The sequence below is a fragment of the Pseudophryne corroboree genome, chromosome 4 (assembly GCF_028390025.1).
Source record: "Pseudophryne corroboree isolate aPseCor3 chromosome 4, aPseCor3.hap2, whole genome shotgun sequence".
Lineage (NCBI taxonomy): Eukaryota > Metazoa > Chordata > Amphibia > Anura > Myobatrachidae > Pseudophryne > Pseudophryne corroboree.
In genome coordinates, this window is record NC_086447.1 from 619,734,672 (window position 1) to 619,806,760 (window position 72,089).

Sequence of the window (72,089 nt, forward strand, 5' to 3'; positions counted from 1 at the left end):
TTTACAGGGCCACTTTTAGTTTCCAATCTGCCCGTTCTCCAACATAACTGCAGCAAAAGATGCAAGGAAGGCCGCAATTGCATACAATCAGGTCCTATGAGGTAGATCCCGCCCCCTCATCAGACCAAACTCCCATTAGGGCTTCTTCCATAAATTTTCCAGTCTGGTTTTCCATCCCAATCCGCCCCGGGCTACTACACTAGGGACACATACATACTTGCTTGGTAATGTAAATAATAAAAAAATATGTGGCAAGTGTCAACAGCTTAATGCAGAAAATTATTCAGGCATGTTCAAAAGGTTCAGCTGTTCAGACCAATCACCACAAAAGGGAAGAGATGTGATCTAAGTGACTTTTACCATGACCATGTGCAAATGCAGGATTTTAGATGGGGGCTTTCAAATGCATTCCACAATCTCCCACTCTGCGGAACACTGGAGCAAGTGTGGGAGTCTAGGGAAGTGGTTGACAAACCTATTACTGACCCTGGATATAAAAGTACACATTGTTTTTTTTTATACACTGAATGTATAGATGGGCTATAGGATAGGCTGTATTAGACATATTTAATATAAATAACATAAGTTGTCATGAAAAGGTTAAACACCCCATAATATAAATACACATAAAATAGAACCGGCAGGAGACAGAACAGTACATTATAAGCACACATTCTCCCACTTCATGGTAAGGCTCCTCTCTCTTCTTCTTGGCAGCTACTCTCTGGTCCAGTGCAGTGATTGAGTGCTCAGATCCACACACACTGCAAACTTGGAAAAATAAGCTGTTGCCACTGTGCATGTGCAGCAGATCTGCTCTGTCCCTTAAACTGCATGTTGTGGTGGCAGTTTAAGTAATCATATTATATACTGTTGCTATTGTGGTAATAATTTTAACAACTGGCCAAGAGGATGGAGGTTTCCAGGCAACCAGAAACCCTCCTTGTGTTTGCCTATGATGACATTATTTTTATTCTAGTAATAAAGAGAATGGTTTGAGTATCTCAGAAACTACTGATTTCCTGGGATTTTTATGAACAACAGTTTATGTAGTATACAGAGAATAGTACCCAAAATGAAAAACATCAAGGGGCTTATTCCGAGCGTTGAGCAAAACAAAAATACAAATAAAATAAAAATGTATTTATTTATTTGTTTATTTATTGTATGCAAGGTAAAGACTACCTGCTTTCCACTCATACTGGACATTTATTTTTACACTGCAGTGTTGATATCAACTAGTATACAACCTTGCCAACTCAGAATCTCTCATCTTAAATCTGCCCTACCAGCAGTGCGACATGGATGGAAAAAGGAAAGACATTAGCATCAAATATTTCTTCTTAATTTACAATTTGCTCTGTGTTGAAGTAAATAATGTTTTTTTTTTGGGTGTAATGTTAACTTTATGTTAAGTTTTAATATTAGTGCTGCATGAGAGTAAATGCTGATTGAGGCCCAAGAAACACCAGCAGGGCAGCATACAACGTCTGCCTTTTTTGAGGATTTGATACTTTTTAAAACCTTGGTAAGCAACATATAGCTATTGCAGGCATTCCCAACCTCAGTCCTCAAGGCACACTTATAGTCCAGGTTTTAGTGATATGCATACTAGAGCACAGGTGACTTAATTAGTGCCTCAGTTATTTTGCTTTAACCATCTGTGCTGAATTATGGAAATCAATAAAACCTGCACTGTTAAGGCCCGTACACACTGGTCGATATATTGGCCGTTCTCTTGAACGGCCGATATATCGCGGGACCGTCGGCCAGTGTGTACGGCCGATACGTCTGTGAACTCCGGGGTTCACAGACGTATCGCGTCGGCCGCGCAGCACAGCCGACTGCCAATATATCTACCGATATATTGGCGCGTCGCTGTGTGTGTACGGGGCGGCCGGCCGACCGCCCGTACACATGCTGCGGCGGCCGGCGGTGATTGACAGCTGAACTGGGCGGGCATGTGTACACGCCCGCCCAGTTTATGACGTCAGTCCCCGACGGATCGAGCAGTGTGTATGCTGAACACACTGCTCGATCCATCCATAGATATATCTGCAGATCAATTGATCTGCAGATATATCTATTAGTGTGTACCCACCTTTAGTGTGCCTTGAGGACCGAGGTTGGGAATGCCTGACCTATTTCCTTGACAAAAGTCCTGATAATGATTGAACCACATTGATGTGTATGCTACAGGTGGTAACATATTTTATTGTAGCCACAATGAGCATATTATTATTATTATTATCCTTTATTTATATGGCGCCACTAGGGATGCGCAGCGCCCAATTAATTACATAAACTAAATCAAAACAGGAAAATATTGACTAACAGCTGAAGACAATATAGGACAAGTACAGGGTAAATAAACATAACTACATCAGCAGATGACACCGACATACAGTACGTATCAGGGTGGCAGAAAACCGTGGGATTTGATGCCGTCACAGATATTTTAAGTAAGAAAAGGAAAAGCACATGAGGGTTTGAGGGCCCTGCTCATGAGAGCTTACATAAATGTCACGTATGTGAAAGAATACAAAGTGTGAAGTGGGACATGTGAACTCTTTTCTTGGGCACTTATTGATGGAGCCATTTGCAACAATTTTAATTTATTTGGAATGTATGTAGGGATAGTTTTATGTTAATGATTGATACCCAGCACAGTAGATTTGGCTGTAAGATGTTAGAGTTCATTGTGGACTTTAGGAAGATGGTAAAAGAACAGGATTCTTGATTTAGATATGTACACATATCTGATAAGAGTTTAGTACTCTTGAATAATGTAGTCCTTCTAATCTAAAATCATAAGTACACCTCCACCTTATTGGCACATGTAATCACTATTTCTTTATTTCCTTTAAGTGATTTCATTTTTTTTTTTAAAAGCATGAGTTTCTTTGTACGATTCAGTAAATTGATATGATTTTCTTTATATCAAATTTTAATCTTTTATTAACGAGTAATCCTTTTTAAACTATTTTTAGAATGGATAGATTGAAAAACCATTAACAGATTTCATGGCAAGAATATTCTGGTTCCTGAGTTGAGATGTGTTTGGATAGCAGTTTGGTTCCATCAATTGTTATTCAGTGTTGTCTGACATCTACATGATTGAGGACCCAATCTGAACCCAAACTTTTTGGCATTGCTTTTGCAAAGATTTTAAAATTAATGAGTGAGATTGTTTTATAACTGAACAAACATTCAATGTCTTTTCCGGGGTTGGGGCTATGATTTATGTGTAGACACTGGACAATGCTGATCCGTATTTCAAAGGGATTTAAAAATTTTCCTCTTAAATGAGGAATTAGGAAGCTGCTGAATTTTTATAGTAAATTGAAGTGAATTCTTTAAGGGCCGTACAGACGGGAGATGTGGAGGGAGATGTGTGCTGAGCAAACCGCTCAGCACACATCTCTCTGCCCGCACAGCACAGCACAGTGTGCTGAACGAGGGGGAGGGGTGGACACGGGGGGGGCTGCTCATTTCACCCAGCAGAAAAATTAGCAACCTGCTAGATTGTGGCTGCATGCAGGCCAATCTAGCACCGGCAATAGCGATGCGCGGGACTGCACATCGCTGTCGCCGGCACTCCTACACATGGAGCGATGTGATCTTAATTTCTAAGCAATCTAGTCAGATTGCTTAGGAATTAAGTAAACGTCGCTCCATGTGTACCCCTCTTTAGGACCAGGAAATAGAGATGTTCTTAAGGTATTTGATGGCTGCAAGAATCTACTCACTTGAAGCATGGCCAATTGGGCTGCATCTGTGCCACTGTTATAGAATTCTAGAGTGCACTATGGGGGTAATTCCAAGTTGATCGCAGCAGGAAATTTTTTAGCAGTTGGGCAAAACCATGTGCACTGCAGGGGGGGGGGGGGGGGGCAGATATAACATGTGCAGGGAGAGTTAGATTTGTGTGGGTTATTTTGTTTCTGTGCAGGGTAAATACTGGCTGCTTTATTTTTACACTGCAATTTAGATTGCAGATTGAACTCATCACACCCAAATCTAACTCTCTATCTCCACATGTTATATCTGCCCCCCCTGCAGTGCACATGGTTTTGCCCAACTGCTAAAAAATTTCCTGCTGCGATCAACTTGGAATTACCCCCTATGTACTTTACATTACTATGAACACACTATTTCTGTATCTGTTCCACAATGATCTTGTTACATATTCACACTTTTCACTTGTTTTTCCTTATTAAACCTTGTTTGTTACAGAGCGAGAGCCCCTGTTACTCAGATCCCTAGAGATGGCTATGATTTTGGCTCTTTGACAGACATTTTACATGCCTTTACTGTACTTTGGCTGTGCCTCCATGCCCTCTGCATGTGATCATACACAATCTGCCTATGTCTGCAGACCCATTAGAGCATTAATTCCAGCCCCCTAGTCATACACAGTCGCAGGTCTTTCATGCACATAAAAAATTACATTAATTGAGCAATCATTGAAATGGAACTTGTAGATTGTGTTTATGTCTGACTCATAATAAGGTCCTGAAATGGCATATTGCATCTAGATGAAGGAGGATTTATTAAAATCTTATCCAATGTGACCTACAGTGTGCCTACTTTCTGTTTTTCTTGTAAGACTTTAGGTTTGTCAATGTAGAACTTATATATGTTCTATGTACAGTATATAAAGGGGGTGTAATATACACACTTTTATATATGACACAATAAAAAGAAGAATCCACTCTTGAGATTGACTCTGAAATTGAGCAAAATTAGATAAGGTCACAACAGACTATTTTGCGTTTGAGACAATTTAAAATATTAGTATTTTGATTTGGAAAAACACATAAGTAAAAAAAAACACTCCGCTGTGCACCTGTTTTCTTCAGATTCAGATAAATAGTTGGGGCAGCTTCAGAGATGTGTAGTTCAGACATATCTGACACGGGAGTGAGCATTGGATCTGAAGAGCCATCCAATGTGACACTTTTCTTCAGATATGACGGTCAGATGCATCGAAATCTGAAGAAAACTGCCCAAATCTGACTAGTGGATGGGGGCCTATACACTTTCTAGTTACAATTTATTAAATGCATTTGTCCCATGATTTCAGAGACTTTAAATTATGTTAAAGTGTTACAGGGAGAACTTCTTGTTAACCCTCAGAAAAATTTAGAACATGTTCTCCCAACTAAAAAGAAGCAGATAATGACACAAAATTGAACTATTTGTAGCAAGCAGAGGGTGAGAAGATGGCCTTCCTTTATTACTCATTCGCAGATGCAGTTATTAGTAGCAGCAATAGAGAAAATTGCAGGTATTTTCTTATATTTAAAAATGTCAATGATAAAGGACATGCCAAAAGAAGATTTTTTTACACAAGTTTAAAAAGGTTTGTGTAGCAGGAAGATAAAGTCGTTGACTATTCTGGTTTACAGAACGTGAGCAGCGGTATGGAAAAAATATAGTATTTTTAATCTTGGCTAATATATAAATAATGATATAAGTGATGGAAAACTATTTCAGACCAGCATTCTAAACATGAAGGCATTAGTGTCCAGTTTTTGATACAGTACAATGGGGTTCATTCCGAGTTGGTCGCTCGCTAGCAGTTTTTAGCAGCCGTGCAAATGCTAAGCCGCCGCCCTCTGGGAGTGTATTTTAGCTTAGCAGAAGTGCGAACGAAAGGATCGCAGAGAGACTACAAAAAAAAATTGTGCAGTTTCAGAGTAGCTCCAGACCTACTCAGCGCTTGCGATCACTTCAGACTGTTCAGTTCCGGATTTGACTTCACAAACACGCCCTGCGTTCTCCCAACCACGCCTGCATTTTTCTTGGCACGCCTGCGTTTTTCGAACACTCCCTGAAAACGGTCAGTTGACACCCAGAAACGCCGACTTCATGTCAATCACTCTGCGGCCATCAGTGCGACTGAAATGCATCACTAGACCCTGTGCAAAACTACATCGGCCGTTGTGACAGTACATCGCGCATGCGCATTGTGCCGCATACGCATGCGCAGCAGTGCCGCTTTTTTGCTTCATTTTCAACTAGCGAACAACTCGGAATGACCCCTAGTATGCAGTAATGACATTGTTAATTGGAAATACAATATAAAAAAAAAAAAGCTTTAGGGGTCTATTAACTAAGCCTTGGATGGAGATAAAGTGCATGGAGAAAAAGTACCAGCCAATCAGCTCCTAACTGCCAGGTCACAAGCAGTGTTTGAAAAATGACAGTTATAAGCTGATTGGCTGGTACTATATCTCTGGCCGTGTTATCCCCATCCAAGGCTTAGTAAATAGAAACCTATGTTTTCTAGATTCAAAATTAACAGTTGAGATATTATTGTAGCGATAAAGCTCATTTCATTTCGGAATGGGCATAATTATAATCATATTGGTAACAGTATGTGTTATGGTCCCCTGTATATAGGTTTAAAAATTGTATCAGCTAACCTTATTATTTGTACATCAGCTATAGAAAATTCCTAGCAGGCCAGATTTAATTGAGCTTCAGAAGACGTGCTGATGTCTTGTATGCAATTTGCATGCCAAAAATGTGCCAGTGTATTGTATAAGTGGTGCGGCTAGCAGGGAGCGGAATGTGAAATAGATATTCACAATTGTAGGTTAACTGAAATGTAAGCCTTTTCCTCAGTATGCTAGAGCAGGAAGGAGAAGGAGATATCCTGTGACTTTGTCATATTTCTTGCTGCCCATGGTGTCATCCTCATTTCTTGGACAGGAACACTATTCTGAGGAAAGGGACAGGCAATCACACCTGGCACCAGGGAAGTAAATAAATCTCAGACGTTCTGTCTCTCCCGGTGTTCTATAAAGAGAAAGCATCCATTTTCTGTGCGATAGGAAGCATGATGGAAGGGTTATATTAACCAGGCAAACTGTAGAGCCTGTGTCATTCGCTTAAGAAAGCCAGATGGCTCAGATGCCGAACTACTCTCAGGGGAGACCTTACCTGGACATTGTTCAGTTTGCAAGTGAAACCTGAACTTTGTTTTATACTTTTTATTTTCTCTAAAATTGTCTATAATCTGTGTGTACTTTAAAATAATCATATATTTGATATAATTCTTATTTGTAACTGTAAGCTTTGAAGTTATTCTTGAAATTAATACCTAAATTGTGGCCTTGAGAAGAACATGCTACTGATTATTACAGAATATATAATGTGCATGGAACGGAAAGGCCGCTATGGGAGGAGTTTCGTTCAAGAATTCCTATGGTGGTGGCAGACCGTTATGTCTTATTGTTAGGATAAGTTGCAAAAAAAACTCCATCATCATGACTGCATGACTTGGAAGGAGTTATGAGTGCGGGCGTGATCAAGACAATTATGGATGTGTTTATAATGTTTGTAATGTTTAGATATAAAATATTTGTATATAATGTTTATATGTAAATACATACATACTATACACACATATATACACTACATCTGTGGCTCCCAAACTCAGTCCTCAAGTCACCCTTACAGTGCAGCTTTTAAGGATATCCATGCTTCAGCAAAGATGGTTAAATAAAATTGACTGAGGTACTAAATACACAACCCATGCTCAAGCATGTATATCCTTAAAACCTGGAATGTAAGGGTGCCTTAAAGATTGAGTTTGGGAACTACTGCACTATATAATTAGCTAAAGGTGTTCAATCACACTCATTATGCAGGTTTATAAATTCAAGCATATATGCATACAAAAACCATTGATCTTTTTATTTAATTGGCACTGACGGTATTGAATACTTTACTGGGCAAAGTTGCATAGTTATACTGAGAATGTTTTGCCAAAAATAAGTAAAACATTTAACTTTGGCTAATCTGCCATGGCCTCGACTGGAATGCTGCGCCAGGGATCCATGCCCCCAGTTTTGTCATACTGGGGCTCGTCCAACATTCTGGGATCTGCTGGACAGCCCCAAGCCTCTCCCAGAGCCAGTACAGTGTGTTTGGATGATGGGCACATCACCTGATGTTTGGCCCGCATTAGTCTGCAGAAGGGGTGGTTATGGTTAGGAACTAGGGGGAGAGTTGGGTTAGGTACAAGAGATGAAGTTATAGGGTTAGGTGTGGGTTAGATACTGGTGACTGTCTACAACATGATAACTGTCTACGAAATATACTATACCCTAGAAATAACATATGTTGCAGCACAGGGAAGCACAGCTTCCTAATTACATATCTATCTACACACACACACACACACACACACACACACACACACACACACACACACACACACACACACACACATATATACATACAGCCTGCAGCATATTGTCTCGAAAGAGTTTTCTCATTGTTATTTCCTTTGACATTTCTTCAAACACAGTATTTATGTTAAATGTGTACACAAATGCTATCTAGTTGTAGCAAAAGGCATTGCAAATTATTGTATGCAAGTTGGATAGTTTATAACACCCTCATTTTTAAAGGTTAATACATTTTCATAAGTTTATATCTGAGGAGGACTTTTTGACTCTGTAAATCTTATTACAATATTATTAATACTCTTATCACACATATTTACTAAGCAATAAAACAGTATTTTAAGAATTATAATTACTACAACTAAGAAACTATTAATCTGCACCTTCATAGGTATGGTACAGTCCTTGATGGTGCGACCAATGGTTTGGCTTAATACGCACAATGATGGGTTAATACTACAGCCAGTGTGCATCTCAGTAGGAAGACCATTGGCTGCGACATCAGCAAAGAGACACAGTAGCGGCTGCGGTAAAACAGAAGTCACGGCTGCAACTGTGTCCACCTGAAGCAGGCCCAATAAGAGGACATCAGCACATTATTTACCCAGGCAGTAAAACAAAAATAAGATGATACCCATTGCCTCACCATTTCCATAGTTCTTGGAAGCACACAAATATGTTATCAATCTAAGAGGAAAATGTAATAAGGTGCAAGTTATTTTAAGTTCATATATTTCTGCAATATTGCAGTGTGAATTAAAGCAGCAATTTTTTTAAAAGGCAAACCAACCTTGGATGATCTTTAAATCCTGCTGCAAAATCGCATGAGAAATTGGCACATTTGACTATTCACTCTCTATTACATATGTACAATATGCCCAATATGTCCCAGAATCTTGTCTGATGTTTATCTACAACAGGTGATCTAAGTTGGCACATGTACATGTCTCTTAATAAGTGCTCAACAAGATATATAATCTGCTTTTGCATGTAGCCCACAAATGCTAGACAGCTTTATTTTTACACTGCATTATAGATTTCAGTTTGAACACACCCTGTTATGAACCACAGGTAGTGGTTCATTCCTATTTTATGTTTATAAGTAGTCTTGCAGGCCAGGATTTCCCATTGCTCTGGTTTAAGAAGATTCTTGTTTGCTGCCAGTGGTGAGTCTGTGTGATTGCAGCTTGTTCCCATGTGTTCAGCCTCACCTGTCTGTTGATTGCACCTCTCAGTTGTGCAGCAGGGCAACTGCACGACATAATTAATTAAGACTCTCTGTTATATGCTGGCTCAGTGCAATTCACAGACGCTGGTGATATTTCCAGATTTCCAGGTTTCCTGGGTTCCAGAGTTCTTGAGTTCTGAGCTAGTCCCTGCCAGTTCCTGAGCTCCTGTCTAGCAGTGTCTGTCTAGCTGCTTTGAGTGTCGGTTCCTGTGTCGATTCCAGTGTCGATTCCAGTGTCTGATCCTGTGTCCTGCCGTGAAGCGTTCCTGTCCAGGAGTCCTGTGGCTTTGTCTGTGCCTGGTCGAATATCTGGCTTCTTGGTGTCCACCGGTCTGTCGTTTGGGATTCTGCCTGTCCTCCAGTTCTGAGAGTCTGTTTCGGCTGCATTGGGGGTTCCTGTCCGTTTGCCAGTATTTGTACCGGTTCCGTGAGTAGCGGCTTTGCCGCGTCCGTTGGCTCAGGCCGCAGTATTCTTTGGTTATAATTTGTTTCTGGTGATTCGCAGAGGGTTCTGCTTGTGCTGTCACTGCCGGTACACAACGGTATTGTGTCGGCGAGTGGACAGCATTTCCTTTGTTGTTCTTTTCCTTTGGCGGCGTGCCGCACATATATTTAGGTTTAGGGTTGTTAGTAGCCTCTAGCCTTCTGTTTGTTTTAGCTAGAGGTCCCCTTGTTATTATCCTGTCTCGGTTCACGCCTTGTCTCAATCTAAGACCTGGGGGCATCGGAGTTGGGCAGACCTAATCCGCCCTTCAAACGCGGCTGCCGTGGGCCCAAGAAACCATAGTCACTCAGGCGTGAACGGACCACACGGGTGAAACAACGAAGGAAGGGTGCTAGGGGCTATTTCCACACCACACCTCGTTTCAGCATCACGTTCTGGTGCTCAGGACTCACTACGCAACATCTCCCTTGTTCTGAGCACCAGGAACCTAACACACCCCACCCAAATCTAAATCTCTTTGTACATGTTACATCTGCCCCAACTGCAGTGCACATGGTTTTGCCCAGTTGCTTTTTTTTTGGTGTGCTTCCACATCTGAATAACCGCCTATATGTACTATGGGCCTAATTCAGACCTGATCGCTGTTGTGTGAAATCGCATAGGGGGTGAGATTATCAAATGACTGCACATGTGTATGCACCACAAATCGCTTGCGCGAGGTCAAACAGCAACAGAATGGTGCAAAAAATTGGATCGCTAGGTGTATGCGAGGTGATTGACAAGAAGCGGGCATTTGGGGTTGGTAACTGCCTGTTTTCTGGGAGTATCAGGAAAAACGCAGACATTCCCAATCATTTTCAGAGCAGCTGTGTGATGTCAGCTCTGTCCTAATCAGCCTGTTTCTTTTTATTAGAATGGAAAAATCATTAGATGGTGAGTGAGTTGCGAACGGATTTGCAGATGTCCGTTGTCTGGGGCCTGCATACATTCACACACTTGCACGGGACGAGTTTTCACTCTCTATGGGCGGCGACTATCTGATCGCAGACCTCTGCAAAAACACAGAGGAGCAATCAGGTCTGAATTAGGCCCTATGTCTTAATAATTTATGTTGGGTCACACACATGTCAAAGTCAGAAAAATATCATGCTGCACGTTGCCATATATTCACCTCATGCGCTCGCCCGCTGCACATGCACTTTCTCTGGCGTGCGTGCACATATTCGCAGTTGCGTGACGGCGCCCCTACGGGCGTGCGCTTGAACGCATGGTATGTGCATTTACGGTAGAGTTTGTGTGCGTCTAGCGAGCGACACAATCGCTACTTAATAAATCCGTATAGCAGGTTTAATAGATAATGTTCCCCTTAATAGTAACAGTAAGTTTGGTTAGTGTAGTTGGTCCCTGGACAAAGGAATTCCTCTTTTTGTTGTACGAAGGGCCAGACAGGGTTTGAGCAGATGTGTTTGGTACCTAACCGAAGAGTATTTTAATAGCAACAATCCGGTGTTGGTTAGGTAAAGATTAATCGCTCCTGCATATAGTTATGGCCATTAGTAGTTTCTGGACATTTCTTATATTTGCAGTTCATTATCCATGCGGCGGGAATCCGGCGATTCCCTCCCACCTGAGCTGTTTGTAATAGTCACAGCCCACCTGTTCAAACTAACCTATGACCTTGTGTTATGATGCGAGGAGACATTCCTGTGTCCAATGAACAATGAGATTATAGGTCCCTTTGTAGTATACTGTATGCAGTGTATATAAGATCAGCCAGCCTGGACAGCTCACTCTCTCACTCCACAAACGGTTTTCATATTGACTAACTTGGAGTTGGTACCAGGAATAGCGCAGCGATCGTTTCCAGTGTGTGTGTAAGTAATTCTCTGTAAATCAACTTGTTCTCTGTTTGTATTGGCCATTCTCTCTCTCTCTGTTATAGTATAAGATTGTGACGCTATTGTATATTCCTGTCTAGATATTCTGTTAGAATTATATGTTAGCTTGTAGTGTATGACTTGTAAACTGTTTACCCCTCTTCGATATAACTAAAAGCTTGTTAGTAAAGGTGTTGGAACCTTAGCACGGTATCGTGTGTTCATTACATTGCAGAGGGTAATAGGAGCGTCTCGATCGCTCAAACAGCTTTAGGATTAACAAGGTTAAGCAGCGTTATATCGCTGCAGTATTTCAGTACAAGGTTTACAGCATAAGAGTATCCTTTCTGTGTGTTACATTCAAGGTTTACTGATTGTCATCCTGTGAGCGTCTGCGCCGTTCGTGATCTCCTCGTGGTCTCCAGCGTCCGCTACGCTGGTAGCGTAGCATTACGGTAGTCACCCGCCTATAGCGTGCTCGACACCACGCATTAAGCTGTGAGCGAGCGTGCCGCATGTGCGTCTAGATCACGGCCGAGCGTATGCTACGCTAAGCGCGTACCCTTATGGTACCCCATACGCCAATTGCGTACTGAGTCTCTTACCCATATAGTGAAGGTTATAAGGTAATCAAAATCAGCATTATCAATTGAGGGCTCGTCCGTCCTCCACATATCTGCACTAACGAAAACAAACGTTATCTGCCAGCAAGGGCGGGAAGGCAGTAGTGCTGGCTAGATAAGCGTCTGTTTCGCTACGTTGTAGGAGTGCTGGGGTGGAATCTGGAACCGGAGGTAAGAACAATACGCTATTATCTTTTAAAACTGTTTATTTCTGTTTTTGCGTACGCACACACGCACGCACGCACACACCTGCATTGTTGCGACTCACTCTCTTGTTGCCATTAGAAACGTGCTGAGGAAATCTGGTGCTATTTAGTTGAGATTATAAAGGATAATTTTTTAAGGAAATAGTTGTAAAGGACACGCACACAGTGTTGAATTTCTAGGGTTAACTAAATTAACCATCTTGTTGCTGTTTGGGTTGTTAGGTAAAAGAATGAATTGAATATAGATTTATAAAAATCAATTATTATTTATTAAAAAGGCCACGCCCGTATACAGGCCGAGAGGGACATCCTCTCATGCCTGAATCAAAATACTTTAACAACAGATACACGTAACAACAATGAGTTTTATATAATACATAGTTACGCCCCATTTTTATAAATCCTCCCATATGATTTCATACATCTGGATTACAGTGTTATGCAATAGTGTTATGCAATATTAGGACAATTGTCAAGAATACTCAAAGATACTCGTGATCTTCAACTGTGTCCATATTAGGAATTAAGCTGGACACTATGAGCTTTTCGGATGTGCGTAGGTGGAATTAATACTGCCAAGAAAATTGTTATTGTACTTTCTTTCTGTGTATAAAGTTCACATGAATCTGCTGTCTCATCTAGCTAGAACCAAAATGGATTCTGTTATGCTTTCATACTATACTAGTGAATGCATTGTGATTTTGATATTGTGATTATTAGGTGTATACATAATATACGTACTATCCCATAGTACATATATATAACTGTTAGGCCTTCAGCAGGTTGCCTCTGTCACAGTATTCGACAGCTCCACCCTTTGATCAGGGACATTATCCATGTGCCCTGTCATCTCAGGAGAATTTCTGGGAACGTATAGTTCGCTAATAATCATTTCATGTAGTATTGCTATTCTGCGTTTGACAGTAGCCTTCTAAATACAACATAGGCCGCACCTGTAGGCGGTGAACATCAGATGAATGGCTATAATCACATCGGGGTCAGGGTCACCAAAGAATAAACCTCATCACAAAATACATCATCACATACAATCACATACAATATACTTAAAAAAAACAAATTTTTTTTCCTAATCTTGAAAATTGAATACTAGGATTTAAACATTTATCTTTTCCAGTCCAAAGTGCTGTTTCCAGACATCAACAATATCCTCCAATTTGTGGTATTAAAGAATGTAGAACAATGTGGTATCGTAATAGTTCATGTCCAATGTCCTGGAATCATCATAAATGTCCACAGTTTTGGAATATCCTATCATAAAGTTCAATCATGTTATCAATAATTTAAATGAAATAAAACGTCAACTTCCAGTTGATTAATCATACGACTTCATTAGCCATAGGAGAACTTATTAGCCACCTTTACCACTTCGAGGTATTATTGATACTCTGGTGGCAGGAACATGTTTCCTGATTACTGAGTCAATTACTCTTTTTAGGAATAGTTCATCCTGCAAGAAAACTTTTCTCAAGTTATTATGTGTTTTTGTATAAAATTGCTAAATCATTCTTCTTAAATAACAAACATTTTTTTTAGAATTAATAGGTAAACAATTATATATCATATCCTAAGGACATGGTGACAACTACCATTCCCCGTTATGTATGATATCTTCTTTTAACCTTTGAATCTACTCCTGGTAAAATACATTTATTAAATCATAAACTTTAATGAACATCATATGTAACCATTACTATTTATATACCTAACTCATTATGTCTAGGTTAGTATATTGTAACAATCCTTTCACATTCCCTTAAATCAATCTTTCCTATCTTCATAAGTTAATTTTTCCCCCTGTATTATTGACCTATTTTATTTCCATTAACTGAAATACACCTGATATGTGTAGCTGATATTATCACCAGTGGTTCTTTCTTGAGATACTGTTGTATCTATACACATGTACCGTGTTTCACTATTATCACGACTCTATAAAGTTTTGGTAATCACATCAAATGTAACTTGCATAAAGAACTTTGGCCTGCTATTATACAATGCTAGTGTCTATGTATACATATCTAACAATTATAATAATCTTAAATAATGATTAGCAATACAATTTATATAGCTGCAGTACTTAAAATCTTTCCAACAATTAATGGTATTGCTGGACTGGATACTCCTCAGAATAATATCCTAAATTATTTAAATTATCCATACATAAATCTATACATCTCTCTTCCAGTGGAGTATAATACTCACAACCACGTTTTTCAAAGTGCGTTCGTTACACCGGTCATAAATCTCTCTGGATTTCCTGCTTAGAAAAGAAAAGAGGAAGGAAGGGTCTTATTGAAATAATTCCCATCCACAATAATGGATGAGTACTCATACCTACACCACACGTTTGCTCGCTCTCTCTTCAAAGAAAAATAAATAAATTAAGTCCTAATGCTGTTATAAATAACGTCGCTCCCGTATACTTTCAGAAATGTTAAAAGTTCTGTAGGATATTAGCTTATAAGCACATAGTCTATTATCAATGATCATAATCATCTCTATCTTGATTGAAGGGTTCATTCAAATACAACTCTGTGGTAGTAACAGTAGTAACAGTCTCTGTATTGTATCTCCATGCAATTGTTTTTAGTTTTAGGTTCCTTTAAGCTCTGGTCTCTGACCTTTTAATTTCATTGCAAGCTCATGGATCTAGGTGTCCTTCTTCTGCAGCCTTTGCAACGGCTGTATCAGTAGTCAGCGGTACTTGCCAAGGACCATCCTATGCGATCTGTAATGGAACCAAAACATAAGCAACTTCTCACCATAACACCGTCTTCACTCTCTTAGTGATTTGTCCTGTGCCGGACTGTGCGTTTTCGTGTTGGTTAAATATCTTTCCAAGGTTCTTGCAGCTTTTGATATTCTTGTAACTGTTTAAATAATTTGTGTGACACATTTGAATCGTCAAATCATTTTGTAGTTTTGAATCAGTCTTTGGATAATATATCTTTGCTGGATTCCAAAAAGAATAACAAAAAAAATTATATAGAAGAGAGACTAAGCAGAGGCTTAGGTGTAATTCTACCACTATTGAACCAACGATTGGACCATGCCATGATTCAAATTCTGCCTTTCCTGTCTCTTTTGTAGATTAATAATGCTCGATTCTTTAAACCTTCCTTGTCACATTATGACTTTTTTATTCTCAACATTACACATATTAAACACAAAATATTTTTCAAACTCCTATAAACTCTTTCTATCAGTAAAGAAACTTTACAGTCTTTGAAACAAAAGCTCACACCTCTGGCCTTATTATTCATTTCTCAAATAACCCCTTAACACCTGTTACACATACTATAGTTCCTTTTTTAGCATTAAACTATGTTGTATTAAAACAATGTTGTTTTTTTAATCAACCCAACCATCTGCAGTAAACATGCTATAGCTTTCTTTATCACCATCACTATCCCTCTTATTATCACATAATTTGTTATTTTGGTCCCATGCCAAAACACAATGTACACTTCTCCATTAAACTTCATCCCACCATAGAAAGCTTGTGAATCTATTTCATGTTAGTTACCCTTAGATTTGCATAACTCATGACATTTCCCCTTAGTGAAAATTGGCAGCAACACTTTATTATTAATAATACTAATTCACTAATTCACCATCCCATTATCCCCTATGGATGCTCGAGAAATTATTCTCCTGTTAATCAGTTTTTTCAATTTCTTTAAATGCAATGTAAAATGCGATGTAATCATGATGTGTGAAATCATTATAATTGTCTTACTCATCCACATTATATTCCTTATACTCCCCACTTTTGGGGGTGAGGAAGACAAGTATGCAGCTGTATCTAAGTTGTGGTGGATCCTGTGAATCAGACATCAGCAGGAAACACTCTGAGCTGGGCATCACTGTGCCACCAGAGGAAACCCTACCAGGATAGGTTCTTGGACGGGGGAATCGGGTGACGAGGATCAGTGAAGCAAGTAAAAGGACTGATACGCTGAATAAACCATCTGCGTTGGTGCCTAGGCTATTTTCAGCCTCGGACCCATGTTGCTTCTTTAAGCTGGCCCACCGCAATCCCATTATATGGTGAGAGATTTACATCTATTGCACGGTCACTTTAACTGGTCCAGATTCACCCATGCACTTTAGGTATGTAGTATGTCAGTGAGTTTATGTGTCATAATAAACACATTTTTCATGGAACAAATCATTTGTTACAATTTCCCTGTTGGTTCATATATCCCCTATTGAATGAAGGGATACATCTTTAAATCTGAGCGCCAGTGCAAGCTACACTATTGCTATTTTATATCTAAGTTGTATACTGTCAGAGGTAAAATGTACACATCATATACAATCTACTGCTTAACCTCAGTATTAAACATATTTTTTTTCTTTTGTTTTTGCTTATACCCAAGTGGATGGTTTGGCTCTGACTGTGTATCCACAATGTCTTATTCATGATAAAGTGTAATATTGTATTACCTTCTATAATCTCTTTGGTTATGAACTTGAATGTATGCACATAGCATTTACAAACAATTTTTACTGTATCTAGAGATTTATCATCTGGTCATACATATATATCTATGAATAAATGTATACCAAGGCTCCATCCTCTAAGGGTTTTAACTATCTTTGGCCTAGCGCCAAATAATGACCTAGGTAGTTAACTATGTCAGCACACCGTTGACTTTTGTCTTGCGACACCTTGTGTCCTGTTCTGCAAGAAAACACAACTGTTTAGTATCTGACACCAATACTTCAAATAATTTATAGCACAAAGGTATATCATCCACATACTGGTTACACCATCTGTAGGTAAAAAAAAATGTAGGTTACAAAGTACTACATCAGCATACTGTACATTTCTTTGCTTATCTCAAAATATCATTCAGACTGGCCAGTCCACACAAAATCTACGTCTCTCATGCACACTCATTATTTGCTTCCAAGCAAACTTTCCTTGGACTGCATCCATTCTATGGAATGCCTTGCCACATACACGGATTCACTGAAAACTCAGAAACTTAACACCGCTCACATTTTTATCTGTGCTTTTGTATACGATCATATCCCCACACTTTCTGGCTACGGAACCTGGTTCATCACTGCATATTCTTTGTTATGGATTTTAGCAAGCATATTCTTTACTTCCATTCATAGAAACACAGGGTAAGTGATATATATGTATGCTATGTATCCAACTGAATCTGTCCCTACTTTATACTTTCTTGAATCTTTGGAAATACCTCATCCGTGATGTAGTATGATTTTACACTGTAACTTACAAATTAGGTTTCTTCCAAATAACTTTGAAGAATTGTCTAAAAGTATGTTAATACTGGAATCGTAGTGATTAATTGCTTGTCGCAATCTTTGATTTACAGCATATACATTACAGAATGCGTGTGCAGCCATAGGGCGTTGTCCACTTGACTGTCTGCCAGATGCAGATCTGTTAGCTTTAACGCTGTTAGCGCTGAGATCTCTAGCCCCCATCTGTTGCTGGGATTTTTTTTTTTCTGATTACAGTTATGTTGTAGAATGAAATTGGCAGCTTTCCCTACAGATTATCTGGTTAAGATATTAGTTCTCATATTAAACTAGAGTAGATCAATACAGTTTGCAAACTTCAATATCTTGCAGATTTCAACAGTTTTGCCGATTTCAAAATACGCTTAGTATTGTTTGATCAGGCCAATATTATACAGCATGATTGAAATGCAAAACATAGACTGTACCCTTTGTCACAGTACTATACAAAATTGGTGCTTCTATGGAATATTTCTTCCATACATGATATGCACACTTAGGGTTAATCCTCCCTGCCCTTCCCATATGCTGGAAAAATTCTCAATCCCTGCAATTTTTCACACACGCGACACGTCTGTCAACTGGGAAGCTGCAGTAGACCCTCTTATCACAAACTACTATCACAAAGCAACATGCCAACTACAATGTTAGCAACAGACTTAGGTTATGGCTAGCACAACACCTCTTTAGAGTTGCTCAGTTCTTTTGTGCACACAAAAATGTTAATAAACAGACACAGAATATATTTGGGACTTTAGTCTGCTATTTACCAGAATCCATACATGGTTAAAACGATCAGCAGCTCTTAGCAGCTCAGTATTGCAATATATAATTACACTCAATTACATATAATCCCTATAACCTCGGGTTGTTCACTCTATTTATTTCATGTACCCTTCTTACACACGTGTAGCTGACTAAAAAGGGGAGGTGGTCTATGTGCTTTTTACTTTATTTGGCTCTTATCTTATCTGTCACTTACAGCGTTAACGAGGGCACGTGATACTGTAAATGCAGATTGGAACACATTCAGACCTCGTGAAGATGGTCCAAAGCACTTATTCACGCAATCATTCATAGAGTGAAAAACCCCGGTCACTGTTTCTTTGCTCAAATCTTTGAATTAATTTTGGTATTCTTATTTACATGCCACAGCATCTGTCAATCATCATTCCCGAGTTACTTGGTCCTTTAACCGACTTGAACACACCTTTGGTATTCATTTTACAAACAAGCAACAACAAACAGGTCCCTGAGTTATTTTCCTAGTTTAGTCAATCTCTCCACTCCTAATTCTCATATTATAAAAAATACAATCACACAGACAGCTGGCAGGTATAGAAACAGCATGTACTGGAATATAGCACATACCATGGTATTCTATACTTACCAGTGCTGTAATGACTTGGGACATTCCTTCCATCCTCAGCTGCTGGCTGGCTGGCACACCCCTTTGAGAATTTGATGAAGAGATCGAGATCTATAGTTCCAAGGACATAGCCCCCAAATTGTTGAATTTCTAGGGTTAACTAAATTAACCATCTTGTTGCTGTTTGGGTTGTTAGGTAAAAGAATGAATTGAAAATAGATTTATAAAAATCAATTATTATTTATTAAAAAGGCCACGCCCGTATACAGGCCGAGAGGGACATCCTCTCACGCCTGAATCAAAATACTTTAACAACAGATACACGTAACAACAATGAGTTTTATATAATACATAGTTACGCCCCATTTTTATAAATCCTCCCATATGATTTCATACATCTGGAATACAGTGTTATGCAATAGTGTTATGCAATATTAGGACAATTGTCATGAATACTCAAAGATACTCGTGATCTTCAACTGTGTCCATATTAGGAATTAAGCTGGACACTATGAGCTTTTCGGATGTGCGTAGGTGGAATTAATACTGCCAAGAAAATTGTTATTGTACTTTCTTTCTGTGTATAAAGTTCACATGAATCTGCTGTCTCATCTAGCTAGAACCAAAATGGATTCTGTTATGCTTTCATACTATACTAGTGAATGCATTGTGATTTTGATATTGTGATTATTAGGTGTATACATAATATACGTACTATCCCATAGTACATATATATAACTGTTAGGCCTTCAGCAGGTTGCCTCTGTCACAGTATTCGACAACAGCATAGCAAATACTGTGTGGTGTACGGTAAACGATTACAGTTGAACATCGTTTACATTGATAGAAGCGTGTTGGTTGCGTTGCTGTGAGCATATCTGGACTTTGTGCATACGTGTCTCGGGCAACGTGCAAGATTACGTACGCAACACAAAGGCATATGCACGTGGCGTGTTTACGTAGCGGAGCGTACGGATACGCCCACCGAGACTCAAATCACACGATAACATTGTTTTAGTGGGGGCGGTATAGTATAGCCACCTGATAATAGCACAGGTTTGTTCAGTTTTCCAAAAAGCTTAGTTAAAAGAGAACCTTTTTCCATTGCAATACTCAGGGATTGAACTACTGCCTGTATGAAAGGAATTTCTGTACAGAAAGATCAGTGTATATGAGTGAGTAGGAGTGAGTGTGGAAATAAAGGTATTATTTTCTGTGAACCCACAAATCGGGATCCCGTCGGAGACCACATCAGGTGAGTGGACACTTGGTGGCGTGGGACTGGCTTGCCCGCGTTAACATTATACAAGGTAAAAGGAGCAAGTAGTATCCGCAGACAAAACGACTGCGAAGGTTTAAGCGCAGCCCGGGGGGGTTTGCGTATTACCCATATAGAATTAAGCTCCGGCTGAAGGTTTCGCAGCCTAAACAACTGATTCCGTTGGTCGTACAGCGTATAAATATTAAGTTACTTATGCGCAGTGTGACTGGACCGCACGTAATTGTGTGCATTAGTTTGTTACCTTGATACCCATTAAAATTTACCTTGGGATCATAAACGCTATTTGTACATTCTAACGTGATTTGTGTAGGTTTTTGTTATTTTAAGGGAGTTTCGCTGATTCACTCAGGAAATCTCCAACAACCAATACTTACTGGGGAGGGTAGCATACTCCCACACGCCCCAGTAAATAGAGGTTACAAAAGATCCCACGGATTGGATTGGCCAATTGGGGTGCAGAGTGAGTGAAGGCACTAGTGGAACTTTCACCGTCGCCTTACCGCGGGCAATGTGGTTTGTTTTGTAAGAATTTGCTGAGACAGCAATATCTGCAAACAATGGGGGCCAGTTGTTCAAAGAAGGGACGTCCAACAAGGGTTCACGTTGGTAGTTGTTGGCCCAAAGGGTCAGCACGGTATATAATGTGTGAAAAATACGGATCACACACACAGGTATTTTGCAAAGAATGGGAACGAATGACAGAGGATGATGGGGAGCAGTTTCCCCGGGTAGGCAGTTTGAACCCTGAGGTATTGCAGAATCTAAGAAAAAGGATAGGTCTAATAAAATCTGCAAAGCAGAGGATTAGACATTATGATTGTTTACAGGTATGGCAACAGGAGGGTGAAATACAGAGAGGATTGGCTCAAGCGGGTGGATCTAACCCTATCAGAAAACTGATAGCCACCGCGCCACCACCACCATACATAACGGGAGAGCAGGTGGTTACAGAGAATGGCACACTGGTGAATGATAAACATGCACTTAGCAACTGTATTATAGACGATAAGAATAATTGTAATAAATGTAACAATGATAATTGTAATACTGTTAAATGTACAACTATTAACTCGTGCAAGTTGCACTCCGTGTTAAACTTCCCTCAGGATTACCAGCAAGAAAGTGAGCCCAGCACGATGTCGGCACCTTTTCCAGCAGCCATCACACAAGACATCCAGGTGGACGCGTCCAATTCGGTAAAGGCAGTAATCAAACCCCCTAACAGAGGGTCAGGTGAGGTCGTGTCCACAGGTATGTACGGTGTTATATATCACGCACAAACAAATGTACCTCATATTGTAGAACCAACACAAGATGATGTAATTGAGTTTAATCCTGTCAGGGTGATCACAGTCCCCAATGGGAAGACTGACGCTCAGGGAACCATTCCCGTCAGGGACAGTGCAATGCGCCGTCCCTGGTCCCGGATGGAATTGAGGTCAATTATGTCTGAATTTCCTGATCCTAGGAAAGATATAGTTGCATGTCAAAGGTTCATTAAAGAACTAGGAAACTCCACAGAACACACCAACAAAGATTGGCGGACAGTGCTGAGGGCAGGTTTGCCCTCCAGTGTTGACCCTGCGAAATTTATTGCTGATTGTAAATTAGACACAGAAGTACCTCAAATGGAGGAACACAATCGGGAATGTATTAAGCATTAGTGACTGCATTAAGAAAGTCCACTGTTGGGCATGAGCAAAACATCAGCAAGCACAGGGAAGCACAGGGAGGTAAGAAGCCTCAGATCCCTGTGGATAAGTCAAAGGTGATAAGGTGTTATAATTGCCAGAAGGAAGGTCATTTTGCACAAAGTTGTAGGTTTAAAGATCTACAGAAGATATATCAACCCCCTAGTCAAGAACATGAGCAGAGTTATAACACACGAAATTGTAACCAGGAATCACCTAGGAAGAAGTTTAGGCCGCACCTGTAATATGCAATCAGGAAAGGTGATCATTAGGACTGATAGTAAACCTGAGGTTACAGTTAATGAAACTGGGAGGTCAGTTCCTTGTAGACACAGGAACGGCCGGGTAAACGTTGTAAAACTTATTTGTAAATGTTTCTTTTTCCCCATCTCTGACGTTCATCGGCAGAACTCAAACATCACATAGCTACTTGGTCTTTGCAGAAGTCTACCTAACCCAAGTGTGACCTACCGACATCGGTGTGTCCTGGCCAGGCACAAAAGGGTGGAGTGTGGGAATACTGGTGGGGAGAGGACTGCGCAAGGATATCGGTGGATGTGTTGGTGTGACAGCCTGATGGTGAACGGAAGATCTGACAATGGTTTTTTTGTTTGTTGTTTAATGTAAAATGTGATTAATTGTTCTCTCTCTTGTTTTTTTTTTCTCTCTCTTCTCTCTCATGTTCTTATGTTTTAAAGATGGTATGTCACACATCAGTTAGACAAATGGTAATGCAAGATTTTTGCTCCTTACAGAAAGATCGCTGATTTGGAAGGAATATTGTATCACCGGAGTGTCCGTTTGGAAGACTGAGAGACAGCACCTTTGAGATGACAGCAGAGCAAGAAGAACAACAAGACTAGAGGACATAAGACATCGTAACATTTTTCTTTCCCCTCAAAGTATTTTTCGTACCCCCATTACAAATTTCTCTTTCTCCTCCTGTAAGATGGACTCGCCCCAAGAGACTGCAGTCCTGTTGACCATGATGTTGACCAGAGCAGTCTGTTTCGGTGAGAGTACCAGTGAGGTCGAGAAAAGATCCAGAATGGGTTTCTGATGACTGAGACAGAGGTGTAAATTTCCAATAGCAACACAATCACCAAGCAAAGGCGAGTACCAGAAAACGATCTAGCAGCCATGTTATTTATAGACATTGTGAAGGATTGTTAGCTGAAGAGAACTGCATCTGTAGGCATTGTGACAATATAGTTGAGGATGGGTGTATCAAGAAATGTCAATCCAGTTTTAATATCCATATGGACCGGCATCCATTGAGTGACTATCACTCCTTAGTGGGTAAAGTGTTAAACCAGACAGACTGTTGGGTATGCTCTCTCAAGTACCTCAAGGCCATAGCAAATCAGGACTAGTACCATTCCCTTTAACGGTAGGAGAGGTACTTGAGCTAAGTGGTGGGAGGCCGGTGGCAGGAGGTTTAATATCTCTAGTCCTCCTAGTTTGAAGCTCCACCAATATCATGTGGATAGGTCCTTATTGTGCTTTAACATTTCCAATCCCCGAAAGCCGGGAAATTGGGAAGTGTCATGGAGTAACCAAACCATGACATTTTCACACAGAGCCGACAGAATGCCCATAGACACAGAACTTATACGCCAGATAGCCGACCATAGGAAATTCTTTCGGTATAGGTACACCTTAGGAAGTAGGACCATGCGAGTTGGAGAAGTATCACCAGGATACTGTGCACAGATCGTACAAACTGATACGTGTACTAAACAGATGGGAGAATTAGGGTTAGGAGATTTCACATGGAAAATTTGTAACATGGTAATGTCATACTCTGTCCCATATGTTCTCCCCGATGATGCATATTTCATATGCTGGAAGAAGGCGTATAAGTGGCTTGCCCCAAACTCAGAGGGATTGTGTTATATTGGAAAAGTACTGCCTGAGGTAATGACTGTATCCCACACTAAAATGAAAGATATTCACCGTGGTGCCCAAGCTCCTTATACTCACACTCATTACGAGCACATCGTTAAACGGCACCTGATAGAAAGAACAGAGCATCCGGCCTCTGACCTGATCCATGAATCCACCAGGATTCAATTCCTACTCGCGTTAGATATCACTCGTACCGCCAGAGGAGTGATAAATTATAAATATATATCTGCGCTTGCAAATTTATTAGACAATATCACCGAAATGTATGACGACACATTCAGGTACACTGGGAAAGAGTTACAAGCCTACAAAACAGAACTGGTTCAGCATAGGATGATTCTAAATTATCTCACAGCAGTAACAGGCGGGTATTGTGTTACCCTAGCGACTCAGTATGGAATAAAGTGCTGCACGTACATTACAAACAGCACTGAGGACCCGGTCGAGGTCATAGACCAAAAGATGGATGACATTTTGCAATTAAAGTGGGAGTTCCGAAGGAGACATAATCTCACCCTCGCCGCTGTGGGTAATGAGCTGACCGGTTGGGTGTCATGGTTGAACCCACGAAATTGGTTTTCGGGCTTAGGAGAATGGGCCCAAGGTATTATCATGGATGTAGGGAAGTTTCTCTTGTGTATATTGGGAGTCGTCATATTTATTGACCTGATATTTAGATGCGTTCGGATTTTAACAAAGTGTAAACGTAGTACCCGAGTGATGAGTCTAAGGAGTGAAGACACTGTAATTACAACGACTAATTTGATTTATGACCCAACGATAGAGACAATGTTGTGATGAAAATGTGATTCCACAGTCCGTTTCTTTCACCTGTTTCTCCTTTGTTTTCCTCCAAAGTACAAAGACATCCGCTTGGAAGAAGAATTTGACAACCTTTTACACAGACCATTGATGGACAATGCCATAGACCCCCATTTTCCCTAGTGACTTTAACTTTTACGATAGCCCAATACTTTAAAGATTGTAAGTCTATGGACATTGAGAAAGCTTTTTGCACACCATTTATAGCAAAAGCATCGGGAGACTACAGTCAACATGTAAATCGAGACAAGACACAAGACAAGACCTCAATCGGCAAATGTATATGAAACTCACATAGTTTATGACTGCATTTACCATAATTGCTTCTTATCTTCATTTCTACAACCTTCAGGTAATAACACACACATAGTCAATAGGGAACATAGGCACAGATATCAGCACTCACATATCCCCCCATTCATGTATCATCAACTAAAATGTGCTCCCCCATTTTGTTACAACCAAAAGCCGAAAAGAGCTCGGTAAAGTTTGACAGCCCATCCACAGACCCTTGATACGGGATAAGAAGGAATTCAAATGTATACTTCGCAATACCTCGAAGCTTGATTTAAAACACGTACGGCACGATGATACATGACCCCTCAAACATGGACTCATACACACATGCTTCTACTATTTCACTAGGTCATACTTTTTCCCCACCTTCTTCTCTTCACCCTTACCCAATCATAGAAATGTATTACATATGACATATATTTTTCTCTTTTTGAACTGTTTTAGGAAGTGGCAGTTATTGATGACTGCCAAAGGGTGGACTGTCAAAGTCAGAAAAATATCATGCTGCACGTTGCCATACATTCACCTCATGCGCTCGCCCGCTGCACATGCACTTTCTCTGGCGTGCGTGCACATATTCGCAGTTGCGTGACGGCGGCCCTACGGGCGTGCGCTTGAACGCATGGTATGTGCATTTACGGTAGAGTTTGTGTGCGTCTAGCGAGCGACACAATCGCTACTTAATAAATCCATATAGCAGGTTTAATAGATAATGTTGCCCTTAATAGTAACAGTAAGTTTGGTTAGTGTAGTTGGTCCCTGGACAAAGGAATTCCTCTTTTTGTTGTACGAAGGGCCAGACAGGGTTTGAGCAGATGTGTTTGGTACCTAACCGAAGAGTAGCAACAATCGGGTGTTGGTTAGGTAAAGATTAATCGCTCCTGCATATAGTTATGGCCATTAGTAGTTTCTGGACATTTATTATATTTGCAGTTCATTATCCATGCGGCGGGAATCCGGCGATTCCCTCCCACCTGAGCTGTTTGTAATAGTCACAGCCCACCTGTTCAAACTAACCTATGACCTTTTGTTATGATGCGAGGAGACATTCCTGTGTCCAATGAACAATGAGATTATAGGTCCCTTTGTAGTATACTGTATGCAGTGTATATAAGATCAGCCAGCCTGGACAGCTCACTCTCTCACTCCACAAACGGTTTTCATATTGACTAACTTGGAGCTGGTACCAGGAATAGCACAGCGATCGTTCCCAGTGTGTGTGTAAGTAATTCTCTGTAAATCAACTTGTTCTCTGTTTGTATTGGCCATTCTCTCTCTCTCTGTTATAGTATAAGATTGTGACGCTATTGTATATTCCTGTCTAGATATTCTGTTAGAATTATATGTTAGCTTGTAGTGTATGACTTGTAAACTGTTTACCCCTCTTCGATATAACTAAAAGCTTGTTAGTAAAGGTGTTGGAACCTTAGCACGGTATCGTGCGTTCATTACATTGCAGAGGGTAATAGGAGCGTCTCGATCGTTCAAACAGCTTTAGGATTAACAAGGTTAAGCAGCGTTATATCGCTGCAGTATTTCAGTACAAGGTTTACAGCATAAGAGTATCCTTTCTGTGTGTTACATTCAAGGTTTACTAATTGTCATCCTGTGAGCGTCTGCGCCGTTCGTGATCTCCTCGTGGTCTCCAGCGTCCGTTACGCTGGTAGCGTAGCATTACGGTAGTCGCCCGCCTTTAGCGTGCTCGACACCACGCATTAAGCTGTGAGCGAGCGTGCCGCATGTGCGTCTCGATCACGGCCGAGCGTATGCTACGCTAAGCGCGTACCCTTACGGTACCCCATACGCCAATTGCGTACTGAGTCTCTTACCCATATAGTGAAGGTTATAAGGTAATCAAAATCAGCATTATCACACACTACTACTATTGTTGTTTTATATATGGCTTTGGGTACAGTTAGTAGTGTAATATGATGCCGAGCCATTGTAACTGTACATAGACACTAGACAGCCCATATAATGCTTTAGCAAATATGCTGGAGCCCTACACCATAGAATGCCTGGAAATGATCTGAGAACTGTTAGAGGTTCATAGGCCATTTCTCCAGTATTTTAACAGGAATGAACTCTGAAATGTATTTGTGATTCAATTCAATGGTAAATAAAATATTGTTATTCATTTTAATCAACTGGATGTCAATATATTATTATATTATCAACATATTATAATATACATTTTAGAAGTCATTCTCCACCACTTACTCTATTCACATTAATGTTTGGGCAAGAGGGGGTTTGACCACTTATACCTGTTTCAGTCCTATATTGCTTGGCTCCCATTTATTGAGAGTAAGGGGCTTGTTGTATATAGCAGAAGTGTCACATTGAAGATCTGATCTATAAAGTATCCTTCTCAGTGCCAGATTTACTGAAATTATGTCTATGTAGGAATGTAATAGATTGTGAATTTTGGGAAACATACATTTTCTAAAATTTCTGAGAGTTTTCAGTGAATTTACCTTCCATATTGGTGTATGTAAGTATAGTTTTGGAAGGTTCAATAAGAAAAAACATTTTAGACAGGAAATCTAAAACAAAATTTATATTTTTGTAAAAACAATTATTATTATTATTACTGATATGAAAATGTTCAATACAGTAGGACACTTCTGTTACGTATGTTCCATACCATTAAGGAGGAAATACTAAAAATCTGATTTTCTTACAAGGACACAATAGTTGTCATTGGTTGCCTACAGCTTTCTTTTTCCTCCAACTTCATTTAACGCTGGAATCTGGGACTTTATCAATACCACAACCATTCATAAGGAGAATGCTTTAGGCTGGACAGCCATTTTCAGATGTGCACGTGATAAACTGATTAATCTTATATGAGGTACCCTTCACATTTACCTCCTTATGTTTTGTAATACCAGTTTTCACAGTTCTGCATACCAAACAAGATTCACATCTATAGAAACCTCGTACATGCTCACTACTTCTCTTATTGCCTTACAAAGTGCTTTAAAACAAGTTTCTTTTTAAGTGATTTTGATTCTCTGTATATAAAGGATAGTCTATAATGGATTTTCCCTTTTAGAACCGGATCCTGTTTTAATAATTTCCAATTATTTCTAAAAATGTTTTCTATTTCTTTCTGGAGGCAATTGCAACCAGAAATAAAGGACCATTCCAGATTTTCTTGAGGTGTTTTATTGGGTTTTTCTTTCAGAAGTTCTTCTTTCTGTATCGGTTCAACCCTTTCTTTTGCAATTTATATAATTTTATTATTTTTCTTTCTTGTATCCCTTCTGTTCGAAACATACAGCCATTTGCTCTATCTGCTGATTGTAAACATGTTTCTGAGGACAATTTTGATAACTTATAAATTGACTATATGTAATGCCTACAATCCAATTGGCATGATGTTGGCTGATGATCTTAATGAAAGAATTAGAGTCAGTGTTTTTTTTAAATATATTTTAGTCTCCAAACGATTATTTCTTACATAAATACTCAAATCCAGGAAATTCAATTTCCTCCTTACTAATTGTATAAATTAATCTGATATTTCTTTTTTTTCTCTCTTTATTTTGAAAAGTGGAAAGCAGTGCAATACAACAATAGTTACGCATATGCAATGATCCAGAGAATAGTCCAATAAATGTTGCATGACATAATATACATCAGAATATAACACATCAATAAAGTCCACTAGAATTTTATAGTTTTTGTAGACACACAAAACATATAACAAAAATGCAAATACCAAGTATGAATAGGGGGAGAGAAGGGATGGGGAAAGGGAAACAAATCAAGATGGGTATAAGAATTGAGGGTTCCAAAAAGGTTGGGGATGAGTATAGACCAGCTGTAATGAAAAGTGGTAAGGCCTAACCAGCGGAAAAGACAGCAAGTGAGCCTATAAGGTACAGGGCAATTGTCACTAGAAATGTTGGTACCAAGGGCTCCAAACCGCAGAGAGTTTAGCTACCGAATCGGAGTAGGGCCGTGATGTTTTCCATTGAGGTTACAAACCAAATTTTATTAATCACCGCTTGTAGGGATGTGGCAGCAGGCTGTTTCCAGTGAGCTGCTATAAGTAGTTTGGCGGAATTAAATATATGGTTGCATAATATGCTGTCTGATCTGGAAAGTCGTTCCAGTGGCTTGCATAGCAAAGCGTGGATCGGATGTTTAGGGATAGAGGAATTAAAGATTTTACCCTAGAAAGAGAAAATATCATCCCAATAAGGGCCAATCTCCGGGCAGTCCCACCACATGTGGAAGTATGAGCCCTTGTAATCACAATGTCTCCAAGATAAATTGGGATTTAAGGGAAAGATACTATGCATTCTGACAGGAACCATGTACCACCTTGAGAAGACCTTGTAGGCATTTTCCTTAATATTCGAGTTTATGGAGGCCTCAGCAACCAACTCCCTGATTTCTGACCAATCCTCCTCCATAGACATACCCAAATCACGTTCCCAAGCTAGTTCGAATGGTTCTTTGGAGGGGGAGAGCCGGCCAGGAGAGAGTACAAAATTGCTATAAGGCCCCTACGGTCAGGGGTATAAAAATACAACTGTTCAAAAGGAGTCGGCAAGCTGAGTGTGCCAGGCCTGCTTAATGAATGCACAAAACTGGTAATCTGCATATAGTAAAAATGTCTAGTGTGCTGTAAGCCATATTTCTCACATATGGTAGGAAAATGTTGTGGGGCAAACTCCCCCGAGATATGTATAAGTCTGGTTCTACCCATTGTGACCCATGGGCACATATAGGGGCCATACAACCCAAAGGGAAGTCAGGGTGGTGCCAGAGAGGCATCAAAGGGGAATGGTAGGCAGCTAACTGGAGATTCCTATTCAGATTATCCCAAGTTTTTGGTATGGAATGAACACAGGGAGTAGTGCTGACCGAGGCCAGTCTCATTCGTGGAGGTAGCCATGGTAGAGAGCTAGCCTGATGATAATTAATCAGATTATTTTCCAGAGATACCCACTTATTACACCCCTCTGGAGTATGCCAGGCCACTGTGTGGCTCAGTTGAGTAGCTTGGAAGTACCCTTCAAATATAGGCAGGCCTAAACCACCATAATCAAGGATTTAGCGAGACATCTACTGTGTCTGGGTGTTTTATCAGACCAGATAAATTGGCCGCACAAGATTGCACGGTGCAAAGATATGAGCAGGGCACAATTATCAGGATGGTTTGAAATATATAGAGCAATCTCGGGAGAATAGTAATTTTGATTGAGTTTATTTTACCTGTCCAAGAAATTCACAGGGGTGTCCACTTAGCTATATCCTGTTTAATATTGTGCATGAGAGGGATATAATTGGCCTTAAACAACTGGTCATAGTGTTTTGTGAATTGGATACCAACATATTTGATGGATTTAGGCCTCCAGACATAATAAAAATTCTGCTACAATAGCTGTGTGGGGGAGGTGAAATGCCAATTCCTCGGATTTAGTGCTGTGTACCTTATGTCCTGATAAAGTACCATATAATGAAAGTTCAGCCTGTAAATTAGGGAGAGATGTCAATGGAGATGTTAAAGAAAGTAGGACATCATCTGCAAAAAGTGAGATCTTGTATTGGGAACCCTGGACTGAAATCCCTTTAATATGTGTTCTGCCAAATATGAGCTGTGAGGGGTTCAATACTTAGGGCATACAATAAGGGGGACATGGGGCAATGTCGTTTTCCAAGCCGAACGTGGGAGACGAAAGCTTATTAGTTGAGACTATCACTGCAGGGTTAGGATACACAGCTTGCAATACAGACAAAAAGCCACTGCATAGGCCGTATGATCTCAGTGTTTGGAGCATAAAAGGCCAGGACAGGCGGTCAAAGGCCTTTTCAGCATCTAGTGATAACAGAACTGCCGGAGTCCTATGTTTATTGATGTATGAGATTAAATTGATCGTACGCCTAGTATTGTCAAGGGCCTGTCTTGTAGGGACAAATCCCACCTGATCTGCGTCAATCAGTTGTGTCAGGTATAAATTGAGCCTGGTAGCCAATATTTTCGCAAGTAGCTTTATGTCTGCATTGATAAGTGAAATAGGTTTGCTGATTTCAAGGAATCTGCATGAAATCACTCACCTTTCATCACTTTGTTGAAAACAACAATCAAATGAGGAGCCAATAAACCTGAGAAAGACTTGTAATAGGACATAGGAAAACCGTCAGGGCCTGGAGCCTTAGAAGGTTTTTGGGTCTTCAGGGCCGAATGAAATTCTTTGGTGGGAAATAGGGGAGTTGAGAGCGTGTATGGCTGAGTCTGAGAGTTTAGGGAGGTTACTGGCATCCAGATAATTCTGAGCAAGGTCAGAAGGTGCACTGGGTCCTGTAACCGGGCTAAGCAAGTTATAGAGGGATTTATAGTAAGCATATAATGAATTGTTGATAGATCCCAGGTCATAACTAAGGACATTTGAATAATTTCTAAGAGCCAAGATAGTTTTAAAGGCCTTCTTTGCTCTCAGTCTCACTGCCAAAAGGAAGTCAGATTTATTACCTTTTTTGTATAATTTTTTATTAAGATATCTAAGAGATTTTTCGGTGCATTCAGCTAGAAGGGACTGATGTTCACCTCTAACACCCTGGATCTGGTTTGAAACTTGGGAGGAGTGAGATTGTTTATGCATGCATTCTAGTTGGGTTAATTGAGACGAGAGTGATGAGATCCTCTCGTTCTGTTATTTCTTCCTATGGGACGCATATTTAATTATCGCACCTCTAAGGACTGCCTTATGGGATTCCCAAATTACAAGGAAGGGGACATCATCGGTAACGTTAACATCGAAATAATCTTGCAATTGGATTTATATGTAGTCATTGAACTGCGGGATGTGAAGGAGGGTTTCATTTAACCTCCAAGAATGGCGACCGTTATGGAAACCTGTTGGGTCAATGGAACCCAATACAATTGTATGGTCTGACTAGGCATTAGAATTAATATCTACCTTCAGTAGTGACTGTAATAAGCTACTGCATCCAAGAATCATGTCTATACGTGTGTACGTACCATGGGGCTTTGAGAAAAATGTGTAATCCCTAGAGGACGGGTAATGTGCCCGCCAAGTGTTGAATAGGCCAGCCTCAGCCATGTGCCTCTTTAAACTACCCAGCATTTACGCTGAGAGTGTGGGCGACTTGGGCTGCTTTTATCTAAGTCTGATGATATTACAGAATTGGAATCACCACCCACCAGGAGGATACCTCTACGGATGGATTGAATATCTGCAAAGAGTTTCTGTACGAAGCCACCTTGGCCCACATTTGGGGTGTACAAATTTACCAGGGTCAGAACTTGGGGGCCCAGTTGGCAAACCAATATGATGTAATGCCCTTTATTATCTGTTTTGGTGGAGAGGATTTGAAATGGGACCGTGATGCACAACAGGATAGCTACTCCATTCTTTTTTGAAGAGTGAGAGGAATACACTTCAGTAGGGAACCATCTAGATTCCAACGAGGGGTGGGAAGTTTTTCTAAAATGTGTTTCCTGGAGAAACACTATGTTCCCGTGGTGTTAGGCATCCTAAATAAAAGGTAACATTTGTGAGGGGTGTTTAATCCCTTAACATTCAGAGGGAGTACATTAAAGGGCATAATTTATTTATTTATTTATTACCAATTATTTATATAGCGCACACATATTCCGCAGCGCTGTACAGAGAATATTTTGCCCATTCACATCAGTCCCTGCCCCAGTGGAGCTTACATTCTATATTCCCTACCACATGTACACGAGCACACATTCACGCTAGTGTTAATATTGTTGGGAGCCAATTAACCTACCAGTATATTTTTGGATTGTGGGAGGAAACCGGAGTACCCGGAGGAAACCCACGCAAGTACGGGGAGAATATACAAACTCCGCACAGTTAGGGCCATGGTGGGAATCGAACCCATGACCTCAGTGCTGTGAGGCAGTAATGCTAACCATTACACCATCTGTACTGCCAAATGATAACTAGGTAGGCTCATGCTACTATTACTTTACCACGTGCTGGGGGAAAAGGCCTAAAAACAAACAACAGTAGCTGCTGAAGGAGAAATGAAATAGGGAGGGGAGCAGTGGGAGTGTGAACTAGAGAATTCCCCTCCAAAGAGGGATACATTCACATAGAGTGGATCCTATCGTGGGGAGGTAAATAGGTGAGCTTAGAGATACAAGCAAACCTAGAGGACCCGGGTACTGGGAGCGCTAAAAAAAAGCAAATCAATTACTAGAGAATTGGCAAGAGCATGAATGGGAGGGATAGCTCTCAATTTAATCATAACTATTGGGGAGTGGTGCAATGGGAGAAAGCTAAGAGCTATCTACCCGGAACCAAAATGTATTAGTTACTATAAACATTACACATTGGTAAACAAGAACAAAAATAGCAAGATCAACATCTCAACATATATAGAATAACAGAATGTTTAGAAAATCCAAGCAGGGGAACAATGTGGAAACACATGAAAACTATGGGAGGTCCCACTTCCTAGCATTACAATAACTGCTGTACCAGTGCTAAACAACTGAAAAGTATATGGTGGCTGAGAAGTCATGAGACCAGGAAGGTTGCAGTCACTCAGATGCACACATAGTCCAGGGCCCACAGTCTAAGGATAATGTAAAAGTCAAAGTGAAATGGAGTGGGACCTCCCATTACCTGCTAGGGATTCCTCTTCAGGACTGTGTCAAGCTGCCAGATGTGGGACCGACCTCCTTCGGAGAAAGCTAGAGTCTGCAAAGTAGATCAGTCCCTTCCTTAGGGTTGTTTACTGACACTGGACGACTGTTCACATCCACTATCAAATGAAACGGAAACCCCCATTTGTATTTGTAACAGTTATCACAGAGGATTCTGATGGTGTCGCATAGCTCCCAACTCTTAAGGATGGTTGAAGGGGCTAAATCTTAAAGATTTGCAATTGAGAATCTTCAAACACTATGTCAGGCACTAATTGTCATGAATCTGCATTCTCCATCGCATCACTACTGTGGAACTACAGGTTCCAGCAGTTCATTTCTGTTCCAGTTCTAGTTTTCAGTCTACTGCAGCCTGGAGTACACAGTGCTTCAGCTAACTCACAGCTGATCTGAACACCTAATCCAGCGGGGTGTGCTCTCACAGAGATGCAACATCCAATCATCACAGACCAAGGGGTATAAACTCCAGTTCCTGGCTCAGTCTCATCGCCTTGGACAACACGTCACATTCTGTGAACAGGTGTCTCCTGTTTGCAGTCCTCTGTCTGCAGAGATACCCCTGTGTATTGGACCTGTGGAACTACAGGTCCCAGCAGTTCCAGTTCCGTTCCAGTTCCAGGTTCCAGTCTTCAATTCTTTGTTTCCAGCAATCTCCTATTTCTGGCATCTCCAAGTTGTTTCCCTGTTCCAGTGTTCCTGTGGAACTACAAGTAGCAGCAACCACTCCAGCTCTCCTGCGAGTCACATTCAGTGTGCAAGTTCCTGTGTTCCAGTCTCCAGTCTTCATTGTTCCAGTTTGCTACAAACTCCAGCCACAGTCTGCTACACCAATCTGCAGTAGAGACTTTCCTCAGGTGTGTTCTCAGCCTCTTCACCTAATTACCAGCATTCCACACTGTGCATTGCCTTTAGCACTTAACATCTTGCTGTGTTAGGACTGTCTCCTGCTAGGGCCTTGCTTGGCTTAAAGACGTATGCTTCTACAGAGACTGTGTGCTTTGATGGCTATTCGTTATATACCAGAGTTTTGTTTGCTGCATCTGATTTCATTATTGCCTTATCATTTATATCAAGTTTCAAGTTCATCTTCATTGCTTATTTGTTACCAGTGACTTTTGAAATATTCATTTATCGGATTAAGTTATTATTCGTTGTTCCTGTTATCGGTTATCCCTGTGTGATAATAAATATCAAGCGCACATGCGCGGAACTTTTTGTCCGTTTCCCAGTTTCCTCTATCACTCCTACACTGACCCACTAGTGCCCCCTCCGGGGCCATACTAAATCAGAATCCTGACACTAATCTACTGGAGTTCGATATCTGGTCTTTTACTTTAAAGGAAAGAAATTTCAACACCACATCTCTAGGAAGGTCTCCCTCTCTGGGTTTCGGATGGAGTGCTCTATGGGCCAGTTCAATATGTAGAGGTTGATCCTTAAGAGCAGGGACCAATTTCTGGAAAAGACGTGTCAAGTACAGTTCCAGGTCACAGATACGGAGATTACTTTGTCTTTCCCTGTTTTCCAGGTCTTCCATTTTATCCCGAAGAAATTCCACTTCCTGATACAGGTAATTGACATCCTGAATGAATTCCAGAAGACCTTTGGAGTTGGAATCAACTTTAGTTTCCAGTGCAGTGGTATGGTTAAAGAGAGAGGTCAAGTCGTCACGCAAATCTGCAAATAATTGCTGAAAGTTGTCAGTAAGAGTTTTGTTCAAATCCGACATCATCTCCAGGATATCATTCTTGGTAGTGAAAGAATCGCCAGAGGACATATCCACTCCTGGAGAGTTAGCCGGAGAGGCTGGGGGAGAGTCGGAATGATGAAGCAATGTTGGCTGTGAGAGGTGTTGCATAATTCCTTGTTGCGCATTCTTCTTCGCCTTAGTATTTTGTTTAGATATGGTGAGACTGAAACAGTGCGAATGTACTGTAGTAAACAAGCAAAAATGTAGAGGATCCGGGTGGACAGTGAAGAGAGGTTCAAAAACATCTGATATAGGAAATCTCCCTATGATAAAGACTGCATTAGAGAGGTACACAGGGCACCCTGCGCTGCACTTGTAGACTGTTGAGTGAATCCCTGCAGCAGGCAAAGTATCAAGAGCTCATTAAGAGGGGGTCTGCCCAGGTCCCAGATCAATAGGGCACGATAGGCCTGTAATGTAGCAGAGGCTCAGCTGTCGGTCCCTGGAGCGGAGCAACCTGGTACCAGTCCCATGGTTTAGCAAAATACAGCCACTGGGCTTAGATATATGACGTGCGGCAACAGGGTCAAATACAGGTACAATGGCTCCCCTTTAACTAGACAGAGTTCTTGCCCAGATGGATTGGGTTGGTCTCCGTTAATGTCTATTTATCACTGTTGTGGAACTGGTGCTGCAGTCTGGGCAGGAGAGTAGTGAAGCCAGGTAATCCCCCACTGTGTATAGGGACCACTGCAGACAACTTGCTCACCTCAAATTACAATGGGTGCCGTCCGTGCACCCCAGAATGGGGTCTTCCAGCAGGTCCTGTGCTGTGTCTCAGACACAGCACAGCATGTCAAAGGCAGCCAGAGCAGGAGCTCTGTCCCAGTGCCTCTCCTTGTGCTGTCAGCCAGGCCACAGTTCCTGTGCACTGCAATTGTGGGCTGCAGCAGTGTGAGTAAGATGGCTGCCCATCAGTGGACTTTAACAGCAGGGCAGGGCAGCTGACTTGGCTTCAAAGCACACATGGCCGTTGGTCACACAGCGTCTGCCGCTGGTAAAGATACAGCTCAGAAGTGCAAGGGGGTGGGACACATGTGTTCATCTCCAGCCCAGGACTTACAGCATGTCCGGTGGGCAGGCGCCAAACTGGAGTGCCCAGCTTCAGACAGCGGGACAGGCCATAACTGGTGGGGATCTCCACGGTGCGGTCCGTCACCGCTGGGCGAGTCTGGCAGCTGCGGGAGGTGAGGTAGAGGCAGAAGACAGATGGTCTGGGACAGGAATGCAGGTCAGAAGGGAGATTTTGAAGGTACAAGAGCAGGAGCCTAGAGAGGCTGCGACTGCTCTCCTCCAATGCCAGGCCATGCCCCATAATCTGATATTTCTGTAATTACAATTGAGTTTATCACAGAATGTCTGGAGTCTTTCTCTACTTTCCCTCCATACAAAGAGAACGTCATCTATAAAATGGTTCAATGACACCAAGCCTTCCTACTCCAATTCACCATGCCATATCACCAACTCTTCCCAGTATGACATGAATAAATTGGCGTAGTTGGGGGAAAACCTGGTGCCCATCGCCATTCCAACTTGTTGGAGGAAATAATCCCCATTAAAGTAAAAATAGTTGTTACATAAAATAAAAGCTATACTTTCCAAAATTAATTATTTTAATTGATTATCCATTTCAATCTTATTCAGTGGTGTATTTTGTGGTGTGTTTAAATCCCTGTGCTGTCTATGAGGCAAACAGGGTTGCACATTTTACAGGTTACCCTGTAAGGAGCGGAGGACAAGATTGTGGAGGAGTGTGAAGGAATAATATTATCTGAAAAATTTTAATCTTGGAGAGCGCCTGATTGAAGACACATATTCGCATTACTTGTATTTATTATTACCTGTGTGTGCGATGTTGTTCAGTGATGCATAGTTTATTGATGCATATTCTCTGGTGTTTACTCAGACACATTACGAATTGCACAACTTGAGCAGCTAACCAGTTGGCTCAGATGTAGGCCTTTGTCTTAATCATTCTTACTATAACTTAACTTCAGGGGTAGCTGGTGTAGGAATTAATCACAATGTAAATATCCATATTCAGGCCAGTACATCAAACATTGAAAAACATTTGAATCCAGGTAATGTCAATCTAAAAAAATTGACATTTTATCATGTATTGACCTGTCTGGTTACGAACTGTAACTTTAAAGTATTTAAACATGGCTAAGAATACAAAATGCACATACAAAACTATTAGAGCTATGTGTGCAAATGCTAGGAGCTTGGGAGATAAAATTCCAGAACTGATTGCAATAATGACAAGAGATGATTTGGATATTGTGGCTATTATGGAGTCTTTGTGCAATGAGAAACATGACTGAGACATAGCTATACCGGGTTACACTTTATTTAGAAAGGACAGAATGGGAAGGGTCAGAGGATTGGTAGCAATGTATCTGTAAAAGAGCATAAATGTTACTGTAATACAAAGTATTGACAAAAAAAGAGGCACTTCGGGTGACCATAGAAATGGGGGAGAAGGGCCTTATTCACACTGGAGTGATCTATAGACGAACAAGCCAGGGGGAAAAAATGGACAGGAAACTGTTACAGGACATCAGTGAAATGTTTTTTTTTTTTAAACATTACTTTTTATTGATATTTTCAAAGAATAACTGGTGTGGGGGGGGGGGGGATGTGTATAAAAAAGGAAAAAGGAAGACATTATGGGAGCCAGGAAGATATATGTGCATAACTGACCATAAGATAAGTCAATATATCGAATTCTTTACTAATCTGAATGAGGAGAGTCTAGAACGGACATGTTCATTTGACTGCTATAAATAGTTAATTGGCCCGTCTTTTCTCTGTAAGTAGTCCACACCAACCTCTTCATGTGTACAGAATTTGGGGAAGAGGAGTATTTAACTTCTGCTGTTTCAAAAATGTAATGTTTGTGGATCATATGCTGGAGAGTTTCCCTACTTGGGATCAAGGCCGTTCTCCACAACTGAGTGATAGAGACTTTAGTAGCTACTAATATGAGAACAAGGATATATCTTTCCCCTAGTCGAGATAACTGACTACCTTGCTTATCATGTGAAACACTTAACTCCTGAGCGGCTGAAGTAGGGTGCATGTCCAAAAGATATGAAATATATCTCAAACTCCACCACAATTCCTCCAACAAAATTTAGAAATAGAAGGCCAAATTTGCTGCTGCTCTGCAGTGAAGTGTGCCCTTTGGATCAATTTAAAGAACATTTCGGAATGGTTAATACTGTACATCTGGAAAGTTTAAAACAATTTCTTAAGATAATATCCCACTCTTTCTCCTGGAATGTCCTATACAGGTCACTCTCCCACTTAAGCTGAGATTTTAGTATGCCTTTCTTACCAACTGAGATTTGGTACTAATACCACCAAGTAATTCAACCCTTATGCGAAGTTGCACTAAATCAGGCCTTCATAACTGGGGGGGGGGGGTTTGGTTTCCTAAAAGGTAAGAAAAGATATGATTGAAGCCAACTTCTCAATTGTAGGTACTTAAAAAAGTCCTGCTTCTGGACCCCATATTGTTCCTGAAAATTGGAGACAGGTGCTAAATTATCCTCTAGAAAAAAATCCACTATGGTGAATATGCCGCCCTTTAAGCAAGTGTCTAATGTTAAATTTAGGTTGATTGACGTTAAGTACTTAAGTGTTAATAGGGAAGACGGTACATTTATCTCCTCAATGGAGGATACCAAATTATGCCAAGCCTTAATTGCAGTCTTAACCACAGTATATGCTCCAAGCAAATTGTTTGTTGCAGAAGGCAGCAACCAAAATAAATCTGTAAGGGCTACGAGCTAGGTACTGTCCCTTTCTATAACAACCCAAGGTTTTGGTGAGGTCTTCTAAAACCAATCTCTTGCTTGGCTCAGAAGACATGAAGAATGATATTTTTCCTTATCTGGGAACGCCTCTCTGCCTGCCGATTTAGAATGAGCTAAAGTGCTCTTTGCATTTTTAGGTTTCGAGCCCCTCCAGTTGTATTTTACCAGGATCTGATTAATTGTATGATATAGAGACTTTGGGAGTGGCCTGGGGATAGCTTGAAATAAATACATTAACTTAGGGAGGAGTACCATCTTGCTGCAGCAATCCTTTCTAGCCACAACACCTCCTGCATCATCCACTCTAGTCAGCCCCTCAAAATCCTTCAAGAGAGGACCATAGTTACAGTCAAGTAAATTAGCATAATTTGTCAAGTTAATACCTAAATATTTCAAGGATCTGGACTGCCACACATATAAATCCTTTAATCTAGTTAAGGGTTCTGTTGGAATACTGAAAGAGAGGGCTTCCGTCTTTGTAGTGTTTAATTTGTAATATGAAACCGCTGAGTAGTTATGTAATACCGCATGAAGTTCAGGCAAAGAGGCGTCACATACTAAAATGTTGTACGCAAATAGACTTATCTTATGTGACTGACCCCCTATCCTTGGCCATTTTATTGAATCTTGAATTCGAATCCTCTCAGCTAGAGGCTCAATTGCCAGAGCAAAGATGAGGGGGGAGAGAGGGCATCCCTGTCTTGTACCATTAGAAATATACAAACCTGTGGAAAGACATCCATTAACAAACACTTTAGCTGACGGTGTCATATATAGTGCTAGGATGTAACATCCTGCCATTAAAACCAACATTTTTTAAGGTAGATTGCAAGGAACCCCAGTGTAGTCTGTCGAAAGCCTTTTCTGCATCTAATGAAAAAACTAATAAGGGATCCTTCCTCAATACACAATGCTCAATAACATTTAACATCTTGCGTGTGTTGTCCGAGGCCTGCCTGTCAATCATGAATCCCATCTGGTTTGGGTTAATAAGAGATGGCACTAGGGGACCCAGACGATTAGTGACTAGTTTGGCAAATAGTTTAACATTGGTAATAAGCAAGGCTATAGGACTGTTGTTTTGTACAGCGGTTTGGATCTTACCAGATTTAGGGATGGCAATAAATTGGAAATCGTTTTGGCTCAGAAGCTTCATTAAAGATGGACAGCAGCACCGGGGCTTAATTCATTTTAAAAGTCTTATAAAAATGAGAGGGGTACCCATCTGGACCTGGAGCTTAATCTCGTGACAAAGAGTCTATAGCTCTCTCTACTTCCTCCAGTGTCCAAGGGGTGTTTAGAGACATGCAGGCCTTGGACAACAAGGACGGCAAATTAAGCTCACTAAGGAAACTATTTTTGCCATTTAGGCTGAATAGTGGAAGGGTCTTCTTTAAGATTATATAATTTGGAGCAACATGTCGCAAACACATTAGCTATTTCAGTAGGGTCAGATACTTTCGTTCCCTTATCCGAATAGATATTCTGAATCCTTTCTTTAGCCCTTCAACCTCTCAATTTCCTAGCTAACAATCTACTAGCCCGGTTTCCAGACACATAAAATTTCTTTTTAAGAAGATTGAGATTACGTTGAACTCTAGCACTAAGTAACAGTTTAAACAATGCTTCTAATTTGGCCATTAAAAAACATTTTTTGTAGTCTCTCTTAAGTTTTGGCGCTGTTTGAATCGCGTAGCCCTTTATCACAGCTTTCAGTGAGCACCAAAACTTGAATGTGGATGTGTCCTCAGGTGAGTTTTCCTGTAAGATATAATTTAACGAGGCTTGTTTGGTCTGTTGGGCCTCCAGCTGAGAAAGGATCTGATTTCCTAAATGCCTCAGGCTAGGAGACACTCATCTCACTACTATATCCCACAATAAAAATAAGGGAGAGTGATCCGATCAACACATTGGAAGGATATCCACCTTACTAAAGTTTAGTAAAGACCACCAATCAGAAAAAACGAAGTCTATCCTGGAATAAGTTCCATGAGCATGAGAACAAAATGTATAATCTTTCACCGAAGGGTGGCTAGGTAAGCCAAACATCGAAGAGGTCATACTCTGCTAACAGCTGGCGAAAGCCTTTAGCAAACTCAAGGGGCTGACTCGAGAGTAATGCATGTTTCCGAGATCTATCTATCAATGGGTTCAAGACCATATTAAAGTCTCCCAAAATTAAAATAGCACCTCTAATATGCTGCTGAATTGTTGCATAAGGCTTCCTACGAAAGGGAAGCTGTTTAGCATTTGGGACATAGCAAGTGACCAAGGTCACCTCAACATTCTCCAACTAGCCAATTCAAATTAAGTATCTTCCCTCAGGATCTTCATGCTGTGCTGTTAAGGAAAACGTGCATTGTTGTGGGAAAAGATAGCCACCCCGGCTTTTTTGGTTGGACCATTTGTCGTGTAGCAGTGGGGATATTCCACGTTACTAAACAGTGGCTGAGCTGATTTATTAAAGTGGGTCTCCTGGACAGCTACTATCTGGACTTTAAGTTTATGAAAATAATTCAGAGCTAATCTCCTTTTTAAAGGGAGGTTAGCCCCTTAGCATTTATAGAAACAATGTTTACCATGTCTGACTAATGGCAAAATCAGCAAAGTACAGGTCAGTATATGGCCATTTCCTATCTATGACAGACTCTGGCAATAAAAAAAAGCACATTTAGGATTAACATAAAAAAGAGGACCGAGCAGTCACTACAAGGTGACACAACATGGCAAACCTGACCAAAACATTGGGGGTAGTGACTCCCCCTCCCCCCGACACCCAGAAGTAAACAATTTAAATTTCTAATTTCCCACTTTCAGCCACTCCAGCTCTCTAAACATCGAAGAATTCACTTCTCAAGGATGGCTTATCGCCTCCATGAAGAGAGAATATTAAAAACTAAACACATCTGTAGGGGCTGAAACCAGAAAACAAGGATCAAGCTTGTGAACCTGGGATATCCAGAAAGTAATAGGAGGAAAACAATTGCACAGAGAGAAAACTCTACCGTACTTAAGTAACAATAAAATACACTATACCTGGCTAGAAGAACATTATTCATACAGTACATTACAAAATGCATTAAACCTGTAAAAGAAATTTGCATGGTAGATCAATTGGACAATGCAAACTTGTTATACTCATGATTTAGATCCTGGCACAGACCAGTCCTGCTGGAGTCTATGGTCAGGGGACGAATTCGTAGATGAACCTAGTACATTCTTGCCCTCCTCCAAGTTATTGATAGCAACAGTGAATCAATCTCGAGAGACCAACAGTTTAGTTGAAAAACCCATCTACATTATATAGAATGTTCTCTTTTCGAAGGACTATAGTGATGGGATAGAAATAATGCCTGTTAAACAAAGTTGCTTGAGACAAGTCGCTAAAAACTTCAATGGATCCTAGGATCTCTGAGGTTCCTCCGATGACCTAGCAGCCTTCAGTATTGACTCTTTAACATGAAAGTAATGCATCCTCATGAGTACATCCCGAGGAACTCCCTCTGGAGCTTTCCTAGCTTTGGTGAGTCTATGGATGGGGTCTATCATGATATCCATAGATCTGGCTGAAGGTAAAAGCTTATTGAATAAACCTACTGCAAAGTCATTCAGGCTACTATTAGAGACTGATTCAGGAACTCCACACAGTTTGATATTATTGCATCTAGACCGGTCCTCCAGATCAGAAACCTTACCTCTGAGAGCTGCAACCTCCGCTTGCAGTGCTTTGTGTGAAGTTATTAGATTGTTGTGCGATCCAACTACTTCTCTCATTTTGGACTCTAAGTGGTCGGTATGCCCCCCTAAGTCGTCTATAGGGAGTCATTCAGACCTGATCGCACACTAGGTTTTTTCGCAGCTTTGTGATCAGGTCAGAACTGCGCATGCGTATGCACTGCAATGCGCAGGCACATTGTACGGGTACAAAGCGGATCATTTCCCAGCGATGGATTGTATGAAGAATCCGTTTGCACAGCCGATCGCAAGGAGATTGACAGGAAGAAGGCATTTGTGGGTGTCAACTGACCGTTTTCTGGGAGTGTTTGGAAAAACGCAGACCTGTCCATGCGTTTGCAGGGCGGGTGTCTGATGTCAATTCCGGCCCCGGACAGGCTGAAGAGATTTCAGTAGCTGAGTAAATTTTGGGCTACTCCGAAACTGCACTAAACTTTTTTGTACCGGCTGGCTGCACATGCGATTGTACACTTGCAAAGCGAAAATACACTCCCCTATGGGTGGCACCTAGCTGCTCGCAGCAGTGCAAAAAACCCCTAACAAGCGATCAGGTCTGAATGACCCCCATAGACTATTGGCTAGCTTAAAGGGTGGCCCAAAAGTCTGCTGCCACCTCCTCCTTGAATTGAGACAATAGACGCTTCATGGTTCCCACCGTAAGAGCATCATTATCCCCAATAGTATTCAAAACTTTGTCAGCTGAAGCCATGGATGGTGAGACAGAAAAATCTTTCCTAGAAATAGATGCCCCTGCATTTTTGAGTTTAGAAGCTTGAGGGAGGGTTTAAAAAAGGCCACTTGGGATACAGATTTGGCAACTTTAACACATTTAAGAAGCATAGTAAAGCTGTTGTAACTAGACGTTTAAAAGAAAGTATCTTTAAATGTCTCAAGCAAGAATAGCTCCAAAGATGTCTGGGCTATGATGTCATCACACAGGAAAAATGGGTAAAGGGAGACCTTTGGATGTGTATAATAACAAATTGTTACTCCTTTTCCAGCACACTTTTGTGGGCACTAATAACTGACATGCACTAACTATTGTAGCCCAATAGATGTCTCTCCAGGACAAAGATATATCAGAACACAGTCAATATAGTAATAAGTGGAAAGTGAGGTTCCAATATTAAATTGATTCTTGCTTTAATATTGAATGTAACCCTACTTTATATCTGACAAAACAGAACAAGCTTCAGGCAGCAGTTATGAGGGAACTTCACTGTATCCCTGGAAGGGACACTGATGATTTGTCCCAAGAGTAACCAGTAGAAGGCAAACCTTTTATCTGGTGCTAGTGGATTTTATTGCAATATCTGGGAAGGGGGCTCCAGACAGCAGTCAAGGTGTGATCCAGGTATTACAGAGTCTCACCAGCTAGTTGCTCTGCAGATGTCAGGGTCCAGAAGTAAATATCCAAAATGGCTGCCGCTCCCCTAACTTGTCTTCAGGCTGGCAGCCTCTGTCTCTCACAGCTTCCATTAGTAACTGACCCCCCAGGGGATCTTTGTCCAATACCGCTCCCCTGTTGACTGCACAATTTGAGGATCTGGACCTTCGCACTGGAAGTACGTTTCCGTCGGGCACCCATCACCAATTGAGGCCACGGCTTTTGGAGCGGAGGTAGGCTGCAACCTACAGAGACTCCCAGAGTGTCTCCCAGCTCCGTGAACCTCACCTCCGCCACCACAATCAGGAGTGTAGGTGAGAGGTGCCCAGAGGGGCCAGATGAGGCTGTTATCTGGTGCAGGGGACAGCAGTATAGAAGATGAAAATAGGAAAGATGAAAAATTAGACATAATACTCACAAATGGGGACAGAATATCAGACATAAATGTGGGAGAAAACCTAGGATCCAGTGATCATCAAGCAGTATGGTTTACTATAAATACCAACTCATGTAAAAAAACAAAAAAAAACTCCAAAGGTGTTGAATTTTAGAAAGAAAGATTTTGCACAGATTGCAAGTTGTGTTAGCAATTCATTAGCAAATTGGAGAAACTTGGAAGGAGTGCAGGAGAGGTGGAAGAAATTACAAACTTCAATACTAAAAGCAACAGACCTTTGCATCAAAAGGGTTAGGAAAAGCACAAGGAAAAGAGGTATCAACTAGTGTGGAAGCAAAAAATATGGCTTTTAGGAAATATAAGCAAACTCAATATAATGAAGACAAAGGGGTATATTCAATAGCTGTTGGAGTTGATCCAACTGTCGGAAACTGGGGCCTTTCCGACAAAGTTTGTTGGATTACGACTGTCGGATTCAATCCGACTATTCAAAACCCTGGTTTCCGACAGCAAACTTGACGGAACGGTTCCATTCCGACTGTAGGATTCCTGTAATGAGTAGTAAATGGCAATCCGACAGCTTTCTGACAGAACTCTATTCAATAGAAGACTGTCAAAAACCTTTCAGTGTTTTTTTGTGTGGAATCTGACAGTGTGCTTCCCACTATTTTTTTAGGTGGAAATGTAAAAAAAATGTTTTGTTTCTTCTGGTCTCCTCATGCATATATATGCATATATTGATTATATATATATATATATATATATATATATACCAGGCTGAATTCCGGCATTCACCTCTGCATATAGTATAAATGATACTAATTCCAGTGCCCTCAGTATCACACTGCTCGGCTGCAGTGTTACTCGCATATAAACACCCTGCTGCGGCAATGAAGCAGGTCTCCTGGTCAACATTTCAATGTTTACCACATCCTGACGAAAATGTGGTAAACATTGAAATGTTGACTAGGAGACCTGCTTTATTGTCTTTTTGTCTGAGTGCCGCAGCAAGGTGTTTTTATATATATATATATATATATATATATATATATATATATATATATATATTTATTTATTTATTATTATTATTTTTTTAAAGTCACTTCAATTTATTTATTTTTTTATATTTTTTTTACACTTGTGTTTTTTTAACAATATTCTTGAAAACACTGAACCCCTCTCATGTGGCTCTGACCCCTTTTTCTCCCATGACGGCCTACTTGTGTTGTGGCCCCCCACTGTGGTATATCCAGGAGTACCCTTCAGGTGAGATGCCTCACCCCAAACTTGCTACGCTGCGACACTTGCATTTTTTTTTTTTACCAATATTGTGTACCTGGGCTCCACTTTTGCTGTTTGGTACAAAACACACTGTAATACCTTTTGATTAAATAATCTTTTCTCTTCCACAGGTTTCTCTGGAATGTTCTTGAAGACCTGGAACACGTCTCCAGCTGAATGTTGCGCTACTGACCCCCCTTCTTCCCTGACGGCCTACTGAAGATGTGGCCCCCAACACTGCGGTGTGACCATGAGTACCCTTCAGGTGAGATGCTGTACCCTAATCCAGCAATGTTGTGACAATTGTGTTTTTTCAAATTACCAATGCAGTGTACCTGGGCCCCTCTTTGGAAAGTGGAATGAAACACACTGTTATACCTTGTCATTAAACCTTTTTCTCTTCTGCAGGTTTCCCCTGGATGTACTTGAAGACCCTGAACCTCTCTACAGTGGAAAGTGGCGCTGACACCCCCCTTTCTACCATGACGGCCTACTTGTAATGTGGCCCCCCATGTCGTGATGTGTTGCCCACTATCACTACTACATGTAACACTGTCCACCCCAAAATCAATTTGGTTTACAGTTAAAGAAAACACAATTTTTGGAAGTATTTTAAAAGTTTATTGATTAAAGAAAGTTTAAAAAAAATTGACTTTAAAAATAAAACTTGAAAACTTAATTCTTTCAGTGTGATTCTTGAACTAGATAGACCATTATGTTTTATTGTTGTAGAATACCTGAAACAAAGAGAAAAATACACATAAGTACTTGAATGTTAAGTTCATGGTTCTCAAAACATTTCCCTCTAGCTGTTGTGGAACTACACAGCCCAGCACTCCCTGCCACCTGGTGGCAGAGAATGCTGGAAGGTGAAGTTCTACAAGAGCCTAGAGCAGGGATGGGGAACCTAAGGCCCTCTAGCTGTTGTGGAACGACACAGGCCAGCATGCCTTTGCAACAGTTTTGCTTCTTGGACATGGTAAAACTGTTGCTGGGCATGCTGGTATGTTTAGTTCCACAACAGCTGAGGGCCGGGGGTTCCCCTTCCCTGCACTATGCTACGGCTCTCCTGCTGCTGTGGAACTGCACATCCCAGCATGCCCTGCCACAGTTTTGATATTAAGACATGCTAAAACTGAGGAAGGGTATGCTGGGATGTGTAGCTCCACAGCAGCAGGAGAGCCACAGGTAGCAGTCCCATGGCCTAGTGCAGTGGTTCCTCACCTTGGTCCACAAGTATCCCCAACAGTTTATGTTTTCCAGGTCTACTCACAAGTTTGCAAGTAATATAATTTGCTCCTCCCTTGGGTGTTTTACCATGTAGCACTGATTAAAGTTTAGAACTGTCCAACTGTTAGGGAACCTGTAAAACATGAACTGTTGTGGACACTTGTGGACAGATGTTGGAAACCACTGGCCTACTGGGACTAGGTTTGTGTGGTTGGGTGTTGCATGAGACATGTTACTCACCATTGTTACCTCTCCATGGTCTTCGATTTCCTGAAGCCGAATTTTGGACCATCCCTATTGGAAAACACAACAGGTGAATAATCCTCTAACACATCATGGGACAAACTCAAATCATTTAAAAAAGAATAGAAATGTGGGATCAGAATTTGCACTTTTTGGCCCGTTTGAATAAACCGTTACCAAAATATAAAGGAGCTGTCATCCTTTCACCACATTTTTACACGCACGCACATGTATACCTAAGATCGTATGCCCAACTCCTTTGTAATTTAAAACCTACTCAGGGGAAAATTACGTTACATTAAAAAGAAAAAAATAAACTAATTGGAGGGAGAAAAGGGGGACACAAAAATATACATAAAAAAAGAATGAAATTATACAACCGTGTTTTTTAGTCTCCAGTATCCTCTTCTTCATCCAGATCCGGAATTGGTGGTGTGTTTGGTGGTGGTGGCCGTCTTCTTGGAGGTGTTGTTGGTTCAGCTGCTAGCATCTGCCTGTAGACGGGGTACATCCCTTGATACTCTTAGTATTGTTATGATTGTCCATACCAGGGTGTTGGTGAAGCAAGGGCATACGGTGGTCTGTGCAGCTGGTGGTGGTTGTGGTCTTGGCGTTGGTTGCTGTGCTCCAGGAAGTTTTTCCGAGATGAGCTGTGTGGATTTCGCGATGAGGCTGAGACTTGCTGATGTTTGCTGGTGGCTGGCTGCCATGCTGTCCATTGCGGCACTTTGACACGCCGAGTTGTCCACCAATTTGCAGACAGCTGTTGTGAGAATGGTGTGTCGATCCTCTTGCTGTGTCTTCTGAATTTCTTGGAAAGTGTTGGCCATACTCTCCATTGTCCTCCTCATGCCCTCCATTTGGTTGTTGATTGTGTCTCTGAAGGAGTCCTGATGCTGCTGCATCTCAGCAGCCAGGGTGTTGACTCTCTCCACTTGTGAAGGTGGTTTTCCTTATTGAAGATCTGCCACCACTGGAATTGCTGAAGCTGAAATGTAAAAAAATAAATTAGTTACAGCGCATATTACATTTGTAAGGGATTTAGCACAAACTTTTTAATGCGAAAAACATTATACATATCTATATACTAATTACTCACCAAGAGGCATGGAAACAGGTGACTGTGGATCCACATCTTCCTCTTCCGATTCTTCCTACAGTAAGTCCGGCCTGAAGTATGGTCCAATTCCTGATGCCAATCTGGAGCTGGTTTGTGGCATGTCTTCTGTTAGAATAATAAACAAGATAAATACACCAAAAATTGAGTACTTTCAAGTTTAGCATTACCCCAAAAAAACCAATGCAAGCAAATTTCTACCTTCTTGGGTCTGAGGTCCCACCGGTCCTGGGACATCCCTGACTTGACCCATGTCTTCTCTTGAAACTCTTCTGCTTGGGACTAAAGAAGGTTCTGAGTGGCTGCCTTCAAATCCCGCAAAAGTATCCTCCAAAACTCCTGTGGACTCAAACATGCTGGGGATGGCTGGTGTGTCGAGTGGCACAGATTCGTCCAGTTCTGTGGCAGGAGGTTCTTCGGAAACATGCTGTTCCATCCTGGTGTCTGATGTTTGTGGAGCTGTCCTCTGTTCTCCTGCTGTCTTCTTAGATCTCCTTCATGGAGGTTCCTCCACCTCAGCATGAACTCGGCTCTTTGTGAGGAGTCCACATTTCCAGATGTACCTTGAACCATGATGGGGTTAATTCTTTGTCGGATGGTATTCTCCCAGGATGTCCATTGGAGGTTTAATTCGGGTCCACCTCCGGTTCCCATCTCATGGCGTCGCTTCATTACCATCTTCTTCTTTACTTGTCTTCTGCGGTCGCTGTATCTCTTCATGTAGTTCCTGAAGTCCCGACGGATTCCAGAAACTGCAGTGACTCTGTCGGCAATGCCATTCCAAATCTTCCTTTTAAGTTTTGCTTTGCTCTGTGCACTTGGTCCGTACAGCATGTCATAGGATCTGTCCACAACTTCGACCAAGGCACTGCTCTCTGATTCACTGTAATGTGGGATCTTCTGAGTCTTCCTTCCGGGTTCCTCTGGTGGGCTGTTGACGGAAGGTTCTTCTTGCTGACTTGTAGTCTTCTGGGGCAAGAAAAAAAAGACTATAAATTTCACAACTGAACTTTGGATGTGCCTACCGGTATGCGAGTGTACCTAGCAGTGCACAAACTGACCTGTGGGTGTGCCTACCAGTATGTTAGTCTACATGGCAGTGCACAAACTGACCTATGGGTGTGCCTACCAGTATGTGAGTCTACCTGGCAGTGCACAAACTGACCTGTGGGTGTTGCAAAGTGAGAGTTAGTGTTTCCGGCTGCAAGTGTGGAATGTGACTTTTTAAGTACCTGGCTTGGCCTTGTCCTTGCTTGTTTAGGATGTGGTCGACGTTCTTTGGTTGGCCGTTAAGTCTCCATATCTTCTTCCTGGGTTGGGTCCCACTCCTCTCCGCTGGTCAGGGATTCTTCTGAGATGTGGGGGGAAGGGGAAGCATATGGTCGGTTGGCTCTGCACTATACTGCCAGCATGCCCTGCCACCTTAAACAAGTTAAAACCAGCAGAGAATCCATTTAAAAAAACAAACAAATCAGCAGCCATTTTAAATTAACACAAATTACCCCACCCAAACTGCATCAAAGTACCCCAAAATCCATCAAACACCCCAACTTTACATGATGTAAGACCCCAATCCTGGAAAATAAAATAATAAAAAAAGACCAAAAAACACTTAATCTGCGGTGGCACTACATAGCCCAGCATGTCCTGCTACCTTAAACAAGTTAAAACCAGCAGAGCATCATTTTAAAAAAAACAACACATCAGCAGCCATTTTAAATTAACACAAATGACCCCACCCAAATTGCATCAAAGTACCCCAAAATCCACCAAACACGCCAACTTTACATGATGCAAGACCCCGAACCTGGAAGAAAAAAAAAACAACATCCAAAAAAACACTTTATCTGTTGTGGCACTACACAGCCCAGCATGCCTTGCCACCTTAAACAAGTTAAAACCAGCAGAGAATCCATTTAAAAAAAATACCTCAGCAGCCATTATAAATTAACGCAATTGAACCCACCCAAACAGCATCAAAGTACCCCAAAATCCACCAAACACCCCAACTTTACATGATGCAATACCCCCAAACAACATAAAACATTTTAAAAGCAGCCCTGCACACATTTTAAACATGCCCAAACCCCACCCAAACAGCCCCAAAGTACCCCAAATACAACCCTACATTACATGATGCAATACCCCGTAACCGCATAATACAATTTAAAAGCACCTCTGCACACATTTAAAACACATCAGAGCAAGCCCAAAGTACATCACTTGCACCACTCCCCCAGCCATACATTACATGCTGCACACAAACATCATACAAACCACCACAAATGACCTCAGAAAAGCACCCATGCAGTACACATGCACCCACATGCAATGCCATACACACATATACCACAGTGGGTACTTACCTAAATGTGCAGAAACCAGTACCAAAATGACCTTTCCTTTGCCAAAGCTGTCTGTAGATGAAGAAGACGTGCTGGGCGTTTAGTTCACCAGGGTACACTGTACTACAGCAAAAGAATCCAAATCAGCACTTCTGCAGCACCTCTCTCCTCTCTGCAGGTTACCAAAATGGTGGCAAGAGCACGCTGCAAACAGCCATTTTAACAGATCCCCAATGGTGGGAATCCAGCAGCAATCCGCCCACAATACGACTGATTGTCTGCATTCCGACAAGGGGAGTGTCGGAATGCAAATGCATTGAATAAACCGGAATCAGTGACGCGCATCACTGATTCCAACTGTCGGGTCCTGTCGGAACGGAAAGCTGTAGGAAACTATGACATTTCCGACAGCTATTGAATATACCCCAAAGAGGTGCTCATTGTCAGGTGGGAAGAGGCTAAGAAGATAATCAAACATGCAAAGGCAGAAGCTGAGGAGAAGATCGCTCATTCAGTAGGTAAAGGGGGTAAAACTTTTTCCAGGTATACAGATGCAGCAATGCTCATAGTGACTGCGACCAGGCACAGGTGCAACTCGTTTGCCGTGATCCGTGCGCACATCAGCATGAGCGTGCATTTGCACCCACGACCATTAACATTGCATTGAGTGGCAAAAGGCACAGTCAGCCGCGACCCAGTGTGGGTGCAAGTAGACGCGCCGGCAGTGCCCGTGCAGCCGCTTGGCAGCCACTATGACTGTTGCTACATCTGTATAAGTGAAAGGAGAAAAGCAGATGGAGGAATAACAAGTCATAAAACAGAGAGTTAAGGTGGGTACACACTAGCCGACTGGCCAGTGTGTACCCTCGATATGTCTGTGAACTCCGTCGTTCACAGACATATCGCGTCGGCCCCGCAGCACAGCCGATGGCCAATATATCTACCGATATATTGGCGCATCGCTGTGTGTGGACGGGCGACCAGCCGTCCGTCCGTACACATGCCGGCGGTGATTGAAAGCTGAACTGGGCGGGCTGGTACACGCCCGCCCAGTTCATGACGTCAGTCCCCGATGGATCGGGCAGTGTGTATGCACAGCACACTGCCCGATCCGTCCATAGATATATCTGCAGATCAATTGATCTGCAGATATATCTATCAGTGTGTACCCACCTTTAGAGTCTGGTCAAAGGAGAAAAGGCAACAGCAGATCATCTAAATAATTATTTTTGCTCAGTATTTAATGGGGAGAGAGAGAGAGAGAGAGTGAGGGGAAGGGGCCACAGTTAAGTTGTAAGAACATTCATAAAAATTAGTTAGATACAAGCACATTTACAAAAGAGAGGGTCCTAACAGGGGTGTAGTACGGCTGACCGGCGGTCTCCCCGCCGGGATCCCGGCAGCATACCGACGCCGGGATCCCGGCGGGGAGGGGTGAGTGCAGCAAGCACCCACGAGTGGAAATAGTCCCTGTTGGTCGGCATGCCGACCATCGGGACAGTGACCCATCGGGCTGGTGGAGGAGGTCATGTGACTGTCGGTCAGCTGACCGGCGGTCACATGAATACCACCCCCTAACAGAACTCTCAAAACTGAAAGTGGATAAATCAATGGTGCCAGATGGGTTACATCCAATAATACTAAATGAGCTTGAAGGGGGGCTGGTTACACCATTAGCAGAATTATTCAAACAGTTATCAGCTACAGGAGTTACATAGTTGTTGAGGTTGAAAAAAGACAAACGTCCATCGAGTTCAACATGTATTATAATTTTATATTAATTAAATGTTGTATCCATGGATATTTTTTTCAGCAAGGAATTTATCTAATCCATTTTTAAACTTATTGATTGAATCCACCATTACTACTTTCTCTGGCAGAGAATTCCAAATCCTTACTGCTCTTACTGTGTAGAACCCTTTTCTCCGTTGTGTATGAATTTTTTTTTCTTCTAACCTCAGGGGGTGTCCTTGCGTCCTATGTAGTGTTTTTTTGATAAATCCTTGTATTGTACCTTTATGTATTTATAAATATTAATAATGTCTCCTCTCAATCGCCTCTTTTCCAGTGTAAACAAATCTAACCTTTTCGGTCTTTCTTCATAATACAGTGCCTCTAACCCTTAACCAGTTTGGTGGCTCGTCTCTGAACCCTTTCGACTTCCAAGATATCTTTTTTATAGTGAGGTGCCCAGAACTGTACACAATATTCCAGGTGCGGCCGCACCAATGATTTATAGAATGGCAGGATTATACTCTCATCCCTTGTCTCCATTCCCTGTTTTATGCATGCTTACACCTTATTTGCTTTAGTTGCTACATTTTGACATTGCGTACTGCTACTAAGTTTATTATCGATGAGCACCCCCAAATCTTTTTCAACTACCGTTATCCCTACATTGTGCCCATTTAGTTTATATGTTGCCCGATTGTTCTTAGTCCCAAAGTGCATAACTTTACATTTGTCTATATTGAACCTCATTCTCCATTTATCCGCCCAGACCTCAAGTCTAGATAAGTCATTCTGCAGAGACTCCACATCCTTGTCTGAATTAATAACTCTACATAATTTAGTATCGTCTACAAAAATTGACGATGTGCTTTCTAGTCCCTCTCCTAGGTCATTAATGAATATGTTAAAAAGCAATGGCCCGAGTACTGAACCCTGCGGTATTCCACTGAGCACTGAGGCCTATTCAGAGAACATATCTCAAATCCAGCTATTTACAGGATCCCAAACTGCATGGATATAATTTTAATTTTAAATTTTTTTTGGGGGGAGGGAACCATTCCAAACAAATCTTATTGACTTTTTTGACTGAATGACTAAAATAAAGATGAAGGTGGGGCCGTCGCTATAGCATATCTAGACTTTAGTATTGGTTTTGACATGGTCCCAAATCGCAGACTGCTTAATAAACTTGAAAGCGTGGATCTGGATTCTAAGATTGTTGAATGAATAAGAACTTGGTTGCAAGATATGAAACGGGGTCCTAGTAAATGGAGTACAGACTCAGGAGGAAAGGGTTACAAGTGGTGTTCCCCAGACATCTGTACTTGGGCCAGTGCTTTTTAATGTCTTTGTTAGGGACATTGCAAATGGTATCAAAGGGAAAATATGCCTTTTTTGCAGATGACACAAAAGTGTGAATAGGGCTGACACACCAGGAGGGGTGAAATAAATGATTGAGGATCTACTGTAGGTAGACTAGAGGAATGTGGCCGTTATATTTTAAAGCCAAAAAATGCAAACTCATGCACTTACAGTAGGTCTCAAAAATCTAAAGGATAAATATAGTATCACTGGCACTATAATGGAACATACTGAGGAGGAAAGGGATCTAGGAGTAACCATTTCAGTTGACTTGAAGACAGGTAAGCAATGTAACAAAGCAATGAGGAAGGCAGGCCAGGTGCTTCGCTGCATTGGGAGAGGAATCAGTAGCAGGAAAAAATAAGTAATAATGCCACACTATAGGTTATATGCATGATCTCATCTAGAATACTGTGTTCAGTTCTGGAGACCATATCTTCAAATGGATATAAATACATTAAAGACTGTACAAAAAAGGACAACTAAAATGGTGGAAGGTCTACACCACAAAACTTACCAAGAAAGTCTAAACGGTCTTAATATTTATAGTTTAGAGCAGTGGTTCTCAACCGCGGTCCTCAAGTACCCCCAACAGTTCATGTTTTCCAGGTCTCCTCACAGGATTGCAAGTGAAATAATTTGCTCCACCTGTGGGTCTAAATGTGTCAGTGAGTAATGAATACACCTGTTCAACTGCTAGGTGACCTGGAAAACATAAACTGTTGGGGGTACTTGAGGTTGAGAACCACTGGTTTAGAGCAGAGAAAGTAAAGGGGGGACATGATAGAGACTTTCAAATACTGTATGTCAAGGGTTTTAACAAAGTCCAGGAGGGAAACATTCTTCAAAGGATAATTAGTACTAAAATATGAGGACATGAACTGAAACTGGAGGGAGGTAGGTTCAGAGGAAATTTGAGGGAAAATTACTTCACAGAAAGTGGTTGAGGATACCAAAAGGTCAAAAAGGGGCAGACTTAATGGGCCAAATGGTTCTTATCTGCCATCAGTTTCTACGTTTCTATGGGACAAGTACTTAAAATGAAAAGGAACTGTTTTCTTTTTAGTAGCCCACACTCATCCCTTTTCTATTTTTCAACATTCCCCAACCAAATGCCTTTTCTTCACTTCATGTATACAATAATCCTGCTTTACTGATATATCTTGAGGCTGTGGGAGGGGTCCTACAAACCACTTTCTAGATGGTACTGCCTGGCGAGTGACAATAATCTTTATCTCCCCCCCCCCCCCCGTAGAGTCCACAGAGCCGATTACCATAGCTGAAATCCATGACCTCCCAGTGTGTAGATTTCCAAACCATTTTATGCCATAGCCAGATCTGCCAAGTGGCATTACACCCTCTCTACTTCCCATTATTTGTTTCTGAATGACCTTCAGGAGTGCACTATGCCCAGTACTTCAGAGCCCATTTTCTATGGGTCCTTCAATACAATAATAACTGCAGACCTAGCTTACATGTCACCATTCATGACGTCTAGAATCCTATCCTTTAAAGTGGTTAACTTGGTGATGACAGGTGAGCCAGTAGTATTTAATTTTTAGCAGTCAGCATTTGCCTCTATGGAAATCACTGGTTATAGTGAAGACTTGTTTCAGGTACCTTGATACAGTTCTGATAACTTGGAATAGGATGGGTATATTTTAGAGTAGTGAATATTTACATGAATATGGTGGAAACAGTGTCCAGACCTCAATCTGCTTCTGATTCATAGAATCAGAAGTAATTTGCAGCCAGGATCACTGTCACTGCCTGGTTTCCCTGATAGCCTTACAGGTGTAACAGCTGTACTCCCCTGATGGTGGCTCTACATTCAACCAACAAACCTTTCAAACGCTTTACACTTTGGCAGATTTGAAGGCTTAGAAGAGAAGATTGGCGGATTGCAGCAGAGGCAAGCAGTGGAAGTAGTTGTAAAAAATATCACTCAAAGGGACTGATTCTAAATCGGACATAGCTGTAGCTTTGTTCTTATCTACAGAGTGTGACTGTGATATCTACATTCCTAAATATTGATGAATCTGATTGGTGGACAACAGCATCGTGTTTATTTTTAAAAGCTAAAATTATTCTACCTGTGCTTTTGGTGACTTTATGCAAAAGCAGCAACAAACCCCTTCCCACAACCTCTTCCCACAGATCACATCATTGAAATGTCAGGTGCAGTTTCTGTGTTTGAGCATTGCTTCCTGTGTGAGCAACCACTATCATCGCAACACTCCAATAACATGTCCATAAAACAGACCATCTCCATGTACAGTATGTACTAAAACAACCTCCCTGTCACTGCCCAGTAATGCCCACTACATTCTTAACACAATTCTGAGACCATGCAGGTTAATAGCAACTCTATCTACAACATAGATGCATGTGCAGTAATAAAAAACTCTCCACTGCTTATAACATTGGCAATGTGTGCAACTCAGAATCAGGCCCAGAGAGTTCATTTATCTGTATTTTCTCCATAGTTTATATCTCCAAGCAGAATGAATATATCAGGAGTTCTACTCCATGTTGAATGTTATTCTCAATTTCTGTTTCAGGTGTCCCATGTGTCTATCTGTCTGTATTTAATTTGTCTGGATGTCCTTTGTTTGCTTGTTACAGTACATGGGATAAGTTGGTGACAATGAGGTCCATGTACTAATACCCCACCTATAGTGGAGATAAAGCTTCACCTGTTATTATTATTACGAAGCAGGAGGCAGATACCACAATTTTTTACTAAATATTACGCCGAGGAGAGTGCACACTCACCCTTTCAGCAGTGCCAGCGAGAGATACCTTGTCTTTACTAACTTTTATCCTGTCCTATCCTCTTAAGAAATCCACCCCACAAGCTTGTGCTCAGTGTACTCTCATGAAGTCTTGTGTGAACATGCACTGCAGCTTCAAGGCTTTTATTAAAACTACATTGTGAAAAGATAAAAACTACACACTGCTCCCCATTCACCCCTGCGCTAGGGAAGAATGGCTGCCGCTGATCGTTTCCCCAAGGCTGCAGCTGCATAGAGTTTCTAGAAGTGTGTGTGTGTTGGGAGGGGGGTGTGGGGGGCTACCTGGCTGGCTCTGAGTCCGGGCAGCAGACCAGCAGTGCCGCATTTTGTGTGTATTTAGGGGGCAGGGCCTAATTCTACAAAGTGTCCACTCCCATCAGAGACCTCTGTTGTAGTCAGGTAATGTATCTCTTGCTTGATCCCTCTCCCTCTCTCTCTCTCAATGACACTATCTTTCTTGCTACGCTCTCTCCCTGACACTGTCTCTCTCTCTCTCCGACACTGGGGGCTATCCAATTACCCTCGGTCAATGACCGCGAGTAATTGTATCGCTGGGGGCTATCCTATTAGCTCTGATGTGGTGGGATTCTCCCACCGATGCCGGCATTTATAACGGATTATGCTTTGGGCGCCCCAGGCACGGGCTGCTGGAGCCAGAATAACACATCGGCTTGGGGACTTATCCCCGATCCCATGTGTTATCACGTGATCGCGAGTCCGCTTTCGACCGATGAAAACGGCCTGTAATAGGATACCGCGATAATGACCATCAGTCATTAATCATGATATCCGTCTGTTTTCACCCACTGAAATGGCATCATGGGTAATTGGATACCTCCCACTGTCTCTCTCTACCTCTCTTTACCTCTCTCTCACTCCCTTCCTGATAATCTCTCTCTCCCTGACACTCTATCTTTATGACACTGTCTCTCCCTCTCTCTCCCTGACACTCTCACCCTAACACTGTCTCTCTCTCCCTGACAGACTCGCTCCCTCTTCCTGACACTTTCTCTCTCTCCCTCACTCTCTTGCTGACACTCTGACACTCTCTTTCTCTGACACTGTCTCTCTCTGACACTGTCTCCTTCTCTCTCTCCCTGACACGGTCTCTCCCCATGGCAGTCTCTCTCTCCCTGACACTGTCTCTTTCTCTCCCTAACACCATCTTTCTCTCCCTGACACTGTCTTTCTCTCCATTCCTCTCTCTCCCTCTCCTCTCGATGCTCTATCTCTGCCCCTCTCTCTCTTTCTCCCTCCCTTACACTTCCTCTCTCTCACTGTCTCTCTCTCCCTATTCCCTCTCTCTCTCTGGCACAGTCTCTCTCCTCCCTCTACCTGGCACTCTCTCCCTCTCTCTCTCTCCCTGACACTGTCCCTCTCTTCCTCTCTCTCTCCCTGACACTCTCTCTCTCCCCCTGACAATGTCTCTCTCTCTCTCCCTGGCACTGTATCTCTCCCTCCCTCTCTCTCTCCTGGATACTATCTCTCTCACGCCTTCTCTCTCTCCCCAACACTGTCTCTCCCCCCGGTACCTGTATTTCCTTCCCTCTCTCTCCCTGACACTGTCTCTCTCTCCCTGACACTATCTGTCTGACACATCTCTTTCTCTCTCCCTGATGCCCCCTCTCTCTCTACCCTCTAATCCATGTTTCTCTTTCTTCCTGACACCCTCTATCTCGCTCCTCTCTCTCTCTTTTTCTCTCATTCCCTCCATTTCCAAGAAACCCTCTCTCTGTCTGATTTCACCACTCTCTTCCTGTCTTTCTTGCTCCTCTCTCTCTTTCTCTCTCTCCTTCTTTCTCTCCCTATGGCACCCTCTTTGTATATCTCTCACTCCCCTTACTCTCCTGTAAGGGGAAGAGGGGTGGGGCCCTTTCAAGATATTGCTATTGGACCCACAAAGTTCTAGTTATGCCCCTGCCCCCAAATACCACAAAACCCTCAACAGCAGGGGACACTATATACTTAGTTGATGCATTTATGTTTTGTTGGGGTTGTTGGTAAGTTTATTCTGCTACATATCTGCATATGCAGTTTCCTCTTAATTGGAGATAGGAAATGTGGTTTTATGATCCCGTGGAATGAATACAAATAATCTGCATAGGAATGATGTGCCGTAAACTCATTATTTGTTATGATTTTAATTAGAAATAATCAACTTGTTTATGGTTTTTAATCATTTTTTCCTTTTTCCATTTACCTTGTAATTTTTTTGCTTCATTATATTTATGTTTTAAATTACAATATTGATTAATTCAGTAACATTTTAATAACTCTGTGTTCTATCATTTTAATAATTTTCTGTGTAAAATCAGTTCCTCAGCAACAAATGTTTATCACAGCTTAACACTGTATGATTTTATGAATACCTACATATTGTAAGAGCAAATATGATCATTGTTGTTTGGAGATTTTACAAAGTGTTAATCATTTGTTCTTAGTTATAGCTCTTTCAAGAAGCTATCTAAACATCCAGGAGCAAATTTATCAAGCAGAACTTTTTCGGGAGTGTTTAAAACCCCCTGTATTTTTTTAATCTCCAAACTGCTGGATTTATAATTTAGTGGTTTGGTGCATTTAAATGTAATTATCAGGTAACACAACTCCAAAATATTAATGGGCAGAAAATGCCAGCTATGGGCAGGTACAGTGGAGTTGCAAGCGGAGTTGCAAGTTGGCCATACCCAGCAGTGTATGCACTGCAGTGTCCGATCGATATTTCCCCAGTTCCTTCACATTAGAGAAATGGGGAAATGTCTCCTCTCCAGGGGAGGAACCCAGATATTGTGTGGACATACACTGTAAGAGATCTCACAGTGTATGGCCATGATATCTGCTAGGTTAAAGGCTGTCAGATAAAACTCTGTTGGTCTGACAGTTATTTTATTCTGACCATGTATGCTCAGCATAAACCATGTTTTTACTTCACAAAACAGAGAAAGAAAAATAAGAATTTACTTACCGATAATTCTATTTCTCGGAGTCCGTAGTGGATGCTGGGGTTCCTGAAAGGACCATGGGGAATAGCGGCTCCGCAGGAGACAGGGCACAAAAAAGTAAAGCTTTACTAGGTCAGGTGGTGTGCACTGGCTCCTCCCCCTATGACCCTCCTCCAGACTCCAGTTAGGTACTGTGCCCGGACGAGCATACACAATAAGGGAGGCATTTTGAATCCCGGGTAAGACTCATACCAGCCACACCAATCACACCGTACAACTTGTGATCTAAACCCAGTTAACAGTGTGACAACAGAAAGGGCCTCTTAAAGATGGCTCCTTAACAATAACCCGAATTAGTTAACAATAACTATGTACAAGTATTGCAGATAATCCGCACTTGGGATGGGCGCCCAGCATCCACTACGGACTCCGAGAAATAGAATTATCGGTAAGTAAATTCTTATTTTCTCTATCGTCCTAAGTGGATGCTGGGGTTCCTGAAAGGACCATGGGGATTATACCAAAGCTCCCAAACGGGCGGGAGAGTGCGGATGACTCTGCAGCACCGAATGAGAGAACTCCAGGTCCTCCTTTGCCAGGGTATCAAATTTGTAAAATTTTACAAACGTGTTCTCCCCCGACCACGTAGCTGCTCGGCAGAGTTGTAATGCCGAGACCCCTCGGGCAGCCGCCCAAGATGAGCCCACCTTCCTTGTGGAGTGGGCTTTTACAGTTTTAGGCTGTGGCAGGCCTGCCACAGAATGTGCAAGTTGAATTGTGTTACAAATCCAACGAGCAATCGACTGCTTAGAAGCAGGTGCGCCCAACTTGTTGGGTGCATACAATATAAACAGCGAGTCAGATTTTCTGACTCCAGCCGTCCTTGCAATGTATATTTTTAAGGCTCTGACAACGTCCAACAACTTGGAGTCCTCCAAGTCGCTAGTGGCCGCAGGCACCACAATAGGTTGGTTCAGATGAAATGCTGATACCACTTTAGGGAGAAAATGCGGACGAGTCCGCAGTTCTGCCCTATCCGAATGGAAGATTAGATAAGGACTTTTATAAGATAAAGCCGCCAATTCAGATACTCTCCTGGCAGAGGCCAGGGCTAGTAACATAGTCACTTTCAATGTGAGATATTTCAAATCCACCTTTTTCAATGGTTCAAACCAATGGGATTTGAGGAAATCTAAAACTACATTTAGATCCCACGGTGCCACCGGAGGCACCACAGGAGGCTGTATATGCAGTACTCCCTTGACAAAAGTCTGGACCTCAGGGACAGAGGCCAATTCTTTTTGGAAGAATATTGACAGGGCCGAAATTTGAACCTTAATGGATCCCAATTTGAGACCCATAGATAATCCTGATTGCAGGAAATGTAGGAAACGACCCAGTTGGAATTCCTCCGTCGGAACCCTCCGATCCTCGCACCACGCTACATATTTTCGCCAAATGCGGTGATAATGTTTCACGGTGACTTCCTTCCGTGCCTTAATCAAGGTAGGAATGACTTCTTCTGGAATGCCTTTCCCTTTTAGGATCTGGCGTTCAACCGCCATGCCGTCAAACGCAGCCGCGGTAAGTCTTGAAAAAGACAGGGACCCTGCTGTAGCAGGTCCCTTCTCAGAGGTAGAGGCCACGGTTCGTCCGTGAGCATCTCTTGAAGTTCCGGATACCAAGTCCTTCTCGGCCAATCCGGAACCACTAGTATTGTTCTTACTCTTCTTTGCCGTATGATCTTCAATACCTTTGGTATGAGCGGCAGAGGAGGAAACACATACACTGACTGGTACACCCAAGGAGTTACCAGTGCGTCCACAGCTATTGCCTGTGGATCTCTTGACCTGGCGCAATATTTGTCCAGTTTCTTGTTGAGGCGAGACGCCATCATGTCTACAATTGGTCTTTCCCAACGGTCTATTAACATGTTGAAGACTTCTGGATGTAGACCCCACTCTCCCGGATGAAGATCGTGTCTGCTGAGGAAGTCTGCTTCCCAGTTGTCCACGCCCGGGATGAACACTGCTGACAGTGCTATCACGTGATTCTCCGCCCAGCGAAGAATCTTGGCAGCTTCTGCCATTGCACTCCTGCTTCTTGTGCCGCCCTGCCTGTTTACATGGGCGACCGCCGTGATGTTGTCCGACTGAATCAACACCGGCTTTCCTTGCAGGAGAAGTTCCGCCTGGCTTAGAGCATTGTAGATTGCTCTTAGTTCCAGAATGTTTATGTGAAGAGACTTTTCCAGACTCGTCCATACTCCCTGGAAGTTTCTTCCTTGTGTGACTGCTCCCCAGCCTCTCAGGCTGGCGTCCGTGGTCACCAGGATCCAATCCTGAATGCCGAATCTGCGGCCTTCTAATAGGTGAGCCTTCTGCAACCACCACAGAAGTGACACCCTTGTCTTTGGTGACAGGGTTATTTGCAGGTGCATCTGCAGATGCGACCCTGACCATTTGTCCAACAGATCCCTTTGGAATATTCTTGCATGGAATCTGCCGAATGGAATTGCTTCGTAAGAAGCCACCATTTTTCCCAGGACTCTTGTGCATTGATGTACTGACACTTTTCCTGGTTTTAGGAGGTTCCTGACCAGATCGGATAACTCCTTGGCTTTTTCCTCTGGAAGGAAAACCTTTTTCTGAACCGTGTCCAGAATCATTCCTAGGAACAGCAGACGAGTTGTCGGGATTAAATGGGATTTTGGAATATTCAGAATCCACCCGTGTTGTCTTAGCACCTCTTGAGATAGTGCTAAAGCTGTCTCCAGCTGTTCTCTGGACCTTGCCCTTATTAGGAGATCGTCCAAGTATGGGATAACTAATACGCCTTTTCTTCGAAGAAGAATCATCATCTCGGCCATTACCTTGGTAAAGACCCGAGGCGCCGTGGACAATCCGAACGGCAGCGTCTGAAACTGATAGTGACAGTTTTGAACAATGAACCTGAGGTACCCCTGGTGTGCGGGGTAAATCGGAACGTGTAGATACGCATCCTTGATGTCCAAGGATACCATAAAGTCCCCTTCTTCCAGGTTCGCTATCACTGCTCTGAGTGACTCCATCTTGAACTTGAACTTTTTTATGTAGAGGTTCAAGGACTTCAGATTTAGAATAGGCCTTACCGAGCCATCCGGCTTCGGTACCACAAATAGAGTGGAATAATACCCCTTTCCTTGTTGTAATAGGGGTACTTTGACTATCACCTGCTGAGCGTACAGCTTGTGAATGGCTTCCAACACCCTCTCCCTTTCGGAAGAGACGGTTGGTAAGGCAGACTTCAGGAAACGATGAGGAGGATCCGTCTCTAATTCCAACCTGTACCCCTGAGATATTATCTGCAGGATCCAGGGGTCTACCTGCGAGTGAGCCCACTGCGCGCTGTAATTTTTGAGACGGCCCCCCACTGTCCCCGAGTCCGCTTGAGAGGCCCCAGCGTCATGCTGAGGTTTTTGCAGGAGCCGGGGAGGGCTTCTGTTCCTGGGAAGGAGCTGCCTGTTGGTGTCTCTTCCCTCTTCCTCTGCCTCGTGGCAGGTACGACAAGCCCTTTGCTCTCTTATTTTTGTAGGAGCGAAAAGGCTGCGGTTGAAAGGTCGGTGCCTTTCTCTGTTGGGGAGTGACTTGAGGTAAAAAAGTGGATTTCCCGGCAGTAGCCGTGGCCACCAAGTCTGATAGACCAACTCCAAATAACTCCTCCCCTTTATACGGCAAAACCTCCATGTGACGTTTTGAATCCGCATCGCCTGTCCACTGTCGTGTCCATAAGGCTCTTCTGGCTGAAATGGACATAGCACTCACCCGAGATGCCAGTGTGCAAATATCCCTCTGTGCATCACGCATATAGATAAATGCATCCTTTATTTGTTCTAACGACAGTAAAACATTGTCCCTATCTAGGGTATCAATATTTTCAATCAGGGATTCTGACCAAACTACTCCAGCACTGCACATCCAGGCAGTTGCTATAGCTGGTCGTAGTATAACACCTGCATGTGTGTATATATTCTTTTGAATAACTTCCATCTTTCTATCTGATGGATCCTTAAGTGCGGCCGTCTCAGGAGAGGGTAACGCCACTTGTTTGGATAAGCGTGTGAGCGCCTTGTCCACCTTAGGGGGTGTTTCCCAGCGCGCCCTAACCTCTGGCGGGAAAGGGTATAATGCCAATAACTTTTTTGAAATTATCAACTTTTTATCAGGAGCAACCCACGCTTCATCACACACGTCATTTAATTCTTCTGATTCAGGAAAAACTGTTTGTAGTTTTTTCACACCATACATAATACCCTGTTTTACGGTATCTGTAGTATCAGCTAAATGTAACGTCTCCTTCATTGCCAAAATCATATAACGTGTGGCCCTACTGGAAAATACGTTTGAATTTCTACCGTCGTCACTGGAATCAGTGCCCGTGTCTGGGTCTGTGTCGACCGACTGAGGCAAAGGGCGTTTTACAGCCCCTGACGGTGTTTGAGGCGCCTGGACAGGCATTAATTGATTGTCCGGCCGCCTCATGTCCTCAACTGACTGTTTAAGGGAAGATAAACCATCACGTAATTCCACAAATAAAGGCATCCATTCTGGTGTCGACCCCCTGGGGGGTGACATCTGCATATTTGGCAATTGCTCCGCCTCCACACCAATATCGTCCTCATACATGTCGACACCACGTACCGACACACACCGCAAACGCACAGGGAATGCTCTAATGAAGACAGGACCCACTAGCCCTTTTGGGGAGACAGAGGGAGAGTCTGCCAGCACACACCACAAAGCGCTATATATACAAGGGATATCCTTATATTAAGTGCTCCCTTATAGCTGCTTTAATATATATATATATAGCCATTAATGTGCCCCCCCTCTCTGTTTTACCCTGTTTCTGTAGTGCAGTGCAGGGGAGAGACCTGGGAGCCGTTCTGACCAGCGGAGCTGTGACAGAAAATGGCGCCGTGTGCTGAGGAGATAGGCCCCGCCCCTTTTTCGGCGGGTTCTTCTCCCGCTATTTTTCCAGTCAGGCAGGGGTTAAATATCTCCATATAGCCCCTATGGGCTATATGTGAGGTATTTTTAGCCTTGTATAAGGTTTATATTTGCCTCTCAGAGCGCCCCCCCCCAGCGCTCTGCACCCTCAGTGACTGCCCAGTGAAGTGTGCTGAGAGGAAAATGGCGCACAGCTGCAGTGCTGTGCGCTACCTTATGAAGACTGAGGAGTCTTCAGCCGCCGGTTTCCGGACCTCTTCACGCTTCAGCATCTGCAAGGGGGTCGGCGGCGCGGCTCCGGGACCGGACTCCACGGCTGGGCCTGTGTTCGATCCCTCTGGAGCTAATGGTGTCCAGTAGCCAAGCAGCAAATCCACTCTGCATGCAGGTGAGTTTACTACTTTCCCCCTAAGTCCCACGTTGCAGTGATCCTGTTGCCAGCAGGACTCACTGTAAAGAAAAAAACCTAAACTAAACTTTCTCTAAGCAGCTCTTTAGGAGAGCCACCTAGATTGCACCCTTCTCGTTCGGGCACAAAATCTAACTGGAGTCTGGAGGAGGGTCATAGGGGGAGGAGCCAGTGCACACCACCTGACCTAGTAAAGCTTTACTTTTTTGTGCCCTGTCTCCTGCGGAGCCGCTATTCCCCATGGTCCTTTCAGGAACCCCAGCATCCACTTAGGACGATAGAGAAAAACCTTACATCTAATAATCTATAAATTGATTCTTGTTTGCATTCACAGGTTCTTCATAAAACGTGGGACTGTCACCATGCACACAACAAGCTGAGGAAGATGATAATGAAATAGCAGGTGAGTCTCCATAGAAAAAAGCAAAAACGATATTCTTTTACCTTATTTTCTCCCTCGGCCAGCAAAAAAAGTTCAAGTCAAAGAAGTACAAGTAACATAGATAAATCCATTTCTTCATTGCTTGTATAAATATTACTCTTTATGTACCTCTACCCCTTTTGAAAAACAGTTCCGTTGCTGCTCCCAAATGGCCACAGCCTGTCAATCAGTCTTAGGGGGCACTGCGTTTAATGAACAGGTTCTGTGCATGCTCAGTCCACCCACAATGGTTGTTGTATGCAAGCCAATCAGACCCACAATCAACAAATATCTTTTGCCTTTATAGTGCAAATTGGGCAATGGAGATCATTTATAAAATGCACCTTGACTTTGCACTCTTGCACTTTTCTGGTCCATGTGGCACTTATCATCTTTCGGGCCTAATTCATGTTCATATGCAATTCCAAAGTTCACACAACTGAGTGATTATTTGCACCAGTGCCGTAACTAGCCATTTTAGCGCTGTGTGCAAGAAACGACAGTGGCGCCCCCCCCATGTAAGACAGGGGCAGTGCGCGCCGCTGGCACACGAAAAATGTATAGGGGCGTGGCTTCACGGGGAAGGGGCGTGGCCACAAAATAACAGCAATTCATACTACGGTGCACAGTAGTCTACATTATTCAAATTACGCTGCACAGTAGCGCCACTACACCAGGTAGAGCCCCTTTTATACATTACAGCAGACAGCGTCCCCCTTTTTACACATTGCGGCAGCCAGTCCCCCTCTTTACACATTGCGGCAGCCAGGCCCCCTCTTTACACATTGCGGCAGCCAGGCACCCTTTTTACACATTGCGGCAGCCAGACCCCTTTTTATACATTGTGGCAGCCAGTACCCCTTTTTACACATTGCGGCAGCCAGGACCCCATTTTACACATTGCGGCAGCCAGGACCCCATTTTACACATTGCGGCAGCCAGGACCCCCCCTTTTTACACATTACGGCAGCCAGTCCCCCTCTTTACACATTGCGGCAGCCAGGCCCCCTCTTTACACATTGCGGCAGCCAGGCACCCTTTTTACACATTGCGGCAGCCAGACCCCCTTTTTATACATTGTGGCAGCCAGTCCCCCTTTTTACACATTGCGGCAGCCAGTCCCCCTTTTTACACATTGCGGCAGCCAGGCCCCCTTTTTACACATTGCGGCAGCCAGTCCCCCTTTTTACACATTGCGGCAGCCAGGCCCCCTTTTTACACATTGCGGCAGCCAGTCCCCCTTTTTATACATTGTGGCAGCCAGTCCACCTTTTTACACATTGCGGCAGCCAGTCCCCCTTTTTACACATTGCGGCAGCCAGGCCCCCTTTTTACACATTGCGGCAGCCAGTCCCCCTTTTTACACATTGCGGCAGCCAGGACCCCATTTTACACATTGCGGCAGCCAGGCCCCCTTTTTACACATTGCGGCAGCCAGACCCCCTTTTTATACATTGCGGCAGCCAGGACCCCTTTTTACACATTGCGGCAGATGGTGTCCCCCTGAAAGAGAGAGAGAGAGAGAGAAAGGGAGAGAGAAAGAGAAAGAGAGAGAGAGAGAGAGAGAGAGAGAGAGAGACAGAGAGAGAGACATACTTACCTTCTCCCCGCTGACAGGCTCCTCGTGCAGCTCCCTCTCGGTGCAGGCTGTGTGAGGTGAGAAGGAGGAGGAGGGAGGGGGAGCAGGGAGCCGCAGCAGCGCTATTTGATTGGTAGTAAGCGCCGCTGCAGCATCCCCCTCTCCTTCTGTATTGGTTGCCTGGCGCTGCTGTGGATGCTGGGATGAAGGAACCGCATCCCAGCATCCATAGCAGCGCCGGGCAGCCAATACAGAAGGAGAGGGGGATGCTGCAGCTGCGCTTACTACCAATCAAATAGCGCTGCTGCGGCTCACTGCTCCCCCTCCCTCCTCCTCCTTGAACCCGGCGCTGGTCTCTCTCCTCCAGCGCGGCGCACGGCGCACACAAAGGCGGCATGTAATGAGTCAATTTGACTCATTACATGCTGCTGGCCGTTGCGCCCCCAGGGCAACTGCGCTGTGTGCCAAGCCCCCTTGGCACACACGTAGTTACGGCCCTGATTTGCACACCGCGCATGTGCTGCGATGACCCTGCACATTCACCAGGGCATCTTTACGTTGCCACTCGCAGTGGGAATTTAAATGCAGAGTTGTTGACAGGAAGGGTCCGTTTGTAGGAGATAATCTGCCTTCAACTGCGATCATGTAGGTAGAGAAACTTGGTGCCAGTTTCGCTACTGTTACAGCTAATCTGTATGACTACACTCTCCTCGTAACATATTTTTTCACTCTCAAAAGTAAACCGAAAACAGGAAATATAGTGCAATATTGCCACAAAAAGATTAAAATGTATTAATCCATTGCACTCCAGCGCCATTAACATATATATATATATATATATATATATATATAAAAAAGCAAACAGTATATCACCACAATACTGGTTAAGTCCCCAGGGGCAACTTGCAAACGGGTACTGTACCACACAATTACCTTCCGCCAAAAGAAGCAGAGTTGGAGCTGCCTAGTCCAGACATCGATGCTTCTGCTCCCTGGTCATGCATAGGTGGGTTCCTCAGTGATCTCAACCGATACCCAAATGTCACCTGCTAGATGTGTTTCGGACAGAAATCCTTCATCAGAAGCATAGTGACAGTCTCAACAGATCAGCTATATATACCCTGTATCTGTTTTTCCCACCTTTTCTCAGTTAACTTTTGGCAGGATATGACAAAACAGGAAGAAGATGACAGCTGTTTGTGTTCACCCATGCATTCCACATGGTCCTAAACCAGTTTCCAATAGTGGGGTAAATTTACTAAGATGGGAGTTCTATTTCAGATGGGATGTTCCCCATAGCAATCAATCAGATTCCAGGTATTATCTTCTAGAAGATGCTAGATAAATAAGAAGTACAATCTGATTGGTTGCTATGGGCAACATCCCATCTGAAATAGATCTCCCATCTTAGTAAATCTACCCCATTGTCTTCTTCAAACTTGTCACGTCACTACTCAATGTCCACAAAACGTCCATAAATGTCCATAAAACATACAAATATATAAATAAATAAACTCATCAATTAGAATGTGATATTGTGTATATATATATACTGTAAATATATATACTGTAAATATATATACTGTATAAGATTATGAGATATTGTAATAACAGAGACATATTGAGAGTTATAAAACTTTCGAAAATATACCATACTAAAATATAAATAAATCAATGTAAGAGAGGAAATACAGTATAGCACAAAAATATATCAAATAATACAATAAAAGGAACAATTAAAATCAAGAAATTGCAAGAGGGTGGGGTTAATGACCCAATAAGACTGTTTATTACTTACAACTCCAAAAATGTAATATAGTCTTTGGAGTGCAAATGCGGACTAGTGTATATAGCTAAAACTAGAAACCTAAAAACCACTAGCTAAGCATGTGGCCACGCCCCCTGATAAATACCTGGGCCCAGCCAGGCTCTCTACTGCCCTACACATACTGTACAGTTTGGGTGCACTTTAAACAAAATTGTAATGCATGCCAGCTAAAAGCCTTCTGGGATATCCAACAAAGTAACCCCATGTGAGGTGGATTTTGAAACTTAAAATCCTGGTCCGCAATGGCCTCAGTGGGAACTTTGAATTAATTTTTTTAATATATTTCTGTTATAATTTTAGATTACTTAAATATTTTTGTGCTATATAGCCTCTCTTATATTGATCTATTTATATATTTAAGTATATTTTTTAATGTTTTATAATGATTAATATGTCTCTATATATATATATAAAATAGAAGTAATCAGCGCCTAATAATGCCTAGAAAATGACGGTGGGGACATAGAATGATATTTAGTGAAAAAAATGGGACAAGCACTTATCTCAGATAGGAATCTTCGGTCCTCAGACCAATATCATCACAGTAATATGCAAAAGAGAAAAAGAAACAACCAATAGTGTGTACCGTTTAAAAAACTTTAAACCTATATGTACTTATAGCATTTTTCTACTTAGTGAGTGCTAATTGGAAATGCTCCCAGAATATCACACTCCACAATAGCGTAGTAGAAAGATAATTTTTCACATTTAATTAAGTACATAAAATATATCCACGGTTTAAAACGAGCAGGTATCGCACGTACAAGAAACAAATGATATAGAAGCTTATCTGTCCATAAAAATAGGGTCCAGGATATCTCCCTTCACATTTACTTTAGTACATAAATTAAACCACGGTTTAAAACGAGCAGGTATCACACGTACAAGAAACAATAGATATAAAAGCTTATCTGTCCATCAAAAGAGGGTCCAGGGTAACTCCCGACGCTTTTCGTCCCAATGCAAAGGACTTCATCAAGGGGATCCTTTGCATTGGGACCCTCTTTTGATGGACAGATAAGCTTCTATATCATTTGTTTCTTGTACGTGCGATACCTGCTCATTTTAAACCGTGGATATATTTTATGTACTTAATTAAATGTGAAAAATTATCTTTCTACTACGCTATTGTGGATATTCTGGGAGCATTTCCAATTAACACTTACTAAGTAGAAAAATGCTATAAGTACATATAGGTTTAAATGGTACACACTATTGGTTGTTTCTTTTTCTCTTTTGCATATTACTGTGATGATATTGGTCTGAGGACCGAAGATTCCTATCTGAGATAAGTACTTGTCCCATTTTTTTCACTAAATATCATTCTATGTCCCCACCGTCATTTTCTAGGCATTATTAGGCGCTGATTACTTCTATTTTTTACACATTCTAATCGCCATAATTTGTTATCAGCTGCCACCCACGTTTGTGAGGAATGCATGTGAAAATATTTTAATTATAATTGTAATACTTGGACACACAGCACAGGATATTTGTGGTACAAGTCATTGTGATACTAGGACACACAGCACAGGATATTTGTGGTACAGTACCATAAAATCCATCTATTGAATCTGACTCCCTGAGTATCACATGCTGATTTTTGAAATTGATCAGGTTGGAAATTATAGGAATCATCTGTCGATTCTTATTCCACAAATATCACACGCTTATCTTCCAGGACTGGCCAGGCATTTTCAGCTATGAATTCATATTGGGTGATTAATTTTTAACCAATGTAAGTGTCCCAGAGCAATTGTATCTACTGATTTTTGATGTTAACTACTCAAATGAGATATATCCCTGATGAAGTCTCTGTGAGAGACGAAACGCGTTGGGTTATCAGTCTTGTTGTGATGTGACCTCCAGTCTACAATCTTAGAAGGAGGAGTTCATGAAAGAAATATCTGTACACTTGCTCTTATGTGGACCACCACTGGATGTTAGTGGTGGATTAAACGTTTTATGAACATTTATACCATTACACTTTCAGATGTTTTTTTTTTATAAATTGTAATACATTTTTATATTGGAACCTACTGATTGCTCTTTTAAATAAGATTATATTTGGACATAGTGTCACTCTATTGTATAATAACAGCCCCAAGGCACCAATTTCACTATTGCTGTATATATATATATATATATATATATATATAGTGCCATGCTAAAATATTCACCCCCCTTTACATTTTTCATGTTTAGTTGCCTCACAACATGGAAATAAAATGGATTGTTTAAAGTTTAGCATCATTTCATTCACAGAACATGCCTACAACTTTGAAGATTTTTTTTTTTATTGTGAAGCAAACAACAAATAGGACAAAATAACAGAAAACTTCAGCATCCATAACTATTCACCTCCCTAAAGTAAGTACTTTGTAGAGCCACCTTTTGTGGCAATTACAGCTGCAAGTCGCTTTGGATAAGTCTCTATGAGCTTGCTACATCTTGCCACTGGGATTTTTGCCCATTCCTTAAGGCAAAACTGCTCCAGCTCCTTCATGTTGGACAGTTTCTGCTTGTGAACAGCAATCTTCAAGTCTGACCACAGATTCTTAATTGGATTGAGATCTGGGCTTCAACTAGGCATTTCCAACACATTTAAATGCTTCCCCTTAAACCACTTGAGTGTTGCTTTAGCAGTATGCTTTGGGTCATTGTCCTGCTGGAAAGTGAACCTCCGTCCCAGTCTCAAATCACAGCAGACTTAAACAGGTTTTGCTCAAGAATATCCCTGTATTTAGCACCATCCATCTTTCCGTCGACTCAAAATAGTTTGCCAGTCCCTGCTGCTGAAA

The 72,089-nt window shown here is 42.0% G+C and overlaps 1 long non-coding RNA gene across 1 annotated transcript; it reads left to right on the forward strand.

The window, feature by feature from the left end:
- Nucleotides 1–6,883: 6,883 nt before the first annotated feature.
- On the forward strand, nucleotides 6,884–46,899 carry LOC134911646 (uncharacterized). Its single transcript, XR_010176736.1, has 3 exons — nucleotides 6,884–6,969; nucleotides 46,433–46,566; nucleotides 46,710–46,899. It is a non-coding gene; the product is annotated as an uncharacterized LOC134911646 (long non-coding RNA).
- Nucleotides 46,900–72,089: the final 25,190 nt, after the last annotated feature.